The 72089-nt window shown below is 43.9% G+C and overlaps 3 protein-coding genes and 1 non-coding gene across 6 annotated transcripts in view; 2 read left to right on the top strand and 2 right to left on the bottom strand.

The window, feature by feature from the left end:
- The window catches only part of KrT95D (phosphofurin acidic cluster sorting protein KrT95D), a 393377-nt gene extending 377704 nt beyond the window's left edge, over positions 1-15673 (bottom strand). For both annotated transcript variants that reach the window (XM_080280420.1, XM_080280421.1), the window contains exon 1: positions 15600-15673. In XM_080280420.1, the coding sequence (XP_080136546.1) occupies positions 15600-15655 (56 nt within the window). In that variant the 5' untranslated portion in view covers positions 15656-15673. The remainder of the gene's footprint in view (positions 1-15599) is intronic.
- Positions 15674-20920: 5247 nt separating this feature from the next.
- On the top strand, positions 20921-30196 carry LOC145410209 (uncharacterized). Its single transcript, XM_080280422.1, has 9 exons — positions 20921-20986; positions 24745-24904; positions 25862-26017; positions 26248-26332; positions 27211-27498; positions 28243-28518; positions 28882-29134; positions 29174-29318; positions 29684-30196. The coding sequence occupies exons 1-9, from the start codon at positions 20921-20923 to the stop codon at positions 30043-30045; spliced, it is 1791 nt and encodes a 596-aa protein (XP_080136548.1). The 3' UTR covers positions 30046-30196.
- Positions 30197-30260: 64 nt separating this feature from the next.
- LOC145410263 (5S ribosomal RNA) lies at positions 30261-30379 on the top strand. The gene has a single exon (XR_013899230.1). It is a non-coding gene; the product is annotated as a 5S ribosomal RNA (ribosomal RNA).
- A 2403-nt stretch (positions 30380-32782) lies between these two features.
- LOC145410226 (uncharacterized) lies at positions 32783-60816 on the bottom strand. Of its 2 annotated transcripts, none has more exons than XM_080280447.1 (13): positions 60720-60816; positions 42531-44107; positions 41891-42007; positions 40687-40798; positions 39836-39982; positions 39308-39452; positions 38884-39037; positions 37976-38187; positions 36808-36987; positions 36244-36441; positions 35436-35528; positions 34773-34871; positions 32783-33067 (listed from the first exon to the last, which is right to left on the bottom strand). In XM_080280447.1, the coding sequence occupies exons 2-13, from the start codon at positions 43975-43977 to the stop codon at positions 32843-32845; spliced, it is 3129 nt and encodes a 1042-aa protein (XP_080136573.1). In that variant the 5' UTR covers positions 43978-44107; positions 60720-60816; the 3' UTR covers positions 32783-32842. The 2 variants fall into 2 exon arrangements, with proteins under 2 accessions (XP_080136573.1, XP_080136574.1); XM_080280448.1 differs by having other exon boundaries at positions 41891-42004.
- Positions 60817-72089: the final 11273 nt, after the last annotated feature.

Genomic DNA, 72089 nt, shown 5'->3' with positions numbered 1-72089 from the left:
GAAGGGGAAGGGGCAGAACAAAGAGAGGGAAACAGAGGGGTCAGTGGTCACACCCTTCCCTCTCAAACCACCCCACCTCTATACACACACACACACACACACACACACACACACACACACACACACACACACAGAAGCCAAGCCACTGCCGTGGTCAATACTGTACTCCTTTTACAGTCTCTAAATCGTGTCAAATCACAATATATACGGCAGCTCAAGTCCTCTTAATCACCATCATCACCATCATCATTCATAATCACCACCCCTACCTCCACCACCAACATCAACCTAATCAACATGGAACAAATATGAAGAGAGAACCTGTATTTTTACACAGGAAAAATTTCTCTGATGGAACAAATATGTTGGACTCTCGCTCAATTAAATATGACAATCCCTAAAGAGGCGTGACTATCTAATCAATAATATCAAATGGGTTACAATCTCCCTTCCTTAGTCAGGCACCCCGAAAACGTAAACAAAGATTTTGGCTGTGACTGTACAGTTGCGGACATAAATACTGATACACTTCGCTATGATAAAGATACAGTGAACAATAAATTCTGAAACCCAGTACTGGTATATTCGGAGATCAACACACTTTTCTGATTATTTTTGAGAGATTCACAACTGTCTGACGAAAATGTGTAGCGATATTTTTGTCCGCCACTGTGCACATCCACTGCCCTAGCCTTGACAGTAATCAGGCAGCCACAAGAGCGTGTCACTGCCTCATCCCTACCTCACCCCTCGCCACACGCAAGGGCACAGGGCTATATTACTGCCTTACCCTTAGACACACGCACAGGCACAAAATCATACCACTGCCTTACCCCCTTCCATGTCAAACCTAATTCTGCCTTACCCTCCCCCCTCACAAGCATGTCCCCACTTCTGCCTCATCCCTTACAGTATAACCTCACCCTGCCTAACGCCTTGTAAACATACCCCCACCCCTACCTTCCCCTGCCTAACTCATTACAAGCATAACCTCATCCCTGCCTGACCCCTTACAAGCACGGCCCCACCCTCACCTCACCCTTACTCCTTGACAGCATAACCTCATCCTAGCGAAACCCTGTCTCATCCTCACTATACGCAAATGCACAAGATCCCACCATTACCTCACTCCTGCCTCACCAAACGCCACACGCTGACAAAGGATCACACCACTCCCCGGCCCTGCCTTACCTCACGCAAAGACAGGGACAGACTAGACTACTGCCTCACCTCTCATAAATACAAGCACTGTAGTCTGTTTGCTATCCCCTGACAGAACTGGGTCACTATCACTACCTGAAGACAAAATCGTGGTTACATGGCATTCAGTGAGCTTATGAGGTACGAACAGGTCTCTCGTGTTAATATACTCTGTCCACTTTACCTTGGCCTAAAATTGCCATCCCTCCATCCTTAATGCTGAGTGTTAACAATAGATTACCATAACACTAAAACATGATGCAAGTCACGAAGAAGTATTATCTTTTTCTGACACTAACCTACGTGAAATAAGCTGCAAAAGAATGAAAATTTTGGCCATGGTAAAGAGAATGGAATATAGTAACATCAACCCCACAATTTGACTACACTCGGCCATCTACTCAGCTGGAAAGGGTTAAGAGTGTTCGACATGCTAAAGGGAAAAAAAAAAAATAAAGTTACAGTACACCATCGCCTCGCCCTGCCTTACCCTCACCACACGCAAGCGCAAGAATAATTAGCTGCCTCACCCTTGCCCACACCTCGCCACAAGCAAAAATCCCACCACACCACCACCACCACCACCACCAATCCCCTCCACCACCACCATTACCCCCAGCACCTCACACACCCTTACCGGCACCCTCATCGCATGCGGGCACATTAGGTTAATACAACTGTGGAATGCAGGACTGGGTGCAACACAGAATATACGACACAAACATAAGAACATAAGAAGAGAGGATAACTGCAGTAGGCCGGTTGGCCCATGCTAGGCAGCTCCTAGAGGAGTAACTGAACTACTAGAATGAGATAAGGATAGCAAAGAAGAAGGCTCTCCCCCGCCCTCCAAACCCTCCAGCCGAAGCCGGCAGGAAAAAGTCAGAAAGAACACCACGCCGTATAGAAAAACTGGCGTGGACATTTTACCGGAAAGTGTGAAAGGAGAACAGAGACTATCATAGTGTAACCTGAAAAGAAAATTTTTTTTTGAACATCGCCCACTACAATTTTACGCACACTATCTGTCCCACAAATATATGGCTATACTGACAAACTGGTAACTAAATGAAAGGATGAATAAATTAGGATGAATAAATTAGAAAAAGAGACAGGCAGAAACACAAACTGAATACCTGGTACCAAAGATATTCCGATTTTTTTATTTTCGGGGGAGGGGGGGGGGATAAGCATTTCAAAGTTCCACGTCTCTCTGAAAGGATGAATGAACTAAGGAGGAAGCCATACAATACTTTATCATACTAAATACACCGGTATGTAAAAAATCGAAATGCCTATTATCGGTATCTCTCCCGGTGTTATTCTTCAATCGCTTCTACGTTCCCACAGACAAATAAATAACCAAATGAAAGGATGGTCAAATTAGACAAAGAAAGTTTAGCCTATATATCAGGTATCAAATATATATATATATTTTTTTCAAATTATAAGTTCGTATTTTGTCTCCTCTAAGCTGCTAGAGAATCAATGGGTAGTCTAAATTAGAGAGACAGCCAGCCGAGATTTTGTCACTTTCATACCACACACACACAGACACACACACACACACACAGACACACACACACACACACACACACACACACACAGACACGAACGTAATTTTTTCGTTTTCGAGTTCTAATTTTCAGTGTGTGTGTGTGTGTGTGTGTGTGTGTGTGTGTGTGTGTGCGTGTGTGTGTGTGTGTGTGTGTGTGTGTGTGTGTGTGTGTGTGTGTGTGCGTGTGCGTGCGTGCGTGCGTGCGTGTGCGTGAGTGCGTGCGTGCGTGTGTGCGCGCGTGCGTTTTTATCTAATCAACATATTTTCTTATCAGCTGGAAGTTCTAATTTTAGGTGGAACTGTGGTGTGTGTGTTTTTATAGCCTCCCCACCTCCGCCCTGACTAATCTCCCCACCTGCTCCTCTTTCACCCCACACATATATCCTTCCTCTTGGCTCCTTACCATCAGACTTTGCCGGCGGGCCAATCCTAAGTTTTTTCCCTCCTCTCTCTATCTACCAATTCTCCCCCTCCCCTTCTCTCTCTCTCTCTCTCTCTCTCTCTCTCTCTCTCTCTCTCTCTCTATCTCTCTATCTCATCTTTCCTTCACACTTTTACATGCCCCATTTATTATTTTCATGCCAATAGAACCCTCCCCCCGCTAATTTCAGAACACTTTTCACGTGACTCAGGCAGGTTCAAGTGAGTTAACCTTTTGGCCGCGTTGCGTTTGTAGGGGTTGAATAAAAATATCAGATATTAAATGGATAAACAGAACAACAATTTTAATTTTACGGGTCAAATGATTACCATATCGAAAGTATTTTTTTTTTTTTTTTTGCTTAATTTTTTCATTTCTCAGTTTCATTTTACTTTTTCATTTTACTTGAATTTATACTTGCTGTTTACTTCACACACACACACACACACACACACACACACACACACACACATAAAAAAAAACTCCAGAACTCAATTTGTTAAGCTGGATGGAAGAAAACAATTACTAAATGAATAAATACATACGGTACATAGGGTAATTATCTATCTATTCATCTATCTTGGTATCTATTTATTTGTCTACAGTATATTGAGAGAGAGAGAGAGAGAGAGAGAGAGAGAGAGAGAGAGAGAGAGAGAGAGAGAGAGAGAGAGAGGCGAAAAATAGGAAAGCCATAAAAGAGGAAAAATGAGGGGAAGTCGGAAAAATAAGGGAGGGAGGGAGGCAGGGAGGAGAAGGAAGGAGGGGGAAAGATGGAGGAAGAACTGGGAGAGATAAGTGGGAAAGGGGAGAGAGGGAAGGAAAAGGCTGGAGGGGAGAAAGGGGAACTGGCGAGGGAAGGGAGGTTGGGGGAGATGGAAGGGGAGGGAAGGAGGATGAAGAAGAGGGAAAGAAGAATAGGTAGGAAAAAAAAAAGTGGGGACAGAAGAGTGAAGGAATGGAAGGGTGAGGGGGACGCAGGTGAGGGGAAAGGGGACGGGGAAAGGAGAAATGGAGAGATGGTTGGAGAGGGGACGGGAAGGGGAAGGAAGGTGCTGAGAACAGGGGGAGTGATGGAGGAAAAGGAGAGAGGAGAGGGAGGATAAGAGAAGAGGAGAAAGAGTGGCAAGACCACTCTCCCATCTCCTCTCCCTTTCCTCCCTCCCTTTCCTTTCCGTCATATTATGTCCCTTGCTCCCCTCTTCCTCCCTTCCTCTTCTCTTTCCTCTCCTCTCCGCAAGACGGTAGGAGGAGGGGGAAAGAAAGCGGGGGAAAACAGGGAGGAAGGCGTCTTGTCAACACGGGTATCAAATGATTGGAAACATAAGGTGGGTGGAAGAATGCATTTGGCAGGAAGGAAAGAAAGAAAGAAAAAGAGAGAGAGAGAAAGAAAGAAGGAAGGAAGGAAGAAGGGAGGGAGAGGGTGGAAGGAAATTCTGACGGGGAGAAAAGAATGGAACGAACAGAGAAAGAATGATGAAAGGTGTGAAGAAAGGAAGAAATAAACACAGGAAAAAAGGGATAGAAGAAAGAAGGAGTGGAGGAAAGGATAATAAATGGAGGAGACAGAGAGAGAGAGAGAGAGAGAGAGAGAGAGAGAGAGAGAGAATAAAACAAATACCAGACAAAGGAGGAGGAATATTAAAAGAAAAACACGGCAGAGACGGAGCAACAAAGGACGAAAACAAGAGGAGGGCAAGACTGAACAAAGGCAAGGGGAGAAAGAAAACAATGAAACCCTGTGAAGACAATGCAATCAGGGCAGGGAGGAGGAAGAGAGAGAGAGAGAGAGAGAGAGAGAGAGAGAGAGAGAGAGAGAGAGAGAGAGAGAGAGACTACCAAGCTAAACAAAATCGTCTGGAGCTAGCATAAAATAAATGTCATCGTATTGAAGAGTTGGCTACCGCTATAATATACATACATACATACATTACCTACCTATCTATCTATCTATATATATTTACAGTATTTATTTATTTATATTTATACACATTCCTAACCCCTTCAATTTCTAACAGAGAGGGGAGTTACTGAAATTTAGGCTATTCCTAGTTTTTCAGATTCGTGGTGGCCTCCTTAGATTAATACAGACGTCAGGTGAGAGCAAGAATAAAATAAAATAAAACAAAATAAAATACCTAGCCCACCTTCTCGGACTGAACAGGTTAATTGATACAGGCTACGGCGCTATACCAAATTATAACACACAACATATCACTGTATATTCAAATGATGTACCGGCAAATTAAACATACATGGTTCGGCATCCACACTGAGAGTGAGTGACAAGCAGCCTACCCATTAGAAGGAAACTAATTAGGCTACACCCATCACTGCTACCTGACATCATAAACGGCCATGTTCTGTGATTTTCCCCTGTTCTTCGTTCGCTGTCACCGCCCATTTGTCGCTGTCTGTCTACTCCTGTCGCTGTCAACCACCCGTATGTCCCTGTCTACGCCTGTCGCTGTCACCACCATAGGACGAGGGTGCTCCTGTCAGTCATTCCAAACTGTCACGTCACACCACCTGACAATGTGTTGGCTCTCCCCGTTTTAAACTGACATCAATAAATCAGCCATATCAAGCGAGGCTGACTATATCCTTGTTACTCTAACTTGGCCTAAAAATCACCATCTCTCCATCTGTATACCAGGCCGTACCATAAGACTAACCTTAGAATATGGTGCTAGTCACAAAGAAGTGCTATGGTCGGGATGCAGAACCACAGTATTGCCTTGCTGTGCCACTGAGCTACATTATACAATCCTCAAAAGGTAAAAAATCTGGACCAATTTAAGATAAAAGGACCATAGCATGTCGAGAGCTATGGTAACCTAACACCGCCAGTAACATGACACAATCTGGCGCATTTGTTTTCACGTTAACTGATAAAAGATCCCTGGCTCTTTTCAGCTAAGCATTAGCAGGTTGGGGAAGGCAAGTGGGATGTGAGGCAGGTGGGGGGTGAGGCAGGTGGGGGGTGAGGCAGGTGGGAATCGGGCAGGCAGAGGTAAGTTAAATGGATTGTGTGGCAGGTGAGGGATGAGGCAGGTGGGGATCAGGCAGGAGAGAATGTCAAATAAGATGAGGAAGGTGATGGTGAGGCAGGTGGGGGTAAGGCAGGCGGGGGAGAGGCAGGCGGGGGAGAGGCAGGCGGGGGAGAGGCAGGTGGTGGAGGTGAAATTGAGTGGAGTTTGCAAAGTCCGTGAACAAGTTTTGGTAGGTAGGCTGGGTAAGTGGGGAGGCAAAAAAAAATGCTTTATAAGCTAAAGGCATAATACGGGATGGAGCAACATTTCTTTTTCCTTTATTTACCCAAGAGTTTTGTAAAAAAAAAAATTGATAATGATAAAAATAATACGGAAGCTGCACGATAATAAGAGTAATACCGGTACCAGTTATATACTAGGTAAGAATATCATCATCATCATCATAATAATAATAATAATAATAATAATAATGTCAACGTTTTACAGTCATAAGCCCAATTCGTTACAACCAATCCTTTAAAACAGCCTAACATAAACAGCATTCAGTTCCACCAACATACACACACTACCGTATATACTGTAACTTAAGGCTATGGTTCGTTCACCTTAACTTGGCCCAGAGTTTCGTCCTTCTGCAGCTTATTTCACGCAATCCAGTGGCAATGGAAGTCAATGCTACGGCTCCACATCCCTTCCGTAGCACTTCTTTATGTCTAGCATCATAATTCTAGTGTAAATCTATTGTTACAAGTCAGCAATCATGGAAAAGAGATGGCAATTTTAGGCGAAACAGAAGTGAAAAAGTCTAGTACAGTAATTTATAGTCCTTAATTTCAAAGAGAGAGAGAGAGAGAGAGAGAGAGAGAGGAAACACAAAAACCTACCTCCGAACACCAGCTAATCACGAGTATGCTAACGAAACGGGAAAAAAATAACTTACCCAAATTTACCCGCACATACCCGATAAGCAACCCATTATGGCCGGTCAAATATTTAGTCTAGCTTAATCATTCCGCTTGAAAATTTTAGTGTATACTCGCGTCTGGGCCTGAAATATTGGGAGTAATGAAGGAGGGGAGGGCTGCAGGTGTTGACAGAGAGAGGGGAGGGGGGAAGGGCAGGCTTTCAGTTCCAGATCACTATGTCAAGCTAATCCCAAAGGTGAATAAGGTACGGACTTATTGTTTGCTGTCTAACTTTACACAGCCTACTACTACTACAAGGCTACTACTACTACTACTGCTACTAGCCTACTACAATAATCCAGGGTAATGGTATATTTTATGAAGTAAGGAAGGCAGAAAAGGATACAGCAGGGTCTTGTGTTGATATTAGTCAGCTGAGAATATAACTACGGTGCAGGCTACGCACATAAACATACACATCTGTCTGTGTCTATTTTATCTACAAGCACAAAAACACAAACATCCATGTCTATTTATCAATCTACCCATCTATCTATCTCAATCTATCTATCTATCTACCTTTAAAATTGGCTAATATCAATAATAAATCTACCCCTCCTCCTCTTCCCCCTACTACAATTACTACTACTGCTACTACTACTACCACTGCTACTACTGCTACTACTACCACCACCACTACTATACCTAAGCCTACAATACTCATCATCACTGTCGCGATCATCGTTAAAATGTAAATTAGTAGCCTGGGGACTACACTTCCCCATGATGAATCCTTTGTATTTTCACTAATTTTTACTGCAGATTAAAACGAGAGAGAGAGAGAGAGAGAGAGAGAGAGAGAGAGAGAGAGAGAGAGAGAGAGAGAGAGAGATTTCCTCCCCCCCCTCTCTCTCTCTCTCACACACACACACACACACACTAGCCATTCCCAGGTTTCCAGTGTCCATCTAAATGCTAATGTGTCCTCTGAGTGTCACCAATTTTTTCCATCAGCAAAATACCCAAATGTCCGTAAACGAAAATGCTGACAGGGATTGGACAATTTTCGGCTCCATTTCCCATTTACAAATAGGGGGAGGTTTGCCAATTTTAGTTTTTACTTCGGATATACGGTACAATAATATATTAAAAGTTCGGCTCACCTCCTCTGCCTCTTTCAATACTACTTTTACTCTAACCTGGCCCAGATTTTCGTCCTTCTGCGGCTTATTTCACGCAGCATTAGACGGGATAAGAACTTGCTACGGCTCTACCCCCTTTCCTTGGCACTTGACAAGCATCGTATACTAGTGCTAATCTATTGCTACATTTCAGCATTCAAGGTCGAGAGATGGCAATTTGAGAGAGAGAGAGAGAGAGAGAGAGAGGTAGGGGACAGATTGAGAAAGACAGACCAGAGGGGGAAAAGCTTTAACAAGGAGGCGTGGTGTGTGTGTGTGTGTGTGTGTGTGTGTGTGTGTGTGTGTGTGTGTGTGTGTGTGTGTGTTATCATTATTATTATTATTATTATTATTATTATTATTAAAACTGAGTACACTAATGTATACACAAAACCCCCATCTTAAGACGGTCAGTTCTATACCACCTGTGAGGAGAGGAAATCATTTACCTGCAATCCATTTTACAAAACTCAATTAGTAACGAGGTAGACAGGTTCAACTGCATTTTTCAATCATGTGTTTCGATAATAATGAAAAAAAAATGCGTTCACCTCCCTTTTGTAATATCAAGCATAGGAACGCATTCTAGATGGCACTGGAGATTTCGTAAGATTTCGTAACACCTATTCCTTATTGATTCATTCCTCACATTATAGTTAAATATTCTCTACACTGATATTAAAAAGATACAACATAGCTACAGGAAAAAAACAATCATAACACAACCTACAAGTTAATATGCACAATAAATCGCTAAGGAAAGGTGCTAAGGAGCCCTCGACCCGTACCTACAACAAAGGCCTTGGTAATACGCCCAATAGGCCTATAAGAGTCACACCGGAAGAGATTGGACGTGTGTGCCTTTCCTATCTAGGCCTAGGTTATTTGGGGAGGCATGCACTCTCCGAAGCTCTAATCAATTCCAAATTATAACTACACATATTCTCCTACGACTCACACCTGTCCACACCTGCCCATACTCTAACACCTACAATACGAGAATCTTAAATTTTCTTCTTGCAACTTTAAGACGATTTTATTCCATCTGGGTGAGGGTCCGAGAAAGATAAAGGAGGCTGTACCTGATTCCTGCAAATTATATAAATAGGCCTAAATAAAATCGCAAGTAGGAAGAACACAGTGGGGAAAACAAGTACTGGGACTGAAGGGGTTAACATTCGGCAGGACTGTGGCTCGAACTGTATAAGGCTTTGGAGGGATTTCCTAGCAAATCTACCTAAGCGATTTATTCTGCACATTACCGTACACCTCCGTATCTTTTTCTACACCTACCGTACGTTAGTGATATTTAGAAGATATGAATAGCATACATACCTCCCCCCCCCTCTCTCTCTCTCTTTCCATTTATCAGCCTATATAAACGTGGATAAATAAACCCTCCCGTACGTGACGATTTCTAATATAAATCCAAACAATGAGGTTAGACGAGAAGCTTGAAACGCATGCTCAAAGATAAGATTCCTGGCTTCCGGTGCTCTCTGTCTCTGTCTCTCTCTCTCTCTCAGCCAAAGGAGCGTATTCCAGGTTGCTCAGGACACGCCGCTGCACCTTTTCCTTAGCGATTTATTATTCATTTTACACTGAGATTCTCTTTTATGGCATTTCAATATAGGCTACATCAAGCATTGAAGTGTAATGTGGAATCTGAAGTGTAAAGTGGTAAGTAAACTGAAGTGTAATGTGCTGAGTAAACTGAAGTGTACTGTGCAGAGTAAACTGATGCGTAACGTGCAGAATAAATCGCACAGAAAAATGTGTAAGGGAGCACCTGGGACCGTAAGCAATAGCACGCTCTATGGCATTAGAATTTACCCTTAAAAATAAAACTATTAGCCTACCCGTGAAATAACTACCGGTACCCGATATTAGACGGCTCGTTAAAATTAACTTGGTAATAAAAAAATTAAAATAAATAAATAACGTAAATAGACAAATAAATCCGTAAATACAGTGTGGAGGAGGAGGGCCGTTTATCTGTACCCTAAAGTGATTACCAGGAGATAATTCAGTTATCGGTTATCAGTTCGTAAATCCCTGCACAAATCTCCCCAAGGAACAGGGTCGTACTCTAAATGGCTTGGAGCTTTCGTAACACCTCTTCCTTACCGAATTATTTTGCGCAACGTTATTTAATTATTACATGTTGTTGAGGGAAACTATATCGAAATTAACACGTTATATTGCTATACCGTTCCATACAACAGAAGAAGGTATAATATGTAAAATAAATCGCTTAGGAAGAGGTGTTACTATGCTTCCAATACCATTTACAATACTGATTTTATTCTCAAGGGGGTAATTTCAACTCCTTTACCTCGATTATATTTCTCTTTTCATTCTTAAATTCTCGAACCCGATGAGGTGTGTGTGTGTGTGTGTGTGTGTGTGTGTGTGTGTGTGTGTGTGTGTGTGTGTGTGTGTGTGTGTGTGTGTGTGTGTGTTCTTTGTCAATAAACTGGATTGAACCGAACTGTGCTCTCTCTCTCTCTCCACTAGAAACCCACCTGGCTGTATCATAACGCTACCGTATGTGTTGTGGGGACACCTTAGTCTGCTGGTGTGGGCGAGCGTGTGACGGTGGAAGTAGGAAATGATTACATGATACAAGACTGAGATAACACTGAGCTGTCCCCGCAAAACATGGGAAATCGCCAAGCAGGGTGAAAGAACAGTGTTATATATGGACAACCCTGTACTTAAGTCTTCCTACAACCATCGATTGTATTTACCTTCAGAATAACCTCTTGATGCTGAAAGGGTTCATGAAGGCTGGATCTACCTCTCCAATTAAAGTCATTATTTGCTTGTTATTCCCTGACGATTTTTGTTCTTCCAGCTCAGGGGTGGATTTTCGGCCAGGTAGGGTTTGTCACGAGCTGTCAATAACCCTTTACTTGTAGACGCCCCTTCCTATGATGAATAAAATCGTCTGGCTGCATAAAGAACATAGCCATCACTCACCCCTTTACCTCTACACGCCCTTCCTTTGTTCAATAAAATCGTCTGGCTGTGAGAATAAAATACACAAGGTGGCCAATACGTCAAAGGGAGTGCAATATGATCTCCACACAACTACAGAACATGGATTATTGCAATGATGATTAATAAACATACAAAACACAGGATCCCAAAGTTACGTGTTAATACAGTTTGATACGACCCAACAGATCCCTTTAATATGCCTTGAGAGAGAGAGAGAGAGAGAGAGAGAGAGAGAGAGAGAGAGAGAGAAGTCCGGGGCTACTGGTCCAAGGAAGAATTGTGCCAAGTCTGAAATGAATTGGTGAAGAAATGGCCAAACGGAACAGAGCCAAATTAAAATGATCTTTGCCTGAAACTGGAAAGAAACGGACGAAACACAGTAACTCTTCACACCATACGTCATCGAACTGAAGGGGTTAAAAGGAGGGTCCGCTCATGGTACCTGTAGCACCTAAGATAATAAATAATGATACGGGCAGTGATTAGAATGATATACATGAGAAGGGAGGCGATGGATAGGCGGTCTGGTCTGGTGGGGGAAAGGGATGGGGTTGGGCGAGATGAGACGAATGGAATGGTGGAAGAAGGGACTGGGAATGAAGGTGCCATGGTTGTGGGTGAAGAACACAGCCTATTTGTGGAAGATGCTATGGTAGGAAATGACAATTATGGTATCGCAGAGGGCATTACTGGGAGTGAGGAGTGGTATAGAAGCATGGCAGCGGGCATTATGGTAGAGCTGACTGGGAGCAATGTCTTGGTAAGGAATGAGAAGTATGGTAGATAGATGGTGTGGAAAGAATGGTAGGGATGTGGATGGAATGGTACAGGTGGATGCAATGGTAGGGGTGTGGAAGGAATGGCAGTGGTGTGGACGGAATGGTAGGGGTGTGGATGGAATGGCAGGTGTGTGGATGGAATGGTAGGGGTATGGATGGAATGGCAGGAGTGTGGATGGAATGGCAGGGGTGTGGATGGAATGGCAGGGGAGTGGATGGAATTTCAGAGGTGTGGATAGAGTGGTAGGGGTGTGAATAGAGTGGCAGGGGTGTGGAAGGAATGGTAGGGATGTGGATGGAGTGGCTGGGGTGTGGAGGGAATTGTTGGGGTGTGGCAGATGCGTGAAAGAAAGCTGTCTCAGGTTAACGAGGCCAATTAAGCCAGGTAATTACACGACCAGATGAGGGAATGACTGAGCAAACGAAAGAGAGAGAGAGAGAGAGAGAGAGAGAGAGTCAACCAGGATCTAAAAATAGACACTCAGGCTCGTATTCCAAGTGGTTCTGGAGATTTCGTAACACCCTTTCCTCAGTTATTTATTCTGAACATAACACCTCAGATTTTCTTGCACGTCGATATTAAGACGCTATAACATACATGAGAATATTATGGTGTCACATGCAAAATAAATCGCCAGGGAAGTGGTGTTGCGACGCTTCCTAATATAACTGCATGCTGGTAATTACTTCTTCTTCACTGATAAACATACCACTATGGTTAGTTTGTCTTCATCTGACGGAACCAGATCACTAACTTGAATACTTAGTTATGGTTGTGGGAAATTTGACAAGTCTTAGGTGTAAGGTAGGAATGAGTCTCCTTGGTTACTAGTCAATTTTATCCCCTAACTACATCTGGTCATTAACTGAGCTGAAAGTACACATTAAGTCTCCTTGGTAACTAGTCAAAGCTATCCTCCGATCTGACAACACCTGGCCATTAACTGAGTTGAAAGTACGAATGAGTCTCCTTGGTTTCTAGTCAAATTTATCCTCCAATTTGACATTTGGTTATTAACTGTGCTGAAAGAGGTTAGGGATCTTTGTCAGACAAGATGAAAGTTATTGTCAAACTGCAAACCAAAAATAAAACAAACCAAAAATAAAACACTCACTACGCCTATAAACCTATACAACACCGATGTATTTCCACGTCTTCTAATCACGTAATTTCATGATCTTCAGAAGTTGCATTTAAGATTGCGTATTTTGCGTGTAAGATTGCGTGTTTACTCCTTTATCTTCACTCGTACAGTCACCATCAGTCATGCCAAACTAAAAATAGTAAACTCACTGTCATATAACCCTACCACTCCACCCTTACCCTAGTCAAACGCAAACTTCCATGGGCTAAAGATGTGTACAAGACCACGATTACATTCTTATCTCCAGTCACACAGCTACCTACTACTTGCCTAACACAAACATAATAGCAACCAGAAACATAAAACGGCCACTAACCATAAAAATATTACCGGTACACTACACATGAAAGCATCCCCACGCAGATAATCATATATTTTCTTGGGTTAATGGACTGCGTGTTTAGCAATATCTTTACCTTCACACAGCTAACATGACTTACACTACAGACTACAAACAGGACACACTACTATAAAAAGGTGCTGATAAATTCTGTCCCTACTCTAAGCATATACTTTACTGAGATTAATCTGTCTTCCAATGCGTGTTCTTCATCCTCACTAAGATAGCTATGGTGCCACTAGTCATCCCATGCTAAAAATAGGACGCTCACTATAATAAGGCAATGCTCAAATTACAAACGTACCCTGTTCATATTCTTGCATGAGCTTAAGCTGTGCATAAGATGGCGCGTTTATATTTTTAACTAATATTCCTGGTTACCACTGGTCAAAACAAACTAAAAAAAAAAAAAAAAGACACTCACTAGGACACTACTATATAGTTCTGGTATTACCGACGTAGGCTACGGCAAGGATCATAGACTTTTGTCTATGATCCTTGGGCTACGGTACCATCCAAATTCATGTACTTTCTTAAGTTGTAACTGAGACTACCATGCGTATTTACATTTTCACGCATACAGCATCCAAACACTCCGCAACAAAACCTTAGGTGACTAACCCCTATAATTACTCGCGTGTGTGTGTGTGTGTGTGTGTGTGTGTGTGTGTGTGTGTGTGTGTGTGTGTGTGTAAAATGACCAAACAAAATTACTTCAACCAATGATTCACTGTTACGGAGACCTGTTTATTGTAAACAATGATAAAGATCCTCCAAGAAAACCCTACAAATTATCCTACCCCCTCAGGGACGGGCAGAAATATCCGAAGCTGAATAAAATCGCCTCGTGGCAGACAAAATAAAATGAGCGATATTATCACGCATCCTTAGGCTGGAAAAGAGGCAGAAATGATGAACAATTCTCACATCCTGGAGAGGTTACTGAGTTCATTTTTTACTCTCAGTGGAAGAGAAGCCTCTCCTAAATAAATAAATTGTCTAAGTTTGTGGTTGCCCAAACAAGAAATGATAATCTGACAGGGTTACCATAAACATGGAGGAATTTTCAGTAAAAGTGAGGAGGTGAAACTAGATGGTGGAGAGAGCAGTGAGGGCAGGTGTAGGGGATAATGGGGAGAGGAGTGGAGGTGGCAGGAAGGGTGGGAAGGGGATAAGGGGGAGGCGGGCCTTTGTGCTGAGGCCAAGTAGAGAGAGGGAGGGAGGAAGGATGGCTGGGGCGGAGAATCTGGCGATGAAACCCCTATGCACAGACCACTTCTCGGCCTGCAAGGGACCATAACCAGACCTAATGGTGGCAGGGTACACATGGGAAGCACCACCCCTTGACAACACAGGGCGGGCGAGCAGTGACCGACCGGCCTGGCTGAACGTCGCCTGCTTGTTTTCAAAGTGAAACGCTCAGTATAGACGGAGGAACCGCCCGTGGATGGTGTTGCTCTCAGCCACACGCCATCTATCACACACACCACAGCATCTTACTGACAACTGTTTTTACATTCCTAGTTAATAAATCATCTGTTTATTGTGATGCTGTCTTGAAATAATGCCTAAACTTCCTTTCAATAAGTGAGGAGAGCCTGTCACTAACTGTTGCTCGACAGCACAGAGATGAAATATGTGACACCTGTCGCTATGGTCACAGGGTTGATGGGAGCTAAATATAACCCACAATAAGTCTCAGATACGTAATTCAAAATTATACTACCCACAAGGGAGCCCCGATAAGCCATGGTAACGTGAGAGAGTGAGTAAGGAAGGGCCTCCCAGACGCCACGATTCAGTCGTCTATTGTTCAGTGGGAGTCTGGGCGGAGCAGCGGCCGCGGAGCAACCAAGAGTATTTATAAAGGATCCTAACCAATTAATAGAATAAATAAGTCGCTACAGCAGTCTACTATAATCATATATCGCATTTTGTTATTTGATATTAAACTCTCATTTGCCAGTGAAGTACTCTGTAGCTGTATGAGTGAAGATACTCGTATATACACGGGATCTGATTCACAACCCAAGATTAGGGGTTTATAAATACGTCTCCTGATGCCTTTCCTTACCTTGGAATACAGTTGGGCGGTGTTCGGTCCACTTCCCAGGTGGCGAACAATTTCATGGGCACGGGCTTGATCCCCAGCCCCAGGATGGTCTGTTTCTCGGCCATGGTTGAGAGGATCTGGCCAGCGACAAGGGAGGAAGAGTAGGTCTGCGGGGCTGTCTACCCTCTTCACACACTTCTAACCACCTTATGCGGATTATTACTCCATCGTTACATCTCATACACACTGACAGTAGCCAGAATTATCTGCATCATGAGCAGGATCCGTCTGAAGTCGCGATTTATTAATATTTTCATGGTGGGAGTTCATTCAAAATTTCACCTCTCCAAACAAATGACACCAAATACGCAATCCGACAGACTTCACGCACTGTTATCCCACTCACAGAGGTCGAGAAGGATCACACTAACACTACGCTGCTGGGAATAAACCATAAATCGTAGGGATGCAGCTTTAAACACACGGGTAGCGATGAGTAACAGCAGACTCTCCTCACTCCACAACTCCCATGCTCACACTGCCTCATCCACAACAACAGCTGCTTCTTCTCCCCGGGGCAGCATCGCCAGAAACGGAGACAGTTTTTCAAACATCAAGTAATTCCCATTAAGGAATTTATTTTCAATAATTTTTGAGTATGGAAAAAATTAAGCATACTCTGGTTTTTTGGATCCTTTGCAGTATTAGCAAAATCACAGTAAAAGCCAAGGAAGAGAGTTTAGTTTTCTCCGTACTCAATCCTCGATCTCTCTCCGCCCGCCCCTCCCAATGAATGAAAGAAAACGGAATTAAATACCGCGGAGACTGCCGGGGTTTAAATATTGTAAACAAACACGCTTCTGATTTAAATATCCTAAATGTGGACGCTGTCCACGAGATACTGAATATTGTAATATGAAGTCAAGCAATACTCCTGCATTAACAGTCTGCTACTATCTATAATTTATTCATCACTTGTTGCAGGAAGAGAATATGCCACAAATCGAAAACATAATGGCAGTTTTAACGTCATGTCAGAAAGTTTAAATCCTGTGCCGCCGTTGGTGAAAATTTAAAACTTTTTCAAACTGTAATATTACTGGGGCATGTTTTTAGGGTGAATCGCTAACATATTTACTATCAGTTCTCATGGCGCAACTTGATTTTTTTTTTCTCTCTGTCTTCAGAACAACGGTTGCATATTCGTAGGTTAAGCATCTGCTCCTTAACGATTTATTTTGCCGATTACTCTACTATTTGTGATTAATATCGTTTTATTACCGATATAGCTTCCATTCATCTCTCTCTCTCTCTCTCTCTCTCTCTCTCTCTCTCTCGCCACCCATTCTTTCTGATCCATTTCCTAACGAATCTCCCTCTAGAATATTATTATTATTATTATTATTATTATTATTATTATTATTACAACTGTAGCCTAAGAACTCCAAACATTTTCTTGATCCATAATTTTCCAACGCCTCTACTACTACTACTACAACTACTACTACTACTACTACTACTGACGACAAAGGAACTGGTCTTAATTGGGATGACGTTCATTTTGAGATTAAAACAAGGATTAAAAAACAAAAGATGAGATATTAGACGCTGGTTTGTTTATCTGTTGTTCTTTTTCTCTGTCAATTACCTTTTCTCTAGTTTTATTCTTCTGTAATTACTTTTTTTATTATATAGTTTTCTTTATTAATGAGGTTATCTTTATTTTTCATTTATTTAGTGTTCTGAATTTACGTATTGTTTACTCTCTCTCTCTCTCTCTCTCTCTCTCTCTCTCTCTCTCTCTCTCTCTCTCTCTCTCTCCTCTCAATGTAGTTCTTTTTTTTGCTTACTTTTCTTTTGTTTATTTACTTATTTATATATTGTTTTCCCTCTATGTATTTATTATTTATTTACTTATTTACCTATGTTCTTTTCTCTACTGATTTATTTATATATTTATTTTTCTATCCATTTCCCATCTATCTATTTATTTCATATTTATTTATTTATATTTTCTTTTCAGGCAGAGATAAACATTGTCCGTTCACACACCAGTCACATTGACCCTCTCATCCCCGGGTCAGCTCTAGCCTTCACTTCCAGATCAAGTGAGATGGTGAGACCTAGGATAAGAGTGAGTCATAGGAGCCCGAGTGTCCGAGAGAGAGAGAGAGAGAGAGAGAGAGAGAAAGGTGAACTAAGCAGTGTGAATATAATACACAAATATCCTACATCTTTCCCTAAAGTAAATTGCCTATGTTTGGACAGACCACCTATCTGAGAGAGAGAGAGAGAGAGAGAGAGAGAGAGAGAGAGAGAGACGGTGTAGGCAATTACAAACATCAAGTGTACCCCAATTTTCAATCAATAATCACATTCACAACACACTCTATATCCCCAGACATTTATAAATACGCAACATACATAAATAATGACGCAAAAAAATAAAGAAACATACATACTAATGACGTAAATATAAATAAACATGAATACATTTTACGGGAACCATTTTTCGTGGCATTTATTACGTGTCGCTGTACCGAGAAAGGATGTGGATATCCTCTACGGGCAGATGGAGTGGAAAAGTTGTCAGTTTCTCAGCGCTAGTGTTACGGGTTGCGTTACTGGTGTGTTACGGGTTCCAGGACACGTTACATGGGCGTTATGGGACGGTGAGTGTTACGACGTCTCTCTGCTAGTGTTATAGGTTATGTTACTGGTGTGTTACGGGTTCCAGGACACGTTATATGGGCGTTATAGGACGGTGAGTGTTACGGGTTACGTTACTGGCGTGTTACGGGTTACAGGGTTTTATGGGACTGTAGGTGTTATAATTTTTCCCAGCTAGTGCTACGGGTCACGTTATAAGGCGTGTTACATGGCTGTTATGGGTCGATAAGTATTATAGCTCTCAGCCAGCGTTACAGATCACGTTACCAGTGTATTACGTGGTTACAAAACGTATTACAAGGGTGATAAAAATACGAGGCGGTGTGTTTTATGATTTCTTTAGACGAGGTGTTACTTGTTACATTCCACGTTATTATTCTCATCATCCTCTAACCTGACCTATCTTCAGTGAGGTTGTAACAAGAGAGTAACAATAACATATGATGCTAGTCACGAAGAAGTGTTATGAGTAGACTTTAGAGCCGTAGCATTGTCTTTTTCTGCCACTGAAATACGTGCAATAAGCTACAAAAGGACGAAAATCTGGGCCAAGTTAAGATGAAAGAACTCTAGCGTGTTACTGTTTACGATGGGTGTTACGTGGGTGTTAGGGAACTGCGAGTGTTAGTTAATTGCTTTGTTGATGGGCCTGTCATTAAGATTACTCCTAAGATTATGGATTATGCAGTATCATTATCTAACACCTCAGTTACATTATTATATTATTTCTGTCACTTTTCAGGTATTTTTTAGTTATATGGCAATCAAATATAGCAGGAACCGCTATATCAGAGGCACAGGAAATTGGATACCTGCTTCCATTACCTGTTTCTGATAATTACTTTTTTACCCGTGGATGCAAGTGCTGTAGTGTACTGTACTTTAATGTTCTCTGTACAAATAAGTTCAGTAAATCATATTCCTAGTAAGAACTGGTGATTATGCTGTATTGAGGGGGAGACCGAGGATGAGATGAGGGATTGGGGTGGTGAGGTAGCCGATATGAAGGAGAATCGTGTGAGTTAGAGGGAGGGCAGCGTGATGGCGGAGGACAGCTTGCCAAGGAGGCGGTTGTTTGTTGCCACCCCCTTCTTGCTGACAGCGTCTGTCTGTAGATGGATTTAGAGATAGACAAATTGATGGACAGACAGACAGATATATATGTGTGTATATACATAGAGAGAGAGAGAGAGTTTACAGTTCTTTTTGACCCCTTCAGCCTGAGGACCTCTCTCTCTCTCTCTCTCTCTCTCTCTCTCTCTCTCTCTCTCTCTCTCTCTCAGAAATCACTACAGCATCCTTTCCTGATAACGATAAAAACAACAGTTACGAAAATTATTGGAAATTTTCCTTAGAGTTTTATATAACTAAGGAAAATAAAAGACCTTAAGGAAAGAAAGTACTGCATATATCAAAGCCATTATGGTATTAAATTTATTATGGGTATTATGCATTATCAATAACCAAGTGTGAGTTTTTATCAGTTTAATCTAAAAAAAGGAAGGTAAGATTTTAAACTATACCTGTATATATTTTTTAAGTATAGCGTCTCAAAATAACTTCATCATAGGGAAGATGGATTTAGAATATCCTGTTGATCGTTTTCTTTTTAGTGCCCCGTTTTCCTCCTAATAATATGAGATTTGCCCAAATTATCATTATTTTTGTTGGAGGGGGGCGTCTATCCTCGCTTCGCTCGCTCCTAATTCCAGTAAATCAAAATTTCCTTATAATATACACAGACCATTCATCACACCCTCTCTCTGGGACCTAGTCTACCCCCTTTAAGAAGGAAAAAGAAAAAAAATTACTCATATCCTCCCACCCAAAACAAGTCCTTACCCACAAAAAATAAAAATGTTCAAGGGTTCTCTCTCCCCCTAAAAAAAAAAAAAAAAGAAAAAGAAATCAAGGCTTCCCCCCCAAAAGTAAACTTATTCAAGCCCCCCCCCCAAAAAAAATACTCAAGGCCACCCCCCAAAAAAAAATTAGCCAAGGCCTCCCCCCAAAAAAAACAAAATTACTCAGGGCTTCCCCCCCTCACAAAAAAAAAAAGTCAAGGCCGCCCTGCTCAAAAAAAAAAAAAAAAACTCAAGGCCTCCCCCCCAAAAAAAAAAAAAAAAAATTACCCAGTTGATCGCATGAACACCACACAATAATAGAGTAATGGAGCAGAGTCAGAAATAAATCGGTCAGGAAGAGGTGTTAGTAAGCAGTCCAACCGCACCAGAACATCGTCCCTCGAGTGTTAAAATGTACTGGTGTTAAACATGTGTAAGTCGGGTGTTGAAGAGGTTAAGGGATAGGTATGACTCTTAGCAGTTTCTTCTTTCTGATTTAGCTAAGGAAAAAAAAAATGAAGGAAAAGATATGCTGAAAATATTTTGTAAAATTTCCTCCTCTTCTTCCATCTCCTCCTTCTCCTCTTCTTCCATCTTCCCCTCCTCTTTCTCCTCCTCTTTGATCTTGTTCTTGATCTTTTCTTTCTTTCTTCTTTCTTCTTGTTCTTGTTCTTCTTGTTCTTCTTCTTGTTCTTCTTCTTATCATTTATCATCACTATTATTATTACTGTTATTAATCTTTATTTATTTACTTACGAGTTTATTTATCGACACACTCATAACCCAGTCCCCCTAACCTTCCCCCGTCCTTCCATCGCCAGCAGAGGCAAGATGGTACCCACCCTGGACAGCTCCGTGTATCGCCAGCACATCGGCAGCACCACACACCGCCTCAGGGTAACCCATTAGCTTATCTCACACACCCAAACCTAACAAAAAAGGGCTTAAACTAACTAACTAACCTAAATTAACTCAACCTATCCTAACTAAAAATAACTAAAAAGAACTCAAATTAACCTAAATTAAGTTACCCTAACCTTACCAAAAATAAACTAACCTAAATTAACCTAACCTAAACCTAGCTATATTAATTTTACTTAGACTAACCTAACTTAAATTTAGTGAAATAACTCTACCCTAGGCTACCCCAAACTAACCCAGGCTAACTAAAAGATAAATTAGCCTAGCCTAACTTAACCTACCTTAACCTAACCTAACCTGCTTAACCCCTTCCCCTCGAGGAGCCTTTCCTTACATGAAGCGAGAGAGAGAGAGAGAGAGAGAGAGAGACCTTGGATCCCCTCACACTTCCCATGGAGCACTCACATCCGTTCTGGCACCAACGTAGACTCCATTTTTAGTTTTCATTTCGTTACACCCTCGTTATTCATGACTCATACACCCACACACTCATTCACCCAGCCTCTCCATTCACCTCATCCACCTCTCACCCCCTCTCATGGTGTGGGCAACTCTAGTATTCGCGTTCCATCTCACGCCAGTCAGTTTTACCCATATTTTTTGAGCCAAAGGAACCTCACTGTTATCCTCGCCATTTTTGCTTCGTTCTTGCTAGTGTTGCGGACGATTTGCCTCCCTATCGTCACGGAAGGGTTGTTAAGTGCTCCTCCTTAGATAATAGCCTTCATTAACCCTTTCATTATCCCCTTCTGTGTTACAGGGTTTCTCTAAGCTGAAGAAAATCGTCTGGTGGTATTGTAATAGCATAGTCACTTTCTGTCTCTGTCTGTCTCTGTCTCTGTCTTTGTCTGTCTCTGTCTCTGTCTGTCTGTCCGTCTGTCTGTCTGTCTGTCTGTCTGTCTCTCTCTCTCTCTCTCTCTCTCTCTCTCTCCACAGATTTTCTTCATATTCTGTAACCATTAACTCTTTCCTAAGTCTCTCTCTCTCTCTCGACATCTCTCTTACTAACATTACAAAACACAGGAAATGATATGACGTCAGAGGAGTTAACAGACACATCAGACACCACAACAGTATAAGGGATAACAGTATAAGGGACAACAGTATAAGGGACAACAGTATAAGGGATAACAGTATGAGGGACAGCAGTATAAGGATAACACTATGAGGGAGGGCAGTATAAGGGACAGCGGTAAAGATGACCATAAGGGACAACGGTATAAGGAACAACAGAATAAGGGACAACAGCATCAGGAAGAACAGTATCAGGGACAACAGTATCAGGGACAACAGTATCAGGGACAACAGTATTAGGGACAACAGTATAAGTGACAACAGTATAAGTGACAACAGTATAAACGATAACAGTTACCATTTGTCACCTACTGTTAATATTTTCAATCCCCTTACACAAAGAAGATTTTTGTTAACGGCAGCAATATTATACCCATCCCAATTTTGATGATGATGATGATGATGATGATGATGATGAGGAGGAGGAGGAAGAGAAGGATAATGATGATGACGATGATGATAATGATGGTGAGGAGGATAATGATGATGATGATGAGGAGGAGGAAGAGGATAATGATGATGACGATGATGATAATGATGGTGAGGAGGATTATGATGATGATGATGATGAGGAGGAGGAGGAGGAAGATAATGATGGTGATGATAAGGATGACGATGATGATAATAATAACGATGACGACGATGACAAAAACAAAGACGACGAAATACTAATCTGTACCTAAAATCAGTCTTCTAAAATCATTCCAACTCCAGAAAACAATGATATAAGTAGAGATGAAAATATATATCGAAACAGCTACTCTCTACACACACCTCGCACAAGCACTTATCTCCCCTGCCCTCAGAGACTCCTAGATGTATCCTGTAAAGATCTACAATATTTAGTTGAATTTTCTCTAGTCTGCTTCTGTGATAGGTATAATGAGTAAGTTGGTCTGCTTGTGCGATACGTATAATGAGTTAGTTAGTCTGCTTGTGCGATAGGTACGGTATAATGAGTTAGTTAGTCTGCTTGTGTGATACGTATAATGAGAGTCAGGAGGATGTTAAGGGCGACAGATAACACTGGCAGGTTATCTCAGCCACGTGTCCTCAGTATTACTTATTGGGTTCGTCTTAGTCATCAATTACGTCATCAATTACGTCACGGATATGGCGGACCGTCCAAGCGTCATAGAGTCTCGGGGCAACGCAAACACTGGCCGTATATTTCTTTGGGGATATCCTAACACCTCCTCCTAGGCTATTTATTCTGCACACGGCCTCTCAATTCCTTTATGATACTGATACAAACATTGTCGATAATCAAAGGCTGTACACAGCTTATAAGAAAAATTTAAAATGAAATACTCTGCGCTAAGGAAGATCCGTCGCAACCTCATCAACACCGACTGGAATTCATCCCTAAGCGCCTTCGTGGGGTGGCATTGATGTGAGTGGGTGGTGGAGCTACCTGGGTATACAAACATCCCTCTGCCACCTCCCCAACCCCCGAAAGGAGCATGGTGAGCTGCAGGAGGGCGACTTCAGCCTGCAGTCCACCGGGTTGGCGTTCAGACAAGTCCGGGGTTACAGCATCAACAAAAACAAAGCAAAAACAACAATAACACCACCACTACCAACAATAACTACTACTACTACTACTACTACTACTACTACTACTACTACTATTGCTACTACTGCTACTGCTACTTCCTGGATACGCTCTGTAAAGATGCATCCAGACTAACCACATCGAACATTTACAACAGATAGTGAGATAGATAGATGGATAGACGGACAGATAGATAAACAGTCAGATACTCTCACCTTCCTTCTCTACACGGACCCCTCTTTACAGTCTTCATTCTTGATAGATAGATAGACAGGCAGATAGATAGATAGATAGATAGATAGATAGAGGCGTCCCATACAGGAAAGTTAAGAGGTAATCCATTTCTAATTCCACTTCCTGACTAAGGGTAATCGTGGCAGGGTTGGTAACGTGCCGTGTTCTGTTTGCGAGGGCCGGACAGACGCAGGTTCGATTCCCGGTTTGGACACGAACTTTTCTGGCACTGTAATATCTCTCTCTCTCTCTCTCTCACATCCCTATCTCACCTGCCCTCTCTCTAAATCTCTCTCTACTCTCTCTAATCCTTCTAACTCAGGTTCCTACGACTCACCCTCGGTTTAATAGAGCCTTTTCTTCTGCTCTTAGGTGAAGTTAGAGTGTTGGTTAGTTTGGTAGGTGGTAAGTTAGGACAGGGGGAGAAAGGAAAAAGAAAGAATAGAGAGAGAAAAAAAACTTCCTGGCCTCGTGTGTTTGTGTGTGTGTGTGTGTGTGTGTGTGTGTGTGTGTGTGTGTGTGAGGGATTCCCAAAGCTCCACCTTATTACTCTGGCCACACCTGCAACAATTAAAGGGAATTCCATCACCTTACTTTCAACAACTGTACCTGGAATAAACAGCTGAAAAACATACCCCAGGAAATACTAAACGAAATGTATACAGTAATAAAAATAATAAAAAAAAAATACTAAAATAGAAAAAAGGTAATTATCATATGTGAAAATAAAGTGATAGGTAAATGAAATAAACACTAAAGTACTGATTATGATAACTAGTCATAATGGTAAAACTATAATAATAATAATAATAATAATAATAATAATAATAATAATAATAATAATAACTCTATATACCTCCGCCACATACAGTCGCGTCCGGTGGTGGTGGGCGCGCCGTACGTGCTGTGCGTGTTCGTGGTGGGCGTGGTGCTCCTGGGCGTGGGTACCTTCGTCACCGCCCACGGACACATGAGGGACCCACCAGACCCTGTACTCCTGGTGGTGGGACCCGCATTACTGGCGCTGGGAGGTAGGTGGGTGGATGGGTGGATGGATGTGTGGGTGGGTGGCTGATGTAAATGGGTGAGTGAGTGAGTAGGGTGAATGGATGCTCAGGTGGATGGATGCAGATGGCTGGGTGGGTAGATGTGTGAATGGATGTGTGGATGGGTGGATGGGTGGGTGGTTGGGTGGGTAGGTGGATGAATGAATGGTTGAGTGGTTGGTTGGGTTAGTAGATGGGTGGTTGGCTGGTCGGCTGAGTGGGTGGATGGATGGATGGATGGCTGGATGGATAGGTAGATGTGTGAATGGATGGGTAGATGTGTGAATGAATGTGTGGGTGAATAGATGGATGGGCAGCTGGGTGGGTAGGTGGATGGATGGATGGATGATTGGTTGGGTAAGTAGATGGGTGGCTGGGTGGGTGGCTGAGTAGGTGGATGGATGGGTAAGTAGATGGGTGACTGGACGCATGGATGAGTGGATGGATGGGTGGATGTGCAATCTTGTATCAACAGAACAATACGAACTTCATTTCTGTTCTTTGTGGTTATGGTCCTGTATTATTTCCCCCGTTAATGCAAAACCTAAATTTTGTCATCGCATCTCATTAGGTGTAAATGTAAAAAATATCTATATGTGAGTAAAATCATGATATTCGTTAATCTTATGCAGTTTACATGCTTTTTGCTACTAATATTTGCATTGCTGCTTGTTAAACGTTTAATACTACACATGGTATAGAAAGCACATTTTAACACACTGCATCACACACTCAAATGCATTCCAAGTCACCCTCCTTCATGTATATGGTTAAAGTCAAGGGATGGTTAGGAGGAAGGTAAGGCAAGGCACATTTGGTGAAACAAAAGGCAGCTGAAGTAGACAAGTGATGTGGTGTAGGTTTGGGTATCTGCTTGTTGCGTGCCCTCTCACCCTCTCACCTCCTCCCTTCACCCTCTCCCTGCCACTCCTCCCACCCCAGGTCTTCTGCTGCTGGGGTCTGTGGTGGTGTGCGTGGTGGCGTGCTGCAGGAACCGCCAGCTAAGCGAGGCCCTCTCAGACGACCTCTACACCATCGGGGCATCCACCTTCTACGACAGGAACAGGCTTACACACTCAGAGGACGAGGAGAGCCAAGGTGCTGTAGCCATAAATCTCTCTCTCTCTCTCTCTCTCTCTCTCTCTCTTAAATTCTTGTATTGCTTAGTTCTCCTTGTACCATTTGCATCACTGAATAGGCCTGATCTTAACCCTCTCATAATCACGCCTTCTCCAGTATTTTCTTCTAGTTAATGGAGATAATTATATTCATCATAGAGACGATCATGGCAAATAATTGTCGAAGATCCTTTACAAATACTTTGCCAGGTCATGCCGGGTCGTACAGCGGTCATCACGGGACCATTAGAGGTGTGGCTAACCCCGCCGCACCTGACCACACGGAGGCGGTCATGTGAGTAAGATTATTTAAGGTATATGAGCTGTCAGGTGAGCACTGGGGCATGTGGGGTGGTCATGTGGGTATTTGGGTATTGATAAGTGGCCGTGAACCTGACGACACGTAGGCAGTCAGGTGTATTAGGACATTAATTAAGGAACCCAGGTACGTATTGTAACAAGACACTGAGAGATGCTATGTTCTCCTGGACATGGGTGATTCCGTTCCGCCTCATCCTTAACCTTTTGCACGGCCGAGAATGTTTACGTACTTCGTTGTATTTTCCAGCTAACGATAGATGTTCATTATATGTCTCTGTTCATCTTATACCCCTGTCTTACTACCATCCCTGTTCCATACTTGTTTTTCGATCTCTTGTCATTCTCTTACGCGTGTTCTTCCCTCACTTCACTTCTTCCTTTATCCTTATTCATCTCCTTCCTCTCCTGTTCTGTTCTATATTTACCTCCTTCCCACACTCTTCTCTGTTCGGCTCGTACTTCTGTTCATCGTCCATCTTCATTTGCCTTTAATTCTATCCTTTATTTACCTTTTTTCCTTCAAACCCTACAGGATCTTGGCCAACACGGTAGTACAAGAATGGGGAAGAACGCAATCGTCAAAGCATTATATCCCACGACCTCAGCAGCATCTCCCTTCCCCTGTTTATCTCTCTTCATCATTTCTCTGTTAGCTTATTCTCCTCTTATTCATTATCTTTCCTCCGTTCTTCTGTATCCGTTCACCAGCCATCACACCCAGGGCTCCGACAGCATCTCCTTTCCCCTGTTCATCTCCCATCATCATTCATCTCTGTTCACTTATTCTGCTCATATTCATCTCCGTTAAATCTTCTATGTTCATACCTTATCAATCCTTATCTTTCACCTCAGGATCTTGGCCAATACGGTAGCAGAGGAACGTCAGCGCCAAGCCTCCCGTAAATACCATCCCCACCACCTTCATGACCCCCTCAGCAGCACCCCTCCTGATCCTCACAGAGGGCGCTTCTATCTTCCCCACGGCTCCCCCTACGACGGGCCCCTGGATCACTCGTCCCTGGATCACCTGGGGCTTGACAGGATCCACAGGGCTGATCCACACCTCGACCTCCTTCATGCTTTCGATCTGACTGGCCCGGAGGAGGACCCTGGTTATAACGTTCGTGGAAGGGCCTACAGGTATAGATTATTTTTTTTAGTCGTTATTCTAGGTAGCACAGGTGACTTCGTAACACCTCTTCTGTAGCGACTGATTTTCCCTACTGAATCCTAACATTCCTTTGTGTGTTACCTACAGCGATTGATTTTCCCTACCACGTCTTAATATTCTTCTTTGTTTTGTTTTGGTTATGTCGTTTTATAATCGACTTAGTCTGCATCAATTACATACAGGAGGATACTAAGCAATAATGTGCAGAGTAAATCGCTAAGGAAGACTTGTTACGAAATCTCCAAATTCACATAGGATACGAATTTCTTTTCCATATGCTAGGCTCGGTTTTGGTTTCATTTTACCGTCCTTGTCTGAAATATCTTTTAAATTGTTGCTTTTTCTTACTAGGTTCTCTGCTGATAATTCTACTCTTATGCTCTCCTTTTCCCTATTTGTGAACCCTGCCTACCCATACAAATGTGAGAAACAGGGTTATGATGATAATAATGACGATAACAATGACGATCACGGTAACGATGGCTATAGCAATAATGATGGTGATGACGATAGACATGACGCTGACGATGACAGTAGTGGTGACGATAGTGATGACGACTATGACGAACAGCTTAATTTTCACTCTCCAGAATCTCCTAAACTATATATCTTATCTGACTAGCGTAGCTTATTTTTCCAACAAGTCAATAAACCGTCCGAAAATCAAACTCAAACTTCATTTTCTACCTAACTATCCTAACTTCTTGTTCTAGTATGTCCGTAAGGCGAGCCGCGGCCCAGCTTCCTCCCGTAGAGCACAGACTTCGCAGAAACATCACCTTCTCCCCGGCATCGCGCATAAGGCTACAGCAACAGCAAGAACAGCAGTGGCAACAGTATCAGCACCAACAGCTTCAAGCCAGCAACTCCCTGCCAGGACCAGAAGAACAGCCACAGCCAGGGTTTCAGCGCAAGAGGAGTTCCCGTCGCAAGAAGGGAAAAGTTGCCCCCGAGCCCGCTGATGGTATCAAAGTGCACCAGCTGCCTAAGTAAGTTATTTTTGCCAGTCTGACAAACAATGGCATCTCATTACATGTTTCAGTGCTTAGGTGACCAGATATTAGATCTGGATGAACAACGCAAGCCTTTGTTAGTATCATTATAAATCAGAAACAGAATGGGACTGAAACTGAACCTTGTGGCACTCCACTTATAACATTCTTCCAATCTGATTCTCTCTCAATGAATAATAACTCTGTTTTCAGTTATCCAGTTATCAGCCCAGCGGTGCTAATTATGATGATACTGTATTAAGTACAAAGGCAGAATCTTACAGTAAACTGAGTAGTAATGATAATAAATATAATCGAGTAAAGAATCCATAGTGACTGAGTGTTGCCCCGACTGACCAGGTATGACCCCAACATACTCCGCTCCCTGGGCGTGGTGTCGGAGGGACGTCCACAGCTGACCCGGGGCATGAGTGCTGAAGGCGTCCTGGATCACACCTGCACTCAACATCAGCAACAGCAGCAACAGCAACAGCACTTCTCCCCAGACGCCTGGCAAGAGGATCCCAGCATCACCTATGGCAGTCTGGGAAACCCTCGACGTAAGCCGTCAGTGGTCATGGGGGTCAGAGGGATACGGCAACAGCAGCAGCAGGCCCAGCAGCAGGAGACACAGCAGCAGCAGCAACAGCAGGCCAGTTACACGAAGAGGCATCCGTCGTCCATCTACGCCTCGGATATGGAGCTTCACCGCAACCGCAGTATGACTTCCGGGTTAGCCAGAAGCAGCGAGCCGACATCCCCCACACCTACCACTGACAGCAATTTGGACTGCACAGGTGAGACTGCTAAAGGTATTCGTCTGACATAACCCGTACTCTTGGTGGAATAGAAGGCTTCGTGACACCTCTTCCTTAGCGATGTATTTTGCATGCTACGTCTTAAATTTCTCTCTCATGTAATGTAAGCGTCTTATTACTGACATAGTTTGCATCTGCGGCACATGAGAGCATATTTAAGTGTAATGTGCAAAATGACTTTCCAAGGTGGAGGTGCTAAGGATACGTAAACGAGGATACGGTAGTGTAATATACTTAAGTCACCAAAGAAATGATGTTGGAAATCCTCAAAACCACTTAGAACACAGTCCAGTGTTAAGATCCGGCCAATCGTTTCCTCATAAAATAGTAATTCATTCTCGCAGCACCTGATGAGATGACCAGCCGCACAGGATCATCACCCAACCTCCTACTTCCGCCCCCTGACAGCAGTCAGCCTCCTTCAGGTCTAGACAGCAGGTATGACGACGACAGGAACAGCAACGGGAGAGGCGATTCAGACAACAGCAACAACAGCAGCAACAGGAGGGAGAGGGGCATGAGGATACCGAGTAGCAGCAGGAGAGGGGGCGGTCCTCCCTCCTCCCTACCCAGCTCCCCGTCCCTCTCAACACGTCCTCTCTCCAACATATCCTCAGAATCCTGCCACTCCGACTGCTGCCCCGAGGAATGCGACAAGGATAGGGACGAGTGCAACCAGACGAAGTGTGATGCAAATTATGGCTAAAGGAACAGGCACAGAGAATAGGCATGGGACTGTTCGAGTGAAAAAGGATAGAGACGAGTGATGAGAACCAGGGCAAAGAGGAAAGACAGACAAATTAGGACAAAGAGAATGAGGACTCTAGTCGGGATTATTCCATGTTTGGTTCCTAATATTCCCTTCTGAATCACGTTTCACTCTCACTGTAAATATCAGATGTCTTTAATTTTTGTAAGCTTGTCAGTGGCCATACCACGTTGAGTACACCGCTTCCCGTCCGATCAGCGAAGTTAAGCAACGTTGGGTCTGGTTAGTACTTGGATGGGTGACCGCCTGGGAACACCAGATGCTGTTGGCATCCCTACGTGTCAAGTGGGGTTGGTGGAGGATTAGTGCCCCTCCCTGTAAAACAATTAACTCTAAGCCATTGGCCACCTCGTCTGGGATACATGGCGTCTGGCAATGAATGAAAAATGAATTGTCAGTATATTCAGATTTTTAGGCATGAGAGGTTTTTTTTTTTCGCTTTTTTTGGCGTGAAATTTGGAGACGCTGGTTCTTCTCCTGTCAATATTGAAGGTGCGGTACATGAGGGTTAAAAAAAAATGTACTCAGTGTAAACTTTGAATTATTATTAGTACGAAAATGACCCCAGGCGTACAGCTGAGTTCAAAAGTTCACGGCACAGAGGCTTGACCTGTTAGAAATTTGCTGATAATAGGCTGTACTCAGGTTACCATAGGAGGCCTCGTAACACCTCTTCCTAGGCGATTTATTTTGCATATTACCCCTGAACATTCTCTTGTATGCTGTTTATATAGTTTTAATATCGACAAAGTTTGCATCATTTACACACAAGACGATATCGAGGTGTAACTTGTGGAATGAATCGCCAAGCAAGAGTTGTTACGAATTTTCCGATACCACTTTGAATACTACCCAAACACTGACCATCATAACGAGGTGGTCCTTAAATAGCTCTCCTCTAGAAACCCACCGGACAGTCTCCCAGGTGTTGGGGGAACGGCTCAGCTTGCGGGTGTGGGCGCGGGTGTGGCAGGGGGAGTAGGAAATGAGTGAATGATGCAGGGGTGACACTGATAACGCTTACAGAGCCGTCCCCGCAACACACAAGACTAGCCCGGCGGAGTGGAAGAGGAGCACAATATGTACTTCTCAATCTCCCGCGTACTGTACCACGTTGCTTGTGAAATCAGGTGTACATGTGCTTAAAGAGTACCATAGTGTATATTCGTAAATAGTAGAATAATATTAATTTACACTGGTATATTATTTACATTTTTTTTTAATGCAAGGAAGAAGGAACCTAAGGCCATGCTGAGTAAGGGATGAATAGACCTGTGTCCGATATGTCAAGCCACGTATTTATATATGTAAATCAGAACCATATACTGTGCTTAATATAATACTAAATATACGCTTATCACAATGGTTATATACACCGCTTTGTTGATGATCCATTGCGACATGTGGAAAGGTTGGGTGGGAGAGAGAGAGAGAGAGAGAGAGAGAGAGAGAGAGAGAGAGAGGTTAGAGCTAGAACTCTTTATTTTCTTTAACATAGAACCCATCTTTGCAGAGAAGGTGTGTTCTATGTGGCTCTCTCTCTCTCTCTCTCTCTCTCTCACCCTACATATACACTGCTCTGTTTATCTCTGCTATGCTAGAGTCTGAGGAACTAGGCTAATTTCTACCAAATACTAGGAATATACATTGTACCTTGCTTCCCTGTACAAATGCACTTCGTATCAAATAAAACAGCCATATACTCCTCTACTTTCATTTGACAAGCATTCCCACATATACTCACAAATATTTCAATATCTACCATCTAACAGCAAAGTCAATAAGATTATGTATAAGTAAGGAATATGTATGACTATGACATGATGCATACACTTGCTTTATCTTGGCCTAAAATTACCCTATCTCCATCCTGAGTCGCAAGAAGATATTAACAGTAGTGATGGTAGCCACGAAGAAGTGCTATGGAAAGGATGTAGGGCCAAAGTATTGTCCTGTCTTCTAAGTAAGCTGCAAAATGACGCACATATTTGGCAAGTTAATGTGGAAAATCTATAGCTAATGATATGTGAGTAACAAAAACAAAAAAAAATAGTGAAAGATAATTACAGCTTTCTACTTTTCTCTACATTATGCGAAGTGGATTAAAAAATAGGCTTATATACATTAACAAAAGTCATTAGAGACTTTTAATTACACCTCACACTAATTCAGTCGTTAGCACCCCACTCTGAACCATGCTGTGTTGGGGAGGGCAAGGCGAATGCGAATATATTTAAGGACTGAATGCAATTATTTCTCATCGCAAATTGGAACGCAGGTCACTAGTTTTTGACCGAATTTCCTGGAACGCCTTTGGTTATAAGAGATTAGTCTGCATCCCACATTACACACTGCAGTCAGCAATAATTCTGTCCTGCGTCTTACATTTCCTCCTCCTCCTCCTCCTCCTCCTCCTCCTTCTTCTTCACTCATTTCTTTGCTTCCTTCTAATTCCTTCCCTCCTTCTGTCCTGTTTCTCTCACCTCCCTCGATCGAACTTCTCACATCTCTTTCTCCTTCCTCTTCTGTTTCTTCCCATTTTTCTTGTATTTCTTCTTCCCCTTCTTCGTCAGCTCCTCCTCTCCTTCCACCTCTTCTTCCCTTCCTCCTTGTTTATCTATTTCTTTTTCCCTTTCTTCTTCTCCTTCTTCTATTCCTTTTCCCTTCTTCCTCTTCCACCTTCCTCCTTCTCTTCCTCGTCCTTCTTCTTCTTCTCGTCCCCTTCCTTCTTCATCTACTTCTTCTTCCCCTCCTCCTTCTGCGCCTCCTCCCGATAAACTCCAAGCGTGCCCTCAGGAACAAACCATCCATGCAGGCACTTCGGCACAGGACCAGGGGCCGTGAACTCAACTCGGCCTAACTCGGTGAAGGTGGCGGCGTCGAGGATCAAGAGACACACCTCCCTATCACGCCCTTCCGCCCGCAGGAGAGCTGACAGAACCACGCCCTCGTCCTCCCTCTGCCACGCCCATGATGGAGGTGGGTGTGGGTGGCGATGTGTGGGCGTGAGGAAGGGCGGGAATGTGGGTGGAGATGTGTGAGTGTGTGGGTGGGAAAAGGTGGGTGAAGGGGTGAGGAAGTGAGAGAGAGAGAGAGAGAGAGAGAGAGAGAGAGAGAGAGAGAGAAATTTGTGTCGACGTGTGTAAAAGTGTGGAGGGAAATATAAATAACACAGAATTAGAGATATTAATGGCTGCATATATAAAATTAAAGTATATGTATTTCCCTAATCAATTAATTAAACTGTTTCGCTGCTGTCATATTATCATTAACCCTTTCAGGACGAGGGATCTCTCTTTAGCTGAATAAAATCGTCTGACGGTAACTTCTCTTCCTCCTCCTCCTCCTCCTCCTTCTCATCATCATCGTCATCATCATCATCATCACCATCATCATCATCATCATCATCCCGATCTCTTTTGCCACCTAAGCATGGGGTGAGGTAAGGGTCAGAGAGCAATAATAATAATAATAATAATAATAATAATAATAATAATAATAATAATAATAATAATAATAATAATAATAATAATAATAATAATAATAATAATAATAATAATAATAATAATAATAATAAAAATGGTTTGATTAGGACTACAAGATCGAACCCCTGCCTCCTAAATTTAGATACAGTCTCCTCCACTCTCCCACGACCACGAATAATAATAATAATAATAATAATAATAATAATAATAATAATAATAATCCTAAAGAATTAAGGAGTAAATTGGGGGGGTTTCTTTACCAGCTGAATAAAATCGTCTGGTGGCAGCGGGAATAAATTTAAGCGATAGATTTTTTGTTGCTGTTGTGGTCCCAGGCTCATCTGAAACGTGAACCCAGTGGACTGCAGGCTGAAGTTGCGTATCTCCAGCAGTCCACCATCGTCGCTTCGGGGGACAGGAAAGGAGTTGAGGGATGTTTGTATAACCAGGCAGTGGAGCCGCCTGGTTATGTGGGTGCCACCACATGAAGGCGTCCCTCTTTAGCACCAATAGCGAGAATAATGATCATACATACGTCATCCTACTCAAGAGACTGACTTTATGGAGGCACTAATACTAATTTACCTCAGTATAATTATTGTACACGGACAATTTCACACACCCTCAGCACACCGACAAACGCATGAAGTATAATCAAATCCATTCTGTCACTTGCCAAATGGAACCGTCACATCATGAAGACTGAAATGCATAACCTGTCACGCAGTTAATCCGTTCTATCGCTTCCACGCGCCACACCCTGTCATGCCTCAGAGTTTTTTTTCACTTGGTGTTGGACATAGGAGTTCCGCTTTGCCAATAAGCTTAAAATTTCCTCTTATTCAAGCTTCCTTCACACAACGTACTCCATAAACTACTACCCACCGGCACTAAGTTTTCCATGCTTTCGTTCCAGTGCTATTAAGTTCTAATACTCCACTTTCCAAGGCCAAAAGATTCACAAATTCTACTTCCAGTGCCATTAATTTCCCAAAACTCTACTTCCCAATGCCAGTAATGTTCCCATTGTCCCATATTCTGCTACTCAGTAACCTGGACTAGAGAGTATTGGCTGTGTGTTCTACTACTCAATACCAGTCAAGAGAGGGTAAGGGATGTGTGTGTGTGTGTGTGTGTGTGTGTGTGTGTGTGTGTGTGTGTGTGTGTGTGTGTGCTTACCTTGGCATGTGGAGAGGGCACAAAGATGGGTTCTGAAGGGTACACGTTGTCCTCACTCCACTCCAGGTGTCTCTTGTTCACCACGTCAACCTTTACGAGCTGGGGGCACATGGAGGGACAGAGAGAGAGAGGGATGTGAGATAAATAAATAAATGGACACACACACACACACACACATACACACACACACACACACACACACACACACACACACACACACACACACACACACACACACACACCATTAGACTAAAATATGCATAACTTTACAGAGATTTCAGTGGCATCAAACAAAAACAAATAGCATAACTTCCAATATTACCGAAGTCATGGTACTAAGATCACAGTACCGAGCCAGATCATCCTAACCCAGCCCGACCCAACCTTACCCATCTTAACCTGGCACAACCCAATACACTGACTAACCCAACCCAACCCAACCCAACCTAACTCAACGTAGCCTAACCCAGTCCAGCTCACTACTTGAACCAGCCCAATCCAACCTAACCTAACCCAACCCATCCTAAACAATCCAACCCAACCCAACCCAGCCCAACCTAACCTAACCTAATCCAACTCAGACCAACCCAGCCCAACCCAGCTCAACCCAACCCAATCCCAACCCAACCCAACCCAATCGAGGAAAGCACCCAGTGGACATACCGTGCCTGGCCTGGGGTGATCCACGTCGCTACAGATGGCGTAGAAATACTGATAGTACCGCCCGTTGTACTCCTCGTAGTAGATCCTTGGTACCTGTGCAGAGGAGGGTGGAGGTAGTGTACTTTGCAAGGAAGGTGGAGTTGTACATTCTATAAGTGAAATGAAAATGAAGGCGGTTCATTTTGTAAGGAAACTGGAGATGTTACAGCTTACATTGACATCAGAGGTTGCACATTTTCGCAACTACAGTGGAGATTGTACATTTTGCAAGGACACTGGAGGTAGTACATATTGAATCAACAGTGGAAATAGTACTTTTTGCAAGGAGAGTGTTTGTAGTACATTTTGTAAGGACAGTATAGGCAGTACATATTGCAAACGAAAAGAAGTAATAAATTGTACAAGGACACTGGAGGCAGTACTTTTTGTAAATGCAAGGAAAGTGGAGTTGGCACATTTTTTTGTAAGTTCTCGGGCTGAAGGGGTTAACTTATTTATTGTTTCCTCGCTATATTCTTATTTTAACCGCAAGGGTCAAACTACAGTCGGATTGTTTTTCACGTGACGGAACTGGACCATAGTCATGAGGTAGGAATGAGTCTCCTTGGTTGCTGCTCAGATCGACCCTCCAGTCTGACTACACATGGTCATCGACTAAGCTGACAGGCTTTAGGGATCTTGAACAGGTTAGAAAAAGGTCTCTCTCTCTCTCTCTCTCTCTCTCTCTCTCTCTCTCACACACACACACACACACACACACACCCACACACACACACCCACACACAAACACGATACCCACAGTGCTCACCTCACAACCAATATCAGCCAAGAGTTCAGGCGTGACGTAAACCACATTCTTCTTGACCCAGCGCGCCCTTGAGGCGGTGTGTGGCAGCGTGACAAGGTTAGCGTGAGGTCCTGCGTCTTTCTCCGGGTACAGGGGCAACACCCACCTCTTAGGGCGTCCGCGGAACATCTGTGCGTAGGTTGGGTCATACGCCGCGTTCTGGTAGGGTGAGGAGAGAGTGTGACGGTGAGATTCTGTTATTCTTCCTTTTTCTCCCTCATTAGGTGCAGTGTGTGTGTGTGTGTGTGTGTGTGTGTGTGTGTGTGTGTGTGTGTGTGTGTGTGTGTGTGTGTGTGTGTGTGTGTGTGTGTGTGTGTGTGTGTGTGTGTGTGTGTGTGTGTGTGTGTGTCATAGGAGCCTGAGAGCGTTAATGCCAGGAACAACTCTAGTACTGTATTCTAACTCCAGACGATTTTATTCAGCTAGTGTCATAAGAAATTGACAATAATAGTAGGAACAACTCTAGTCTTAAGCGATTTTATTCAACCGAGTGCGTCATAGGAACCCATCTGTTACCGTCCTCACCTTCAAAGCCTCGACGAACATACAGTGCAGCATCTCGGCGTTCTTATAAGCTGCAATGTCGAGGACGATGTGGCCTCTGTCCTCGTAGGCGTTGATGGTGTGCAGGAAGAAGAAGGTCTCGGTTACATACTGGGTGCTCGTCACTCGTCCCGTGTCTCGTCGAATTACGTGGAGCTTCGTCTGCTTCGTCGTCGGAGGGAAAGAGGGGGTCGTGCCGGAGGGGTCGTAGCGAATGAGGGTCGTAGCACAGCATCACAACGCCACAGCATCACAACACAACAGTATGCCACCACAACCACACAGCAAGACATCACATGAACACATCACACCATCACCACCACAGCCACACCCCACAGTCACACATCAAACCACCATAGGAACAATCCACAGCACCATAACACATCACACCACCACCACAGCCAGACATAAAAACAGAACAGGAATATTCAACAGCACCGTAGCACCACATCACAACACCACCACAGTCACACATCAAAGCACCACAGATATAGCACGACACCAAAAACATCACACCACATCACCACCACACACCGTAGCCACGCACAATAACACCACAGGAACATACCACAGCACCAAAACATATCACAGCACCACAACAGCACACCATAGCCACACACCACAGCATCAACACAGCATATAACACCATAGCAGATCATTCCCAGTTACACACGACACCACCATCACCGACATACACCACACACAGCACCACAACACGTCATGAGTGAAGCAATACCAGTTACATTAACAGCACAAGTCCATCGTCGTCAATCCAAGGAAAGCAAAAAAGGAAAAAGAGAAAAAATTAATATCATACCACCTTTGTTTTTAAGTTAACCCATTATATCCATCGCGCTTTACAGATAAGACGTTTTTAAGATGTCGAATTATGAACGGAATCTATAATGTATTTTTTATAAGTTAATTCAGTTGTGTAACCATCATGTTAAAGAAAAAACTGCTGGATGGAATGGACAGGTTGACTGGCACAGACAAATAAATAACCGATAGATACATAGACAGACACAGACAGACAAATATATACACAGATAAATGGATACGGAGATTTTAACATATTTAGAGAGATTGTAGCAACCCCACCCCCCTCTCTCTCTCTCATCACCACCTAACCCCCACTTTTCCACCTCACCTCCTTCTCCCACCACTGCAGGGCGTCAATAAGGGCATCCTGCTTCAACAACACCTTCAGGATCTTGGCCACGGACACCACCAGGGGCTGCTCTATGATCACCCAGTAGTTGTCGGTCATGGCGAAGGAGTGCATGTAGCAGGGGTTGAACAGCCACCGTGCACCCACAGAACCCACGATTACCGCCTGCTCGAAGGGTGTCTTGACTTTACCTGGCAGTACAAATAATAGCCTTGCTTAAAATGAGACGGTGATGAAACCGATTTGAATGGGACTATGAAAAAAGGACATATAGGCTGAACTGGACTCATAGGTGCTGACGAGGAGCACAGGCCTACATTTGGTGACTCTGTGCACCTTGAGTGGAGCACCTGGGGCCTCCACCCTGGAGCCAAACCTCTTTATATTTCCCAACATCTCCTTATGGGAAGGACCCTAGGCCGACCCTGGGGAGGTGCTGTCTGCCACAAGGGGGAGCCGGATCCCTGCATGTTGTGTGTACTGTACTGTACCTGTAGGACGACCCCACAGAAACAGTTACTTACCTGTTGTCGACTGGTCTGCCCGGCCAGACTGTCCGGGGTGGGACAATAACAATAACAGCAAATGAAGCTACACCTTCACTTGCTTAACTGACGTCATTGCGTAAATGGAAAATAGTACTGGTGATTTGCTTTCAGAAAAAGTAAATGAATAACAGAGGTAAAAAGCGGAAGAAAGATGATTAAAAAAAATCTCAGTTCAATTTCAGGACAGTAAATTAAAACATGAAGTGAGTAGTGAACACAGTATCTTCGCTTGTATGCAGTGCTGGTTGTTTCAGGGTAGTAAATCAGCTTCATTCTTCTTAAGCATAAATGAAATAAGTGAACAATATACAGTTATATGAATCTCGGTAACTAACGCACCTTTAGCATCGGTTCTAGTATTAGGGAATTTACAAATGTGGTATCGAGGTCCCAGCGGTCCAACTCCCTGTCCGATGTTGTAGACAGTGCCGTCCCGGTCCACGTGTGGGTGGGCCGTGTGGGTCAGGACCGCCATGTGCCGCGTTAGGTCAACCTGAAGGCAACGAGAGGAGGGGCAGGTTAGGTCCTTGGTTAGTTAGGATGATGATGATAGTGATGATAATGATGATGATGATGAGAACCGCTACGTATTGGTTTAACTGTGGTATATGGCAGTGTGAAGTGTACTTAAAAGGAAAATAAAGAGGAAAGGGAGAGGAAAAACAAGAGTGGGGAAGAAGCGAGACGAGAGGACGGAAGAACGCGATACGATGGAAGGAAGCAAAAGGAACTAAGATGATGATGATGATGATGATGAACCCACCTTATGATGTGTGTTGAGGGTGTTGGGGTCGACGCGGTACATGAAGGGCGTCTCGGTGAGGGCGTACAGGCCGTCGCCGTAGGGGTAGAGGCTGATCTGGGCGTTGTCTGTGAAGTGCTCCTCTAGGCTGAACTTACTGGCGATGCTGAGTGGATAGGAACAATAATAATAATGATGATGATACTACTACTACTACTAGATTATTATTATTATATTATTATTATTATTATTATTATTATTAACAATCTAGTCCTCTGTTCCTCAAAAGTCTCTATTTTCTTATTTATCTACTAATTATAATATATATATATATATATATATATATATATATATATATATATATATATATATATATATATATATATATATATATATATATATATATATATATATTTTATTTTAGATGACAAGGCAGGAATATTATTTTCATGATTTTTATTCGGAAGAAGCGTTTGTGTATCCCGGTGTGTATCGTGAGTGCGTGTGTGTCTCCCGGCCCAGGTATGCTAATGAGGCAGGTGTACCCACTTCTGCAGGATGGTCTTGCAGGGGTCCGGGTGTGCTCTGGTGCCGAAGTAGTTGACCACGATGCGCTGCGCCTGTGTGTCTCTCAGGTAACTACGGCTCTCCAGGAACTTGTTTTGATACGTCACCTGCCCGTCCTTGAAGTGGAACCTAAGGACAAAATAACAGGAAGGTGAAGTTCGATTGTCTGTCTATCTATTTATCTATCTGTCTATCGCCAGACTCCCATATTTCGTAAAGAGTGGCTACAAACAAATCTCCTCCATGTCGCCTTGTCCCCTGTCCCTGAAGTGGAACCTGAGAACAAAATGATGGAAAGGTGTTCGATTGCCCAGGTGTAAAAACTTTTCTCTAGCATGTGAGGCTTCGTTGCACCTCTTCCTTAGCGATTTATTTTGCCTAGTACACCTTAATAGTTTCTTCAGTTATTTATATTCTTTTCTTATACATGTAATTTGCACTAATGACATACAGGAGGCGGTGCTGGAAAGGGACGCCTTCACGTGGTGGCACCGATATAACCAAGCGGCTCGACTGTCTGATTATACAAACATCCCTCGACAACCTCCCTATCCCCCAAAAGGAGGATGGTGGGCTTCAGAAAGGCAAATTAAGCCTGTAGTCCAGTGGGTTCACATTTCATCCGAACCTGGGACTGTAAGAACTACGGACAAAAGGATGTTGAGGTGAAATGCAAGGAAAAAAATCGCTAAGGAAGATGTGCTATGCAGTCCCTAAAACCACTTAGAATATTACCGCAAGTCAGTTCCAAAATATCAAAGTTAATTCCACATACAGACACGAGAGAGAGAGAGAGAGAGAGAGAGAGAGAGAGAGAGAGAGAGAGAGCTTACCTATGAAGGAGCGCCGAGCCGTCAAAAACATGGTTGTACTGGTAGTCCCCCACCTGCACCCTACCTGGCCCGTTCCTAATCAGAGTACCCCTGAGCCAGCCCGGGATCACACCTGCAGGGGAAAAAAATAAATAAATAAAAACACCTACACACCATCCATCACACTGCAGGTACAGAGAGATGCAGAAAACACACACACACACACACACACACACACACACACACACACACACACACACACACACACACACACACTTACACACCATCATTTACACTGCAGGGAAAGAATCTACACCCATACACCTTCCATCCCACTGCAGGTAGAGAGAGATAAACACAAATATCTTCCCAAAGCTTGACGAATGCATAGCGGAAAAATCGAACCATCTGAAACACGCATTGCTAGAGATAGGCTTTTCACTGTATTTCGTTAGTTGTAAAATTTCTTCAGGCGAAACAGGGAAGACAGTTATTTTTCTGACTTCGCACAATATACACTCCCGGTAGGAAATAATATGCACTCACACATACTCATACATACTTCACGCTTCCAGGGATACTGTATACATGCATACCTTCATCACGCTTACAAGGAAATCATATACACTGATATACACTGACAAACATCACGCTTGAATTTGGCTCTCTGTTATTATTATTATTATTTTTTTATCTGGGAGGGAATGATCTTTTGGACCTCTGTTCTTTGGTTCCTTCTTCACTGCACACACACACACACACACACACACACACACACACACACACACACACACACACACACACACACACACACACACACACACACACACACACACACACACACAATGAACACGTGTTGGATAAGTCTCTGTGCAATAAGAAGACGGGAGGCTGTTTAGCGTAGATCAGTGATTTGTGTGTGATGTGTAGCAGTGTGTGGTGTAGTTGTGTGACAAGTGGCAGTGTGCTGTGTAAGGTGTCCGTAAGGTGCATAGCAGTGTGAGGTGGAGCAATTTGTGATGTGTTATTGTGAGGTGTGGCAATGTGAGATGTTATTGTGAGGTGTGGCAATGTGAGATGTGACTGTGAAGTGTGCATGGTGTGGCAATGTGAAGCGGAGTAGTGTATGAGGCTGAGCAGTGTGTGAGGCGTGGCAGTGAGGTGTAACAGTGTGTATAGTGTGGTAGTGTATGCCTATCACCACCACACCACCACCACCACACACCTGACTGGACTCCTGTGAGGGGTTCTATGACCTCTTGTGTACAGGAGCGGATCCATATGGTGGCGTCGCACTTGGGGTAGTAATTAATTCTCTCCTCACTCTGGTCCGCCGAATCTGCTGGGGAGGATATATGTAGTTAATAATAATAATAATAATAATAATAATAATAATAATAATAATAATAATAATAATAATGATAATAATAATAATAATAATAATATGCCGCCACCCTAAGTATCTGAATGTGTACTAGTTCATCTGGGGTCCATCTGAGGGAGAGTGACAACCAGAAGTAAGCCTTTCTCATGCTGGCTAAAACTGGTAGAATATAATAAATGAAACTAAGGTAATTTCATATCTTTCCCTCTCAATGTATTAATAATCTATGCGTAAAAAAAAAATCAAACCACAAAATAAAGAAAGAGGTGAAATTGCGACACTGAATTGATGTTTACAGACTGAAGACAGATTCTGAAACTCCAATTTTACTCTCTCTGTCTCGCCCATTACGTAAAATTTCTTTGTAGTGCTGTAACTCTACCTTTAATTCTGTATTGTATTTTACCTTTATCTCATTCCTAACTCCACCTTAAAATTTATCTCGCTTAATTCTACCTTTTATTTCTATGTCCTTCTTTACCTTTAGTTTCTGTCTTGTGCTTCTCCTTCCCCTGCGGCGTCCTTGCTCTGTGTCTAGGCGTGGATGGCTCCGGGGACCCAGTGGGGGTGTGGTATTGGGAGCATTGGCCACTCCCACACAAGGAATCAGAGTCCCTTGTGGAGAGGCATGGACTTCGATCGCCTGGACTGGAACACCGATGGCAGAGGAAAGGCGTGGCGAACTTCCAGCTAGACAGGGAACTGGAAGGAGGGGTGGGAGTACTGGAAGAATGGCTTAGACTACTGGAACGTCTGAGTAAGGAGCTGGAAGGTTGATTTACACTACTGGAACGCTGGATTAAGGGGCTGGAAGGATGGCTGGGACTACTGAAAGGATGGTTGGGACTACTGGAAGGTCGAGTGAGAGTACTGGGATTCTGGATGATGGTGCTGGAAGGATGGTCTGGAGTACTAGGACGCTGGACTGGGGTACTGGAAGGTTCGGTGAGGGGACTGGATAACTCTATTAGGGGACTGGATTCCTGGACTGAAGTACTGAAATTCTTGATGGTGGTGGGACTGGAAGGACGGTTGGAAGAACTGGAAGACTGGCCTATCGTACTGGAAAATTGGCTTAAAGTGCTGGAATGCTGAAAATGAGTAATTGAAGTCGGGGTGACAGTACTGGATGTTTGGTTTAGGGTACTGGTTGACTGGATAAGTGGACTGGGAGAGTGGATGGGTAGACTGGTAGACTGGCTGCCGGTCGGAGGGTGCTTCTTCTTCCAGGGGCAATTGATCTCGTCACGGGTGGTTACTTGATTACGGTCCTGGAGGCGGTCATGGATCCAGGAATTTCTTCTGTTATTGTTCCTTTCCAGCGAGTCATTATTTGCACTGTGAGGGTCGTTCTGGTAACAATTTGGACTTCTGGAGTAGTTATTGTTCCTGATTGTCTGCTCACACTCTTGCTGGAGGTCGATAAACAATTTCAGATTCTCTTTCAGCTGCATATTGCTGTGCCCTTGCTTTATGGCCTTTTCCTGAAGCGCATTTCGTTGCTCTGAAAATTCTAAGGCCTTGTCATCATCGTCTCCAGGAGCAGGTTTCGGCCAAGTTTCTGTCTCCCCAGTCAACTCTCCCTCCTTCATCGTCTCTGAAAACTCACAGGCACTCTCCTCCAGATTAAGGGACTTGGATTTGTGCAGACGACACGACGCTTCAGAAAATCCCGCTGGTGTGCACATCTTGGAAGAGTTGGCGTCGCAGGAGGTAAGTGAAGTTTTAGAAAGCTCTCCTGCCAAGTTCATTCTCGTGTTGGCATCCCAGTTAGCCTGTCTGCTCCCGCCCAAAGCTCTTCCTTGACCACTACTGCCGGAGGGGGTGATGGCGGAGCTCCACAGGTGAAAGGTGCTGTGCAGGGAGGGAGAGGAGCCCCCCAGTGTGACTTTACCTCCACCTAGCGTGACTTTGCCCGCCACGTCCATAGTCACTTGTCACCTTTCCCTCGCAGTCACCCCTCCATGGCGTGTTGTGGTGTGTGAGGGTCTGGGTATTTGTCGGGTCTACCTCACTTCGTACTCATTGATGATAGGCTTGGTGGCCTTTCCTCGTGGTCTGTAATAATGAATAAGGAAACGAAAATAAATAAACATAAACATAAACAATCATAAACATAATCATAAACATAAACATAAACATAATAATAATAATCCATCCATCCATTGCCAGACGCCATGTATCCCAAACGGGGTGGCCAACGGCTTAGAGTTAATTGTTTTACAGGGAGGGGCACTAATCCTCCACCAACCCCACTTGACGCGTAGGGATGAATAATAATAATAATAATAATAATAATAATAATGATAATAATAATAGGTCTATGTGTATATGAAAGGGTCTGTCTATGTGTAAGTTTGAATGTTGATGTGTATGAGGATTTGTGAATTTTGTATGTTTGAATGTATAAAGCACAAGGTTAGAAAATCATAGGAATAGACATGCTGCTACACTTCACCCAGCCACACTTCACACTGCAACACCTCACACTGCCACATCTCATAGTGCTAAATCTTGTATACATATTTCACACTGCCACAATGCACACCTAACACTGCCACATCTCACACTGTCACACTTCACACCTAACACTGCCACACCTCACACTGTCACACTTCTCCCTGTCACACCTCACACTGTCACACTTCTCCCTGTCACACCTCACACTGACAACACACTTCCGGATTCCTACTGCACAGAGATTTTTTCCAACACACTCTGTAGATTTGTTCGTGTGTATGCTGAAAATGTGAATGTGTGTGTGTGTGTGTGTGTGTGTGTGTGTGTGTGTGTGTGTGTGTGTGTGTGTGTGTGTGTGTGTGTGTGTGTGTGTGTGTGTGTGTGTGTGTGTGTGTGTGTGTGTAGGTGAGTGTGTGTGTTTGCCTGAGCGAGCGTGTGTTTGCTTGTCTCCCTGTCTCTGTTTGCTCTTTCTTGATGTGAGGCCAGCATGTCCGGCGTGCAGGGGGAGAAGGATGGGGGAGAGAGGTGGGGAGAGGAGTGGGGGGAGAATATGGGAAGAGAGCGAAAGGAAAGGGGTGTGAGGTGGGAGAGGGGGAGGGGGAGTAGGGGAGGGAGAGGGAGTTGGAAAATGAGTAAGACAGGGGAATAGAGGGAGGTAGAGAGAGAAGGGGAGAAGGAGAGGGAGGAAAGGGAGGGAAAGTAATGCGGAAGGAGTGGAAGCACGGAAAAAGAGTGGGACAGGGGAAAGAGCGGGGAAAAGAGTGGAGCTGGGACACACACACGCACACACACACACACACACACACACACACACACACACACGCGTCCTCAATTTGTCTTTTTTTTTTTTTTTACCCTTGATGGAGAGGAAATTCAGTTCAGTAAATCGTCAATTGCCAGAAAATAAAAAAAATCCATGCCAAAACCTCAGCCTTTAGAAAATCAAAATATGTCTCAAATTCTCAAAGGATTAAAGACTGACCAAATTAATTAGTTTCAGATTATCCTGCTCTGTACACGACATATATAATAAAAAGTAATAAAATGTAATAAAAAGTAATAAACGTAATAAATAATAATCAAAAAGTATAAAAATTAAAAAGTATAAATAATAAAAGGTAAAAAGTGTATATATAATTAAAACAATTCCCATTACTGACGAAGAGAGTGTATGTGAGTGAGGTGGAGGGGGGAAGAGGGAGGGGGAGGCCGAGGATGAGATGGAGGGATGGGGTGGAGAGGTATATGAGAGAAGGGGGTGTGAGTTGGGAGCAGGGCAGTGAAATGGCGGGGGACAGGGCGACTTGGAGGCGATTTGTTTGTGGCCACCCCAAACGGGATTGAGGCGTCTGGCAATAGATAGATAGATAGAATTCCCATTATATTTAAGGACACTGTGCATATTTACCTTCTTCTTGCTCTTAACTCTCTCATGGTCGGGATAACTCATGTATTTCGGTCTAGAGCCAGGTAATTTTATACAGAATGAAAAAGTGAGTTATGGATATCTGTAAGTGTTGATCCTATCACCATTAACCCCCTCATGGTTAAGACAACTCAGGCATTCTATTCTATATAACGTCAATTATATCCAGAAATAGTCATAGGAGCCTGAGAGTGTTAATAAAAGAGGCATATAAATTTTTTGGGCTTAAAGAAGGACCCGACGAAGCATTGCAGTGATTGTATCGACGTCCTGTTTGGTCGAGGGAAGGGAAGAGGAAGAAGGAATGAGGTGGAGGGGAGAGGCAGAGGAGTGGAAGAGGAGGGTGAAGGATGAAGGGAGAGGAGGTGGAGGGGGGATGGGAGGGGAGAGGAGGTGGACTGGGAGGGGAAGGGGAGAGGAGGTGCATGGGAATAGAGGAGAAAGGAGGTGGTGCATGGGGAAGGGGAGGGGAGAGATGTATGATGAGGGGGAGGAGAGAGGAGGTGGATGGGCAGGGGCTGGGGAGAGGAGGTGCATGAGGAGGGGAAGGGAGGGAAGGTGGATGGGGAGAAGGAGGGGAAAGGAGGTGGAGGGGGAGGAGTAGGGGAGAGGAGGTGGATGGGGAGGGGGAAGGGAGAGGCGGTGCGTGGGGAGGGGGAGGGGAGAGGACCTACAGAGGGAAGGGAGGAGGGGAGAGGAGGTGTCATCATCATCATCATTATCCTGACCCTAATTCCCATGAGTAATGAAAAAAAAATAAAATAAAACGCACGTAAAAATAAATGTTCCATATTGACACGTGGAATATATTGGGTGGTTAGGGAGGCACAGGGGGGGAGACTTGCGTTAATACAGGTGGGTACTTAAAGCATCAAATACTACTCTAAAATTCTCTGTGATGAAGGTCTCAGGTCGAAGCCTCAGAAAATAAACTCTAAGCCTTTCACCTGTGTATCCCTAATCACTCTATACAACACACAGGTAAACAAATCCACCTCTCAGCCTTACGTCAGCACACCACACGACACCACAGCACCACAGACTCACAGTTTCCTACATCTCTCGGATTTCACTACTCAACCACACCGACCACACGAACCGGATCTACTGCAGAAGAAGGGGTAATATGATAGGGGTAGATGGAGAGGCGGACCACGGGTGAGATGAGGGATGAGGCTGAGAGAGGAGTGGGTACAAGAGAGATGACCTGTGAGGTAAGTACTGCACGTGAGTTGAAACAGACACAAGAGAATCCTAAATTCGAGAGACGTTTAGGGGGAAGACACCTTCAGCCTGCAGTCCACTGGGTTCACATTTTAGATGAACCTGGGGCTGCTATTACTACTACGGTTACTGAGTAAAGACCTACCAAGTAATGTCCTACTAAAACTACTACTATTATCAGTACTATGAGTAATGACGTACTCACTATCGACACAGAATTAAGGTCAAATGGCAGTTCTGATCATCAACGAGTAATCTGGGAGTAGAACTGGCTTGTTATACCAACTAGCCCTGCAGAGTCGACGAGAATGTAGTGGTATTATGACACTGAAAGAGTAGAGTGGCACTGCAGATCGACTGGCACTGTGAGAATGTCAACTAGATATACATAGCCCACGTGACACTGAGAATAGATCGACAGTATACAGTGTAGTGGCTCAAGTGGCACTGAGAAGAGTCACTAAGAATAAACTACCACTGAGAATAAGGTCCTGAGAATAAACCACCACTGAGAGTAAGCTGCGACCAACAACCAACTGGCACTGTAAGACTGTCACCTGGCACTATATACCTGTACCGCCGGTGGGAACAAACTGGCACTCCTAAACATTTCCGGAGCTTACTGTACGTCGCGTGGCAGCCCTCCCTCGAACCCCCCACCCCCACACCAGGAAACCCACCAAGGCCACGCCAACAATCCCATTAACAACAGCATTTGGGGCAGAAGAGTAGAGACACAGGGAGAAAAAGATGATGCAACTTTCTGCCTCCCACTGTCATGTCCGTCTGTTGCAATGTTGACCTGTTTGAAATAATCTCTCTGTCTGTTGCAATGTTGACCTGTTTGAAATCATCTCTGTCTGTTGAAATGACTCCTTCTTTGTAGTCATCTGTATGTCTGTTGCAATGTTGATTTATTTGGATTCATCTCTGTCTGCTGCAATGCTGACCTGTTTGAAGTCATCTCTGTCGCAGTCCTGCCTTATTTAGAATCATCTCTGTCTATTGCACTGTCACCTTCTGTGGGGTCATCTCTGAGTCAGTCGCAATTTCGTCACTGTTGAAGTCAATGAAATTATAACAGACAATTATCTTTGCAATGAAGCGTCGATAAAAATTTGTATGAAATTTATTGTGGTCCCCATACAAAATAAATAAATAAATAAATGAATAAATGATTGAATAAAAAAGGTGACATGTAACGAGAGAGTATGCCAAACTGCTCATGCGTGTCAGAGGGGAGTGTTTTTGCTGCCTGCCTGCATAACCTATCGATTTAACTCGCCTTCATCACGCATGTTATTATCGGGTTCCCATTCCTTGTAAAACCACCTCAACCTCATGACGTGTTTATCAGTTGTAGTCTTGGTCTCATAATACACGTAAATTTCATCATAAATGTGGTAAGTAATTTTTTTGGTGGCCGGCTTGCTGCGGTCCACTGAGTCCAGATGAACTTAGGGTTAGAACAAGAACAAAAACAAGAACAAGAATAACAGCAATAACAACAATGACAAAAACAACAACAACAATAGCACAACCACCACCACCACCACCACCACCAACAACAACAACAACAACAGCAACAACAACATTCCTTCCTCTTTCCAGTCTTCCTCTTCACCTAAACAAAATTACTTCCTGGTTCCTTCCTCCCTCTTAAACCATTAGCTACGATATTACTTCTTTTTTACTTTGGCGACCAGATGATATTATTCTATTTAAAAAAAGGTCTTTGAGTCATGGGATTAAATTTTTGAATATAGTATCATTATGTATTTATTTCCTTCTGTTAATTCTGTGAAAGTTAAGAATACTTGCAAATGGAGACGGCAATTTATTCTTCTCCTTCTCCTCCTCCTCCTCTTCCTCTTCCTCTTCCTCCTCCTCCTCCTCCTCCTTCTTCTTCTTCTGCTTGCCATGGTGTGTTTTCATGTATCGATGATCACGTTACTGTGAGTTCCTTTTAGGAGTCATTATCTTTTAGCAACTTCATTACTGTATTATGTCCTCTAATGTGTAAATAATTTTCACACATTTTGCAGAAGGGGAGAGAAAGAAAGAGAAAGATAGAAAGGGAGAGAAAGAAAAAGAGGAGAGAAAGAGAGAAAGGGGAAAAAAATAAAATGTCCTTACCCTCTATTCCACCCTCTCCGTCATTCAACTCCCTCCCCTCTCTCTCCCTCATCCTTCCATCCCCTCCGTCATCCCTCTACTTGCTCCCTCCCCCTCCCCCACCCCCTCCTCCTCTCTTTTCCCCTCTTCTCTCTCTCTCTCTCTCTCTCTCTCTCTCTCTCTCTCTCTCACCCACCCCTTCCTTTTCCCCCTTTCTCCCTCCCTTCCCTCTTCCTTCCCTTCCCTCTTTCACCCTCTCACCTCCTCTGTCATCCTTGTCCTTATTCCCTACCCCTCCCTACATCTCCCCACCCACTCTCTCCTCCCCTCTTCTCTCTCTCCCATCCTCCCCCTCCTTTTCCCCTTCCTCTCTCTCCCCTCCCCCGCCCTCCTCCTTACCTCTCCTCTCTCATCTTTCTCTCTCCCCTACCTCACCTCTGACCACAAATTCAAGTCACGTGGCCCTTCACGCGGCTAAAACCTCCCTCAGTACTTGTGCGTATTTGACTCGACGAGGCAATACCCACTCTGTGACGATGGTGAGGGGTTCCTAAATCATCGTCGTCATCGTCATCATCGTCTGTCATTGTACGCGTCATTATCATCTCTCACAGTCATCATCATCATTATCATCATCATCAGTCATTGTATTCGTCATTATCATCTAATATAGTAATCGTCATCATCATCATCTTATATTCTTAAATAAATGTATGGCGTTTAGTGTGAATGTAAGTTTAGTATAGAAATAAAGAAAATAAAAAAGACATTAATGAGAACATGCTTGGTTACTCTTATGGTACTTGAAAACAGAGGAAAAGATCAACAAAGGTGGATGGTCAGGAGATGTCAGCTTGAACATACTCTCCTCACCTTAACGTGGCCCAGATTTTCGTCCTTTTGCAATTAATTTCACGTAACTCAATGGTAGAAATAATGACTAAGTCTCTAACATGATTTCTATAGGACTTCTTCGTGACTAGCATCATATTCTAGTTTTAATCTGTTGTTAGTATTTAGTAAGAGAGATGTCAGTTTTAGGCCAAGATAAAATGCAATTAGGTTCGTCTCTGTTACGGGGTCATGTGACGGTAATTGGGCTGTTAGAGAGGGCTGGTGGTTCGTTTGTCAGGAAGCCAGAATGAAGAGTTTACTTGACTGATTGATTGATTGATTGATTGATTGATTGATTGATTGATTGGTTGGTTGTGTGAGTGTGAAGTGGGTAGGGAGGAGAGACACAAGAAGTGGGGTGAACTGAGTGACTTGTGAAGTGTTGGCTGTGTGGACTGTTTTACACACACACACACACACACACACACACACACACACACACACACACACACACACACACACACACACACACACACACACACACACACACTGCACATGCCCTCTAAAATTTCACTGCATCCTCACTGCTCTCGTACCCCAGCTCAGAACACTTGCCTTATGGTACATCTCTCTCTCTCTCTCTCTCTCTCTCTCTCTCTGGTACATCTTGCTCCATCTTTCCGTAACACTGACCTTCACTGGGGTACAGGCAACGTGAGTAGCTTGTATAATCTTTTGGCGCGTGGAACTACTCGTATATAGTTAACACATGGACGCCTCGTGGTCTAGTGGGCTAAGGCTCTCCGTAGTGGGTTAAGGCGCCCTAACTGGAGTTGGCCCACTGCCCCACACCCCTACTCTCATGATTAGACAATAAAGGATAACGCAATAAAATAAATGAATCGATTACCAAGCTAATTCAAGAGCTGAATGACATGGTAAACAATACTATCCACCATAAGAGAATGTGAACCCAGTGGACTGCAGGCTGAAGTTGTCCCTCTCCTGAAGTCCACCAGCCTCTATTTTTTGGGGGATGGGGAGGGACATGGGGATGTTTGTATGACCGGGCAGTGCCACCTCCCTGTTGTATCAATGCCACCACGTGAAGGAGCCCCTCTCCAGCACCAGTGGCGGGTTTATAGGGTAAATGAAATCTGCACTGCGATAAGCGAGGAGTCAAGAACCAAAAAAAAGAGGACAGATAAGATAAAGGCCTCCGATTCTATCCTATTAAGTTTTTTGTTCACCCTCCCTACATATGGTACGAATGTCAGACAGGGTGCTGGAAAAGTCTCTGGGTAGTGGGAGACTTGGGGTTTGTGTGTGTGTGTGTGTGTGTGTGTGTGTGTGTGTGTGTGTGTGTGTGTGTGTGTGTGTGTGTGCGTGTGTGTGTGTGTGGCTTCTGTGGATTTGGTAGTATGCTAGGTGTGGCAGTGTGTAATGTGTGGTGTGGCAGTGTAGTATGTAAGGTGGCGTATTACAGTATAAGACAGTGTGAAGTGTGGCAGTGTGAAGTGTAACATTATGAAGAGTAACAGCGTGAGGTGAGAGAGGCTTCTACAACACACTGATATTTTTTCCAACACCCCATGAAAATTCCACTGGTAAAAAAAAAAGAAAGAAAAAAAAAGACAACACGAAATCTCTGCAGATAAGAAAGTATGGTACAAGGAGATTAGAGGATGTAAAAAAAAGAGTGATAAAATGAGAGAGAGAGAGAGAGAGAGAGAGAGAGAGAGAGAGAGAGAGAGGGAGAGAGAGAGAGGGAGGGGGAGGGAAAGATATCAAAGCTAGTAATTACAAAAACTTCTAACCAACTTTTACAACAAACAAGTATCCATAACACAACTATTTTCACAGCTTGTCTTGTTTTGTGTATTTCCTCCCTTTGATATTCACATGTCCCTCTCCCACTTCCATCAACCCCTCTCTATGCTCAATCTTTTCCATCCCCTTTCCCTTCCCTCACTCCTCTCTACCCCTCTCCTCCGCTATCCCAGTAGTTACTCCCTCTTCCTCCCTTTCCCCCCCCCCGGGCCCCCTCCATCCGCTTTCCCTCCCCTGCTCCCTCCCTTCCAGGCCCCTTCCTCCCTTTCCGCCCTTCCTCTGGCCAAGCAATATGGCCTAATAATACGGAAGGAGAGGAACCACATTTTTCAGAGGCCAGAGCGTCTCCTCGTTGCTATGGAAACGACTCACAGCAAAATAGAGTAACCCATTCACTACGACGATACATTAATTTTTTCCCCACACATGTAATTTAGGTTATACGTAGGGTGGTCCATACATAACGCCCTTCTTCCATTCTCTCAAGGGATTTATCGTGTGTTGCGGTGACGGCCCTTATTTGTGCCTGTCCTGCATCACTTACACGGTTCCTATTCCCACTGCCACGCCCACGCCCACACCAGCACACTGAGCCTCGCCCTGTGATCTGTAATTCCTATGTACAGTTGCGGACATAAATATCGATACACTTCACTCCGATAATTAACGAAACAGTGAACAATAACTTTCGACACTCACTAACGCTATCATTGGAACCTAACAAACTTTTCGGAATAATACAAACGAGTTTCATAATTGTTAGACTGAGAAATGGAGCGATATTCTTGTCTGCAGCTAATCCCTCCTTCCCAGCCCTCTTCTTGCTGCCAAACCCCATCTTTATCATCTTGTCATTCTTCCTTAATCATGAACACGACTGTCTCGCTTTTATCTTTCTTCAAGCTTCTGTTGCCCCAAATTTACTTCTATCTATCTATCCATCCATCCGTCAATCTATATATCTATCTATCTATAACTCAGTCTCTCTTCTAAATCCTATCCCCTTCCCTTACACTTCCTCACCCCTTCACTCTCCCTTACACCCTCCCCTCCGTTACACCATTTACGCCTTCCCCTCTCTCCACTACACTTCCTCACCCCTACTTCTTCCCCACCATACATCCACCCTTACACCCAACACCTTCCCTTACACCTTGCGCTCCCTTGCACCTTCTCCTACACCCTCCCTCCTCCCTTACACTTCCTCACTCTTACACTCTCTCCACGCCCCCTCCCCACCCCACACACCCCTCCTATAACCCTGACCCTGAAACTCCTAAAACTCTAAAGCCTTTCTTGATGAGAGAGAGAGAGAGAGAGAGAGAGAGAATATTCAACCACCCAGGTATACTTTCTCCAAGTCAGACTTAATCAACATTATTGATTATGGAACTCCTTCACTCAGGGTCGTATTTTCGCTGGAGCAGGAGGCTTCGTAACACCACTTCCTAAGCGATTTATTCAGCACACTTCACTTCAGTATCCTAATTAATACAAACAAAATAAACACTGAAACGATATAAACAACACTGGAGAATAACTGAAATGTGTCGGTGCAGGAAAAATCAGTAAGGATCAGGTGTTACGAGAGCCCCCAGTCAACAAGAAGGCCTGTTCCATATAACCCCCATTCTCTTTCTCCCAGTGAGGTGACGAGGGGAAGGGGAGACCAGCAAACTCAATTTTCACCCCACGTAAGAGGTGCATAATTGACGAAGGGAGACGCCCGCTTACTTCACATGCAAACTGGGTGAGTGACTTGCTCCTGTTTTTTTTTTTTTTTTTTTTTGGTACGCGTTCTGTCTCCCTCTTTTCCTCTGTCTGTCTGTCCCTTATTATCCATTTATCTATCTATCTCCCTCTCCCTCTGTCTGTCTGTCTGTCCGTCTCTGTTTCTCACTGTCTATCTCTGTATCTCCCTCTGTGTGCCTGTCTCTATCTGTCTTGTCAATCAACCAATCTATCTATCTATCTCCCTCTCTCCCTCTTTCTATCTATCTGCCTCTCTCCCTGTCTCTTACACTATCCATCCATCTATCTATCTATCTAATGAAAAGGAGGGACATACTTGTCATGTACTGTACAAATAGAAGACCTTACGTACCCTAATTACTTTCCATACATTATTTCGTCTCACTCTCAACACCTACTCAATTTTCACTGAATCTGTGCTCTCTCTCTCTCTCTCTCTCACACACACACACACACACACACACACACACACACACACACACACACACACACACAAGGTACTTCCATCTTCGGATTTTTGGTACTCCTTCAACTTTCTCGTCCGATTTTTTGTTCCTTGTTCCATTTGCACACGTAATTTTAACTCAGACTTTAATAAATCCTCAGTGACAAGACGGGGGAAAAAAAAAAGAAGAAGATAATTCGCTTTTTAGATTTTTTGTACAGCTGGGGACAAGAATATCTCTCCACTCTCTCGCTGAACAAGTACGGAATTCTTACGTAATATTCATAAAAGTTTGATGGGCTTCCAAGCAATCATCATCGGGTTTCGAAAGCCATCACTCACTGTCTCATTGCTTATCGTTCGGATGTGGATCGATATTTTTGTCCGCAGCTTCTCGACGTGTTCGTTCGGGGCTATTTATTTATTTATTTATGTACATATTTATTTTGGGGGTCTCAAGCAAGCTTCATGTGCAATTGTACGTTTGCTTTAATTTTTAGTAAGAAGAAGAGATACCTAGCTTTAAAAATATGTGTATAAGAAAAGCTAGTTGGCTCTTTACAATTTTGTTACCTGCTCTGCCTGCATATAATCTTACTTAAGACAGTTCTAGTCATCATTAAGCAAAACCATCTGCGTGCTCTCTGTAGGTCTTCATTGCTTCACTCTTCATTACCTTCTTGTCACTTCTTCTTCTCTTCTTCATGCCTCCCGCTCCCCTCACCCTCTACACCTCCTCTCGCCCTCATACCTTCTCTCGTCAATGCTCCCCCCCCCTCTCTCTTTCTCTCCCTCTCCCTCTCCCTTCACCTACACATTTCCCCTCCCCTCTACATCCCTCCCCTCCACACATTCCGTTCACTTCCCCTCCTCCTCTCCCTCCTCTCCCCTCTACACGTCCCCTTACTTCCCTCACACACTTCCCTTTTCCCTCCACACCCCCCTCTTCCCTCCACGCTTCCTCCCCCTCCATCTTTTCCCTTCATTTCCGACTTCTTTCTGGCTTCCTGTAAAACATGCATTTTCTTGTTTACATCTTATCGACGCTTCCTATTGCAGTTTTGTTGTTTTTCTTGTTTTTGACTTTTTTCGTTCGTTCTGTCTTTTATTTTCTTTGTTCATGCGTTGCGGGTAAGTATTTTTTTGTTGGTTGGCGTTTGTGTGTGTGTGTGTGTGTGTGTGTGTGTGTGTGTGTGTGTGTGTGTGTGTGTGTGTGTGTGTGTGTGTGTGTGTGTGTGTGTGTGTGTGTGTGTGTGTGTGTGTGTGTGTGTGTGCTCCATGTTTTGAAGGTCTTGATGCCTCATTTTTTTGGTATGTTGGGTATCGTGGAGGGGAAGGTGTAGTGTGTAGGTGTGGTGGGGGAGGGGAAGGGGTGTATTGGGGAATGGAGGCTTGGGAGAGGGATGGGTAGTGTAGAGTTGTTGTAGGAGGGAAAGGTAGTGCGGAAGAAGGGGAGGGGGGATGGAGTGGGGGCTGTGGAGGTAGAGAGAGAAGGAGGGTGGAGAGAGAAAAGCGTGGAAGAGATGGGGTGGAGGTGTGGTAGGGGGAGGAGTGGAGGTGTACAGGGGTAGGCAGAGTGGATAGGGAGGGGTGGAGAGGTAGGGTGGAGCTTGTCAGAGGCAGGCGTTTCTCCACATGCCGATCAATTGCGGTACACGTGACTACCGAGGCGGCCCTAGCTTCCCACGTGCCGCCCATACTGCACGTCGGTACCCAAACAGAAAGGTATTGATGCAGGTACTGAGGAAGGGTAGATACTGAGACAGGTGCAGAGGGAGGTACTTGGGGAGGGCAGGTATTGAGGGAGGGCAGGGTACTGAGAATGTTATTGATGTGATGCAAGTACTGAGGGAGGGCAAGCACTGAGGCAGGTACTGAGGGAGGTACTGAGGGAGGGCAGACGCAGATGGCTATTCATTAACAAACCATCCCATCAAAAAATCCCTTTTTCGGATTGTCTTGGTCTGGTGGTCAAGTGGTCAGAACTCCCCTCTCGGACTGTTAAGTTTTTCAATCACACAGTGCTATCAAGGGAAGTAGTTTGGTCATCTACCTTTAAATCTACGTTAGCCTAGCCTCGGGACCCTACACCTAGAAGGGGATAAATACGGGATTGGATGCTGCCGATTATAGATGTATATTATGATGGTTCGACGCTGGAGAGAGACGCCTTCATGTGGTGGCACTGATATAACTAGGTGGATCCAATGCCCCGTTATACGAAAGTCCCTCATTTCCCCCTTTATCCCCTGAAAGGAAGATGGTGGAGTGCAGCAGGAGGACAGCTTCAGCCTACAGATTACTGGGTTCACATTCAGATGAACCTGGGGCACGAAGAACAAGAACAAGAACAAGAACAAGGACAACAATGATAGTTCAGTTCAGTATGGGAGGAAGGAGGGAAGTGTTGTTCAAGCGTTGATAAGAGAGTACAAAGATACGGAAATCAATGATAAGGAAAAAGGATTGATTTTTAACCCCTCCACTACGACAGCGCCTTCGTATATTTAAATCGTGTTGCCTCCAGACGATTTTGTTCAGCTTCGGGTGGGTTTTTGGCAGTGAGGGGAGTAATGGAGAAGGTTTCTAATTCTTTAACTGCCTGGTACCTCTCCTAAACTTAAGATTTTTTTTTACATCCCTTAAAATGATATTCTGAAAAGGTCGCAGGGTTCCTAAGACTGTATCACTTTTTCGAAGGTCAGTGCTCAGTAGTAGTAGTAGTAGTAGTAGCAGCAGCAGCAGTAGTAGTAGTAGTAGTAGTAGCAGCAGCAGCAGCAGCAGCAGTAGTAGTAGTAGTAGTAGTAGTAATAGCAGCCCCAGGTTCATCTAAATGCGAACCCAGTGGACTGCAGGCTGAAATTTCCCCTCTCTTGCAGCCCACCATCCTCCTTTTCCGGGGTAGGGGGGAAGCTATGGGATGTTTTTCTAGCCAAGCATCTCCACCGCCCAGTTCTATCGGTGCCACCACGTGAAGGCGTCCCTCTCCAGCGCCTCAATGCCCAGTCTTGTTATTCATTCTGCGAAGTGGATCAGTATTTATGGCCGCATCTGGGCGTGACTTCCTCTTGACTATCCACCCATATTTCGAGTCATTGTAAAGGAATTATTGATCGTGTACGTGACTTTCCTCCCGACTGTCCACGGAATAGGCCTACCCATCTCCCCCTCCAAGTCCTCCTCCTCCTCCCAACCCCCCCCCACCTCCTCTCTCCCTTCCTGCTTTGCTATCCTTGTCGTTAACTCAGGGAATAAATTTTGTTAGTTATAAATTACTCTACACCAAACAGACTTGAAAGGACTGTTGGGTTTGTTGTCGTTTGTTTTTCTTGTTATGCCGATCATTCTCACTTGCCTCCCCCCCTTCCCCATACCTCTCTCACCTGCCCACCCCCACTCCCCTTCCAGCCCCCCCAAAACTCCCCTACCTCCCCCTCCCCCCAGCTCTCTCACTCCCTATCCCCCTCCAGCAACCCCACCTGCCTCCCAAAAGCTGTCCTGCCTTCCTCCCCAAGCTCGCTCACTTCCTCCCTCCAGTTCCCATACCTGCCTTCCTCAAAACTCCCCTACCTCCCCCTCCCCAGCTCCCTCACCTCCTCCCCAATCTCCCCCTCATCTCCCCCTTCCCCCCAGCTGGATCTGCCTGCACTTAGCGGACTTTATATGTGTCAGTCACGAGTTTGACCCGCGGTACAGGGAGCGTCGACCCCCCATCCTGTCACGTACACCCACCTCCACATCACGTACATTCCTCTACATCACGTACACCCCTCCACATCACGTACATACATCTCCATATCATGTGCATTACCTCTAACATCACGTACATCTCTCTCCACATCACGTACACTCCTCCACATCACGTACACCCTTCCACATCACGTACATATTTCACCACATCACGTACATTATCCCTAACATCACGTACATCCTCCTCTACATCACGTATACTCCTCCACATCACGTACATCCCCTCCATATCACGTACAGTTGGCTTTATAGCACGTATACCCCCTGCACATCACGTACATATTTCTCCATTTCACGTACATTACCCCTAACATCACGTACATCTTCCTCTACATCACGTACACCCCTCCATATCACGTACATCCCCCCCATATCACGTACATTTTGCTTTATATCACGTACACCCCCTCCATATCACGTTCACTATCCTCTGCATCACGTACACTCCTTCACATCACGTAAACTATCCTCCACATCACGTACATTAGCCTCTAGTTCACGTACATTCCCCTTCACATCACGTACATCCGCCACCACGTGCACCCCAGCCTCCTATGAACTACTCCCAGCTGAACTGTCTGGCGTTACGGGGAATAAAACACTAGAGTAGACCCAACCATGAGGGGGCACTGAATCGCTTTCAGCACTGTTAAACAAAGCACTTCCAGTGATACCCTCTTGACGAGTAGGGACCCGGGGCTAGGCTAGGGTATTCCATCACATTTCAAGGTAGACGGCGGTAATCTAAGTGGAAATTTCTCAACACTTTTTCCATAGCGACTCATTCGACACATGACACCGCAATAGCCTGTTGTATGACACTGATATAAACAACGCCCACTTTAACGCGATGTAAACAAAATGCAAGGGAACGCTAAGATGTAATATGCCAACTAAATCGCTAAGGAGGAGGTGTTACGAAGCCTCCTACAATGCCACCCAGCTGACCACGCAACTTCCCTCACGACATTATCAATATTCTTCCCGTCGTCTCTTTAGGGATCGAACTCTCTCGCACGTGCCAAGGCCGCCACTTCAGGACGTTTTTATCTCTGCACCACGTCTGTCTTCACCCAACGGAACTGGGCCACTCTCACGACTTGAATACTTAGCCGTGGTTGCGTGAAATTAAATGAGCCTTTGTTATAGGACAGGAATGAATCTCCCTGGTCGCTAGTCAGATGAAGCCTCCAGTCTGCGTACACCTGGCTATCAACTGAGCAAAAAAGTTTTCAGGATATTTGTCAGGTTAGAGTAAAAGGACTACAGACCGCCAAAACGTTCGTAATTATTCAATCACCTTCAACTCCGTCTTATTTCCATTATTATGGTTCAGAACAGACGATCTTGATGCAGTTCAGGGGAGACCTTTTGTGGTGAAGGATTCTTATATATGTATATATATATATACGTACGTAAATCATCTTGGGTAAGATTCTCATACTTATTGACAATCGATTTTCTACGGTAAATAAGATTAGTTTTCCCGTGAAGTACAAGGAGAGATGAGTGCAGTCTTTCCTTGTAAGTTATTCATCATCAACATCATCACCATCATTTAAAAAAATCTTGGTTACGAGGGAAAATTATCGTATATTCATATACATTTGTCTCAGCACTACGGACAATGAAAATTTTCCTATGTTTCACTACGACTTTAACTTGGCCCAGATTTTCGTCCTTTTATAACTTATTTCACGTAGATCAGTGGCCGAAAAAGACAATGCTTCAGCTCGACAACCTTTCCACAGCACTTTTTCTTGATTAGTAATATAATCAGTTGCTAATCTTTTGACACAACTCAGCATTAAAGATGGAAAGATTGCAATGTTAGGCCAAGTTAGAGTGAAACGAGTATAGTTCTTGCAAAACCGAAACAACGTTGCATCAAGTTGCAAACAAGTTCTAGAGTTCACTTCCCCTCTAGATGGGGAAGTGTGGTACTGCTGGGACTCACTTATTTACCAGGATTCACTCAGTTACCAGGACTCACTTAGTTACCAGGACTCACTCAGTTACCAGGACTCACTCAGTTACCAGGACTCACTCAGTTACCAGGACTCAGTTACCAGGACTCACTTAGTTACAAGGACTCAGTTACAAGGACTCAGTTGCCAGGAATCAGTTACCAGGACTCACTTAGTTACCAGGACTCACTTAGTTACCAGGACTCACTCATTTACCAGGACTCACTCAGTTACCAGGACTCACTTAGTTACCGTTTATTACAAGTACGAAAGCCAATTTTACAGCAGTATGACAACCCAAATTATGTATCAAACCTTAGAATGAGTAATAAAAAAAAAAAGATTTCGACTCTACTTCCTGGGTCAGTGAGAGCGGTTGTGTAATAAAGCATTGGCGTTGAGTAATACGGCGGTGTTGACAAGGAGATAATAGGTTTTAGCTTTCCCAGTCTTTCTTCCTGGTTTGTAGCGCTGCTGACACGTGTTGCGTGTGGCTGTGAGCGACGCACGTGAGGCTCCAACCGGAAACAAGGAACGAACCAAAACGAAAGAACAAATACAAATAAATTATTCCTTGCTCCTTTTTCATGATCAAAAGTCAGGATGTGCCTCCAAAGTATCCAAGAAGGATATAGAGCATCAGCTAATTAACTCATATATACTTGCAAGTTTCATTTGTAAAGTCGTGAACAACTGTTATCATGGATAGGTTTGTATCCAGCCTAAGCACGCTAAACTTGGCGAGATAATAAGTCTTGGATTATTCATTACTACTTCCACCTAATGTATCATTTGCTTTGCCTGAAAACAATTCAGTGTACTATTTCACACACCACACTTCCTCCACAAGCACAAGCACACACCTACCTTGATTCCTGCCTGGGAGAGTGAAGAGCGACGGTGAGAAACGGAGAGCAGAGTGACGACGAAGAGGAAAAAAGTGACTGTCGATAACGGCTGGGGAGGTAAGCGTGGCTGTGGAGAGAGTGAGAGAAAGAGAGCGAGTGATTCACGAGAGCGAGCTGCGGGCGGAGTGCGGGTGAGGGCTGAAGTGGCACAATATAAGGGCTGTGGACACGTGACATGATCGGGCTCCCATTCTCGTCGGGTAAGGAGACACCGTCAAGGCCTTGCTCCCTATAGTGCTTTTACGCTAACCTGGGCCACATCTTCGTTCTTCTGCAGCTTATTTCACGTTGCTCGGTGGCAGCAAAAGATCATACTGCGACTCTGCATCCTTTCCATAGTATTTCCTCGTGACTAGCATCATATCCTTGTGTTATTTGATTGCTGCAACTCAGTATTCAACATGGAGAGCTGGAATTTACTAAATCAATATCAGTATAGTACCTCTTCCTTACCAATTCACGCCTGTATCCGCACGCTATATTCATCTATACTTTATATTAAGTGTATAACGATATAAAGAATAACACGAATAACTTACAAAGGAACAGTAAATGAGTAGGAGGCTTAGTCTGGTCAAAGGAAAATCTCAATGGCATCTCAGTCCTAAGCAACAAATTTTAATCGTCGCTGTGAAACCTTGGAGTAAGATTAGATGGGGAAAGCAACCCTGCCTCACGTGCGTACCTAACAAACCATATAGAGATGTTGGTGAAGAGGCCACGTAATGCTTAGCGAGTATGGAAGATATATGCCTTTTTACTTTTTTTTTTTTTTTTTTATATATAGATGAACAAAGGAGTGAAAACATCGAAAAAAAAAAAATCCATACACCAGTTCACAGGTGGATATACATTAATGGCAACTTAAGCATCAACTTTAGTGGCAGGTTAAATGGCCACTTAAGTGCCAACTTACAGGGCAACTTTAGTGCCATCTTAAGTAGTAACTCAAATGCCAACTTAAGTGGCAACTACAGTGGCAACTTAAGTGGCGCCAACTAAAGCGCCAAGTTATGTTGCAACTCAAGGGCCAACGTAAGTCTAAACTCAAAGGACAACTCAAGTTCCAACTCAAACGCCTACTTAGGTCCGAACTCAAGAACCAGCTTAGGTATCAACTCAAGTGACAACTTTACTGCCAACTCAAGTGCAAAAATAAAGTGTCAACTCAGGTGTCAACTCAAGTGTCAGGTCCCAACTCAAGTCCCAACTCACGTCCCACATTAAGTGTCAACTCAAGTCCCATCTCTAATCCCAACTCCCTTTGTTGCGGCTTCTTTTGTTTTCATTCAGGCCAAGGTGAAGGTAGGGCAATGGGGAGGGTCAGAAGCAAAGAGAAATGTGTTTAGGGAGAGAAAGGGAAAATTTAAAGGAGCTATAAGGACAGAGAGAGACTCACTGCATAATGAGAAATATTTTAGGAGCAATAGAAGGAAACTTTAGGGAAATTTGGGGACGCAGAGAAGTGTCATAGGGGAAATACAGGGATATATTACAGATATTTAAGAAATGAAGGGGAAAATAGTAAGGAATTAAATGCAAACTAAATCGCCAAGGAAGAGCTGCTAGGGAGGTCTCTCTCTCTCTCTCTCTTATTCACACACACACACACACACACACACACACACACACACACACACACACACACACACACACACACACACACACACACACACACACACACACACACACACACACACACACACACACACACACACACACACACACATACACACAGTCAGGTAAGGTCTTGCTGGGTTTCATTTGTGTAATCAAAAAAAAAAAAAAACTTAATAATTACCACACGGTGTTCCTCATGGGTTTGGGGTGCTGTAGTCCAAGCGGGTTTTTGAGAGGTCGTAACACTTTTTCCTAAGCGATTTCTTCTGAACAATGAACATCAATATCCTTTTGTGTGGTACTGATACAAGTGTGATAAAACGATATAGGAATAAATAACACAAAAGAATGTTAGGGTGTAATATGTAAAATAAATCGCTAAGGAAAAGGAGTTACAAAGCTTCCTACGTCGCCAGAATTCGTCCCCATTCGTCCTCGGTGTAGGGTAACTGAGATAATCTTCACGAAAGGGATGAGACGACTTGATGCAGAACTTGACACTCCCTTCTCGTAACAAGGCACCAGTCACGTGTGTAGCAGCCACTTGTGTATGTGTGTGTGTGTGTGTGTGTGTGTGTGTGTGTGTGTGTGTGTGTGTGTGTGTGTGTGTGTGTGTGTGTGTGTGTGTGTGTGTGTGTGTGTGTGTGTGTGTGTGTGTGTGTGTGTAGGGGGGTGGGAGGGGGAAGAGGGGAGACGGGAGGGGAAGGAGGAAAGGGAAGGGGACAAGTCGGAAGATACGTGGAATGACGAAGAAGAGGATAAGAAAGAGAAAAAGGGGAGAAGGGTGAGTGGGAGGGAGTGGGATGAGGGGGTAGGAAGGAGAAGGAAAGGGAGGGTGGAAGGGACGAGGGAGGCGAGTGGAAGGGGAGAAGGCGAAGGGTGGAAGGGGAGAGGGAAGAGGGTGGAAGAAGAAAGGGGGAGAAGGAGAGCGAGAGAGATGGCCAGGAGAAACAGGTGAGTGGGACGGAGGTGAGGGGTAAAGAGGAAAGGGAGGAGAAGGGTTAAAGAGGGGGGAGATGGGAGAAGTGTGAAGGTGAGGGAGGGAATGTAAGGGATGAGAGAGAAGAGGGAAGTGGTGTGGGATTGGTTGGAAGTGACGTTAATAGGAGGAAGAAGAGGAGAAGATGGGATGAGGAGGACGATGGGGAGGGGAAAGAGAAGGAGAAAAGGGGATGATAAGGAGGAAAAATGAAGGAGAGGATTAGGAAGCGGAGAAGTGAATAGGAAGAGAGGAGGGGGAGGGGGAGGAGAGACGGGGAGGAGAGGAGGGAGGGAGGGAAGGAAAATAAGGGATGGCTGACAGTATAGGGAGGCACCTTATGTATGCATTACCGAGGGTCATTCTAGAAGGTGCATTTCTCACCTGGGTTGTGTATGTTTTTTTATCTGCATTTCTACTCATGCGGTGATGAGGTAATAACAACAACGCGTAAACAACAGGTAAACAGCAGGTAAACAACAACAGGTAATAAATAGGTAAAAAAGCAACAGGTAAGCAATATATAACAACAGGTAATCAACAGGTAAAGATATAAACAACAGGTAAACAAGAACAACAGGTAAGCAACAGCAGGTAAACAGGTAAACAGTAACAACAGGTAAACAACAGGTAAAGATATAAACAACAGGTAAGCAACAGCAGGTAAACAAGTAAACAGTAACAACCGGTAAACAACAACAGGGAGCGTGCTTGGGGCGCTTACAAAACAAAGAACCTGAATTAAACAAGTGTTGAGTGCGTTCTCAGCTGGCCTGGAAGGCTTCGTAACACCTCTCCCTTATTGATTTATTTTGCATACCTTAACTTTCCCTGCACTTCTTCGTTATTGATTTATTTTGCATGCCTTAACTTCCCCATGAGTGTTACTGCCATCGATTCATTATCAACATAGCATCAGTAACATAAAAGAGGATACCGAGGTGTAACATGCAGAATAATTCGCTAAGGAAGAGGTGTTACGGGTACGAAGCCAAACCGAGAACACACTGCCTTATACAGGAACTCAGACGCCTCATCTTATCAGAAGACGTAGGCTAGTATTCTCGTCGGCTAAGGAAGCTCCCTAACACCGTTTCCTAAGCGATTTATTTTGCTTATTTCATCTTACTGTCCTCTCCTATTTAACATATATTCTTCCAAGGTTGTACAAAGACACCATAAGAATAAGTGTTAAACAAAAATATAAAAAGAATAACTGTTAAACAAAGATATATTAAAAATAAGTGTTAAGCAAAGATATCACAAGAATAGATGTTAGGCAAAGATATAAGAATAAGTGCTAAACAAAGAAGTGAGGAAGGACCAGACTGGAAGGGTAGGGGACATCAGGACTGGTGAGGGACGGACATGGAAGGACGGTTCAGACGGACATCGAAGGACGGTTCAGACGGACAGAATAGGACAGCCCAGGGACAGGCATCAAAGGACGATACACGGACTCATCAGACTGCTCACTGTTAATTTTCGCGTCTTGAGCCGACCAGAGTAACACTGTGAGCTACTTCCGAGGACAGACACCACCCCTGTCCGGTCGGTACTAGAATCGGCAGCTCTACCAAATCCTTTTCTCTCATCTGTTTGCTTGAACTCTCCAAATCAGCCTCACGTTTTTTACCAATAATAGTAACATCCTGGGCGACATCTGATGACAAATACCACCCTGTTCCAGACGGCACCAAAACTGGCAATTCTTCCAAATCTTTTTCTCTCACTGGGCTGGTTGAAGTCTCCAAATCAGCCACACGTTTTTTACCAATAATAGTAACATCTTTGGAGACTTCTGAGGACAGATACCAACCCTTTCCGGTCGGTACTAGAACCGGAAGCTCTACCAAATCCTCTTCTCTCATCGGGGGGGTTGAACTCTCCAAATCGGTCACACGTTTTTTACCAATAATAGTAACATCCTGGGCGACTTCTGAAGATAAGTACCACCCTTTTCCAGACGGCACCAGAATTGGCAATTCTTCCAAATCCTTTTCTCTCACTGGGCTGGTTGAAGTCTCCAAATCAGCCTCACGTTTTTTACCAATAATAGTAACATCTTTGGAGACTTCTGAGGACAGATACCAACCCTTTCCCGTTGGTACTAGAACCGGAAGCTCTACCAAATCCTTTTCTCTCACTGGGCTGGTTGAAGTCTCCAAATCAGCCACACGTTTCTTACCAATAATAGTAACATCCTGGGCGACTTCTGAAGATAAGTACCACCCTTTTCCAGACGGCACCAGAATTGGCAATTCTTCCAAATCCTTTTCTCTCACTGGGCTGGTTGAAGTCTCCAAATCAGCCTCACGTTTTTTACCAATAATAGTAACATCTTTGGAGACTTCTGAGGACAGATACCAACCTTTTCCCGTCGGTACTAGAACCGGAAGCTCTACCAAATCCTTTTCTCTCACTGGGCTGGTTGAAGTCTCCAAATCAGCCACACGTTTCTTACCAATAATAGTAACATCCTGGGCGACTTCTGAAGATAAGTACCACCCTTTTCCAGACGGCACCAGAATTGGCAATTCTTCCAAATCCTTTTCTCTCACTGGGCTGGTTGAAGTCTCCAAATCAGCCTCACGTTTTTTACCAATAATAGTAACATCTTTGGAGACTTCTGAGGACAGATACCAACCTTTTCCCGTCGGTACTAGAACCGGAAGCTCTACCAAATCCTTTTCTCTCACTGGGCTGGTTGAAGTCTCCGAATCTATCACACGTTTTTTACCAATAATAGTAACATCCTCGGCGACATCTGATGACAAATACCACCCTGTTCCAGACGGCACCAAAACTGGCAGCTCTACCAAATCCTTTTCTCTGATCGGGGGGGTTGAACTCTCTAAATCAGCCACACGTTTTTTACCAATAATAGTAACATCCTGGGCGACATCTGATGACAAATACCACCCTTTTCCAGACGGCACCAGAATTGGGAGTTCTTCCAAATCTTTTTCTCTCACTGGGCTGGTTGAAGTCTCCAAATCAGTCACACATTCCTTACCAATAAGAGTAACATTTCTGGCGACTTCCGAGGACAGATACTATCCTTTTCCAGACGGCACCAAAACTGGCAGTTCTTCCAAAGCCATTTCTCTCATGGGGCTGGTTAAACTCTCCAAATCCATCGTTTATGTGGCCTTACTCTCCCTTTCATACACCACTTTTTCACTTTCACTTTTAATCCTTTGGCTGCGGTTGGCCTCCGTGCGCCAGGCTTGGCTTTGCTCATAGAGGACGTCACGGCGCACTTCTTGCAGGCGTCGCCGCAGCTCCATTTTGGTATTCTGTTCGAGGGCTTCCACCCTTGTTCGGAAGCGCTGCTCGTATTCCTTTTCCAAGTCCTTACATTTACGATTCACTTGGTCCTGCACATCCTTGTCGTAGGAGCTATGGAGGGCCTGGTGCCTCTGGCCCAACTCGCGTCCTACCTCGGCCTTGATTTCCTTATCCATATTCTTGCGTTCGCGTTGTACCCACATCTGGAGCTCTTGCACAGTCTCCTGGGCGCGCCGAAGGTCCATCTTTAGGGATGCGTTGTCTTGCCGAAGGCGACTTACTTCACTGATGTCGGCCTCCGTCAGCTCTGTCCATCCCGCCCTAGCCGCAACCCTTACAGCCCTGAACACCCTCTTCACCCTCCCTGTCACCCTCTTCACCCTCACCACCATCCTCCTCCCCAGACACTTCGTGGCCTCCAGCACCTTCCCCGCCCTTCTCACCCCATCCCCCATCGACATGTCGTACCTCCTCATCCCCACCACCGCCACCTCCACCATCAACACCAACACCAACAGAAGCACCACCAACATCTCCCACCTCACAAACCCGGCCGCCATAAACACAAACACAGAATTCATATTTCGGTTTTTTTTGCTGGAACTATCTAAGATTTTCAAGATAAAGATAAAAGAAGGGCAAAGAGAGGATAAATAAGCCGAAAGAACTTAACATTAAGATGGTGTGTACGGCAGAGGGGCGGCAAGGAGACTTGCCGTGACTGAAAGTGTCATCATCATCACCATCATCATCAACTCGCCTCTTTTCTCCCATCTGCAGGTGGGGTGAGGTAGGGTACATGGGAAAAAATAGATACAGTAGATAGATAAATCGGCAAATGTTTCAGTATCCAGTAAAAGCCCATTTTCTGCAGTGTATAAATTGTATCAGAGAGAAATGGTATAAAAGGGGTAACGCTTGCAGCACTTGTCGACTCGCGCTTTCGTGAGAACATGACGTGAAAAGGAGACTGAAATCGGCATCTATACACTGCTAACAATGGCGATTATAGAGTGTGTCATCGAAATGCCATGTTTACGCCCAGATATTCCTAAAAATTGAGAGGAGTACAGAGATAACACCGGAGATTTTCCCCGCAACAAAGGACTGCCATTACATTCGTTCTGTTATGTACACTGAAGAATGGAAATAACACCACAAGTATGAAGATGCACAGATATGATACCAAAGAACTCTCTCTCTCTCTCTCTCTCTGGGGACCTGGATGTTATTTTGATTGTTGCGCGTCGTGTTGTGTTGGAAGATTGGAACTTGGAAGAAATGATTATCTACCGGTACCTTCATGATTATTGTTCATTTGGTAACCATTAATAATATATATATATATATATATATATATATATATATATATATATATATATATATATATATATATATATATATATATATATATATATATATATAGTTTTCTTCATCATTTTCTCCTTCATCATCATCATCATCATTATCCTCCTTTTCTTCTTCTTCTTCTTCTTGATCATCATTATCATCATCATCTTCTTCACCATCATTTTTATCATCATCATCATTTTCTTCTTCGACTTTTTCTCTCTCTTTTTTTTTTTCTCCAGTTTCTTCCATCGACACTGGACAATGATGATGCAGAAAGGAGCTCTCACCACCCCCTAGCCCTCCGAGACATCCAGGACTGCCCCCCCAAGCTCTCCCCAACCCCCCTCTACCTCCCAGTTAGCCAGTTGGATCTGTCCCAACTGTCTCTGTGGATGATTTTTTGATACCACAACAGGCGAGAGGATGAAAGATGTGTCGCCCTGCTGTGGCTGTGGGTGTTGTGGTTGTTGTGGCGTTGTGGTGGTGTGATTGTGGTGTTGTGGTGGTGTGGGTGTGGTTATGTGGTATTGTGGTTGTGTTATGTGATACTGTGCTTGTGTTATGTGGTTCTGTGCTTGTGTTATGTGGTATTGTGCTTGTGTTATGTGGTACTGTGTCGTTGCATTATGTGGTACTGTGCTTGTGTTATGTGGTACTGTGGCTGGGTTATGTGCTGCTATGGTTGTGCTATGTCGTGTTATGGAGTGACTGTCTCCCTCAAAAGAATCGCTATGGCAGACTAATCAACCTCTTCAGTTCACTTAAATCCTACACTTAAACCCTTGGTATATAAAGACGATGTGAAGGGCCTATCTTAACTTAACAAGATATATATAATTACTTTCGCATGCCACTGTCTTTAACGTCAAAATTTCTAGAGTAGCCCACAAATTAAATAAACGACCTTTGAAAACTACAGTACCCCTCAAAATAAATATATAAATAAATAAATAAATAAAATAACAGGTTTTATGTGTCATGGTGTTTATATCCTCATCATTTCTAAACTACCCAACGAACAAATTATCCTTGCAAAGAACAGTGCATGAAAGAAAAAGGAAGAGGTTTTATGTGCCCCTGTCTATCATTCCCGCAATTTCAGGTTTTACTGTTTTTACTCCTAGTCTAAAATTCCATCTCTCCACCTTAAATGCTGAATTGTAGCAAAAATTTAAAACTGGAATATGATGCTATCCACGAAGAAACTCTATGGAAAGGATGTAGAGCCGCAGCATTGTCTTTTCGCCACTGAGCTACGTGAAATAAGCTGCAAAAGGAGGAAATTCTGGGCCAAGTTAAGGCGAAACAGGTATAGTTCACATATAAATATCCTTTGCAAACTCTAGCGCAAGAAAAGTGAAATAATCAGGTTTTGTGTGCCAGTGTCTACATCTCCAAGATCTGCATTCTCGTTGGGTAAGGAAGCTCCCTAATACCTCCTCCTTTGCGATTCATTTTTGGATGTGGCTGGTTAATATCCTTTTGTAGGTTATTTATGCAGAGTATGGGGACATTGGAATGATTCAAGTAACAGAGAAAAGTGAGGTGTAATGTGCAAAATAAATCACTCAGGAAAAGATGTTCAGGGAGCTTCCTCGACCGACAAACACAGAGATAAACTAAACTGCCTTTGCAATCTACAGTGAATGAAAATAAAAGTGAACACGTGAAAATTGGAGCGTCGAAGGGGGACCAAACTGTGTTCTGATTTTTGCCTTGCGAGAGTATAGGGGACTGGAGGTGGGGGAGGCCTTGCACCTTTTCCCTTTCCCTTTAAGTAACATTTAACCTCGGAATTAAAGACTATGTACTGGAATATGCACCAAAGACTTTATTTTTGGTTATGGCTCATCTCACTGGTGCTCCAATGATAGTTTAATATTTGCTTTTCTTCCTTCCTTTTCCTGTGTCTGGATCCTGCCCACTCAAATGATGATGCTAGGAAAGAGGACTATGATGATGTTGATGCTGCTGCTGATGATGATGATGATAAGGATGATTTTATTATTATTATTATTATTATTACTCTTGTCATTATTATTATTATTATTATTATTATCATTATTATTATTATTATACAGATCATACTTATAAACTTACATTAACAAGAACATAGATAAGAATAAGTACAAGAGCAGGAACTAACAAGAACACTAAGATGAACAAGAACATCAGTAAGAACAAGATAAAAATAATAAAATAGCAATGACAGAAAAATAACAACAGGATAGATGTCTCGACTAGAACAGATCTCTTCACGCCCTGTCCCCTGATCCGTGGACTTCTCACAGGTATAAAGAACAACAGAGAACAAGAATTAAGAACAAAGAACAAAGAGCTACGCAATAACTAGCAATAACAATAACAACAAATAGCCCACATGTATCACTAAGTATAGAAAAAAAAAAAAAAGGAAATTCTGCCATGGAAGTGATATCACCGTGATTTGACTTCTGATTTTTTCTTTACCTCTGCTGGTATAGTGAATCTGGCAGACTTTTTTCCCTCTTAAAATAACCAATAGATATTTTTGTGCAACTGCATGCAATATAAGTGAGTGAAGTGCTCGTATTTTTGTGTGATCTGCAAGTAATATGATGAAGTTTAGGTATCAGTTTTTCCTTTAGCTGTATTCCCAGGTTTCATTTCTTAACTTTTACTAATTCTCAGCTTTTAACACATCACTGCGTACATCAATTTTAAGATACTCTGTCCTTCATCTGTCATCCCTTCCCCTTTCTCTATATGCGAGTTTTATCCTCTCGCATAACCTCACTACCTTGCCTACAGAATAACTAACATATTTCAACCACAGTAATTTAATAATGGTTTCGTCAGTAGCAATGAACACTACTGGATACTTGTTTATTGGTACGAAGCCACCTGTGTGCCACCTGCAGGCCTTAGAAAGAAACAAGGGCCTTCAAACCACAAGAAACAAGGGCAATTGGAGGGACGGAAGGCGGGGGAGGGGCGGGGGAAGGGAAGGAGGGGAGGGGGAAGGGAGGGAGGGAGGGGAGGGAGAGAGGGAGGGGGAACATCTGACAACGACATATTTCGAGACACATAATTGGTCATTTGTGGGCGAGGGTTTGGGGTGGGAAGGTGACAGGGGTGATGGATAAAACTTCGCCTCTCTGGCCTCGGTGTTGACGGGAATTGGAGGAGGTCAGGTGGGTCATTGAAAGGTCAGGTCAGGTCATGGTCGCTATAGGTGAGCTTGACGAGAGAGAGAGAGAGAGAGAGAGAGAGAGAGAGAGAGAGAGAGAGAGAGAGAGAGAGAGAATGAAACAGAAAGCTGGATGGCTCGACTGAGAGAGGTAAACACTTCAAATACACAGACAAACTAACAAACAGACAAATACACAGAGACAAACAAAGAAAGACAGATACACAGACAAACTAACAAACACCTGACTATAACCAAAACAAAACAAAACAGCTCCACCTCCACACACAGACAGTCATAATAAGGCAAACGCTGATGTGACATTTTTAAAGTTCCCCCTCCACATCACCCCATCAACTCCATACAAAGGCAAATCCCCAGGTCCCCCTTCACTTAGTGCAAGGCGTAATTAACACTCTCAGGCTCCTATGACTCACATTTGCTGAATACAATCGCTTAAGGTGGCACAGTTTTTTTTTACAATTTTTTTTAATGCAAGGAAGAAGGAACCCAAGGCCAGAAACGCAAGACTGTTCCCTTCAAGAATAAATAAACTAAATAATGAGAACAAGAGCCTTTGTTTTAACCACCGGGAAGGAGTGTAGTGGTTGGGATGCGCTAATCGAGGCCCGAATTGGTTATTGGTTGACAAGCAGTTAACTGGAGAGGAAAACTGGATTCCATATTGTGCTGAATATTTTAAAATCTCTCTGCCCTCCCTCCATCCCTCCCTGTCTCCCCTCTAGCCCCTTTCTCCTTCCCTCCCTCCCTCCTGTTCAGGCTTTCTCCCCCTTCCTCCCCTCCAGTCTTTTCCTCCCTCCCTTCCTCCCCTCTAGTCTTTCTCTCCTTCCCTCTCCTCCATTCTTTCTTTCCTTTCCCCCCCTCTCTCATCTTCCTTTCGTCCTTCTCCGTCTTTC

Source organism: Coenobita brevimanus, chromosome 84 (genome assembly GCF_032717465.1).
Source record: "Coenobita brevimanus isolate Jiangsu-jjx chromosome 84, ASM3271746v2, whole genome shotgun sequence".
NCBI classification, from domain to species: Eukaryota; Metazoa; Arthropoda; class Malacostraca; order Decapoda; family Coenobitidae; genus Coenobita; species Coenobita brevimanus.
This window is presented reverse-complemented; position numbering and strand designations above follow the sequence as displayed.

Excerpts from the sequence above, each read along its gene's own strand:
- LOC145410209 (XM_080280422.1), top strand. The coding sequence starts at position 20,921 with ATGGTACCCACCCTGGACAGCTCCGTGTATCGCCAGCACATCGGCAGC. Across the intron at positions 27,499-28,242 it reads GTTCGTGGAAGGGCCTACAG|TATGTCCGTAAGGCGAGCCG; the intron begins GTATAGATTATT and ends TTCTTGTTCTAG. Across the intron at positions 29,135-29,173 it reads TACGGCAACAGCAGCAGCAG|GCCAGTTACACGAAGAGGCA; the intron begins GCCCAGCAGCAG and ends CAGCAACAGCAG.
- LOC145410226 (XM_080280447.1), bottom strand. The coding sequence starts at position 43,977 with ATGGACGTGGCGGGCAAAGTCACGCTAGGTGGAGGTAAAGTCACACTG. Across the intron at positions 39,038-39,307 it reads CCCTCAACACACATCATAAG|GTTGACCTAACGCGGCACAT; the intron begins GTGGGTTCATCA and ends CGTTGCCTTCAG. Across the intron at positions 35,529-36,243 it reads TGGCTGATATTGGTTGTGAG|GTACCAAGGATCTACTACGA; the intron begins GTGAGCACTGTG and ends TCCTCTGCACAG.